This window comes from Cucumis melo, chromosome 10 (genome assembly GCF_025177605.1).
Source record: "Cucumis melo cultivar AY chromosome 10, USDA_Cmelo_AY_1.0, whole genome shotgun sequence".
Lineage (NCBI taxonomy): Eukaryota > Viridiplantae > Streptophyta > Magnoliopsida > Cucurbitales > Cucurbitaceae > Cucumis > Cucumis melo.
This window is the reverse complement of record NC_066866.1, coordinates 28,079,135-28,151,223: the sequence shown is the minus strand read 5'-3', so window position 1 is coordinate 28,151,223 and position 72,089 is coordinate 28,079,135. Positions and strand designations below refer to the sequence as shown.

The window sequence follows — 72,089 nt, the reverse complement described above, 5'->3', positions numbered from 1 at the left end:
ACTTAGACAAATTTTCATATTGTTTTTCAATATGCAAGGTGAACAAATTGTCATTTAAAGGTGCAAGGGTGATTTTATATTCAAATTTCAAGTCTAAAATATCAATTCAAAAGGAGGTTTGCTTTAGATTTTAGGTTACATAAATAAATAAATAAATAAATAAATAAATAAATAAATAAATATATATATATATATATATACACACACACACACATAATCAAGTTGGGTAGGGTCAACCTCACCCCTTACTTGTACAACTCGGCTACTCGCCTTAACTCTTTTTTTTCTAATTTTCCAACCCAACCCAACCCAACAAAAAATTTAATCCAATTCAAACCCTTGGGTTTAGTTGGATAATCCGGGTTGGTCGGGTTTTTTTGACACCCCTATTTTTATTTCAAACTCTTCTAATTTCTTTTATCATTTCCTTTTTCCTTTTTCTTTTTACTCTCCTTTCTATTCTTTTTCTTCTTGCAATACTTTCTTTTACTAACATATCTTTAATCTTTCATAGGATTTGGTGTTAGTTACTTACTCCTAAGGAAAAAGTTATTCTTCTTTCTTTTGCTTCCACACATATTTTCAAACGGTGAGTTATTTCCTTTTTTCCTCTTTTTTTTTTTTTTTTTTGTATATTTTGAACTTCTACAAGGGTGATATCTTTTTAGCATTGCCATAAGTGATCGCACTCCTACTAAGAATTATCAGGCACTTTTACTTTGCCGTCAACTATCCCACTTCTATTAGAAATGATTATTCACCTTTACTTTTTCGTCAGCGATCCCACTTCTAGTAGGAACGATCAAGTACTTTTACTTTGTTGTCATTGATTCCTCTTCTACTAGGAACGATCGTACATCTTTACTTTGTCATTAGCAATCCCACTTCTAGTAGGAACGGTTGGGTACCTTTACTCTACTGTTAGCGATCTCACTTCAAGTAGGAATTGTCAAGTACCTTTACTTTGCTGATAGCAATCCCACTTTTAGTAGGAACGATTAGCACCTTTACTCCGTGGTTAACGATCTCAATTTTGTTAGAAACGATCGGCACCTATACTTTACCGTCATCGATCCTACTTCTAGTAGTAATGATAGGGTTCCTTTACTTTGTTATTAGTGATCCCACTTCTAGTAGTAACAATCGGGGTCTTTTACTCTACCGTCAGCAATCCCACTTCTACTAGAAAAGATCAGACATTTTTACTCTACCATCAGCGATTCCACTTCTAATAGAAATGATCGGGCTCCTTTACTGTGTCGTCAACGATCTCACATCTACTAAGAACGATTGGACATCTTTACTTTGCTGTCAATGATCCCACTTCAAGTAGGAATGATAGGGCTTGGTGACCATTGTCAAAGTATGGCAATGCTTGCCAGTCCTCACACCCTTTTTCGAAGTAAAAAAGAGAGAGAGAAGGGCTCTAAGAGAGAGTGTGACAAGCAAAATCTGGTAAGCACTTCTATCATTCATGGACAATCACTTGTCCCTCTAAAAAATAAAATATATATCAAAATTACAATAAAAAACAATAAGTTTGACCTTATACAGGTTGTCCAACAAAACTTTTTCATTTTGTTCAAATCTCATCAATCTCTTCTTAGGTATATGCATTCTTTGTATTGAAGTATACAAATAGAAAAACAAAGATAGCACAACATAAGTTTACATCATTTATTAAATTATAGCATATATAAAAAGTAATTTACATGCGAGGCTAGTGATAGGAGTACTAAAATTATTCAATCCAATTGATTGGAGCATTGCATTGAAAAACGATTGACTTCCTGCAAATGTAACATGTACATGTCTAAGAACATTCTAATAAAGAAAAATCCAAAATTAAGAAAATGCAATACTTTATCCCTTATTGCAAAGTTGAATTTTACCTATAAATCCCACTAAACTATTAAATCATGAGGCTGCTTATGTTTCAGAAAGAGAAGTCGCGCCTCGTCCATTGATCGGTAAGCTCTTTCCTAAAGCGCCTTTGAGAAATTCTTTCTATTTCACGATAAAAGATCTTTTTCTCAAATTATCTTCGCTAGTTCTTTTTCATTGATTGAGGGCTATTAATCTAAGGGCTCCTTCACAGTCGCTTCGCTTCGCGCCTCCTACGTCCTCTTGAGTATGATGTAGTGCCGTAGGTATTAGCTAAAATGCACAAAAAGCAAGCATTAATGTAGGTCTTCCTCCAATACCATCATAAGCATTTTTCTAGTTCTAAGTACTGTGAGGTGGAGAATCGAAGGATGAGGAAATGATAAGTAATTGCTCATTTGGCTTGCAATATACTCCTATATTGGTCCAATTTGAGTTGCAATAACCTTAACAATTAGTTTCATGAGATGGAAACAACACACACTAGTAGATACCAAAAACCTCATTTCCCCATCCTCCCCCAACAAAAATATATGATTAATACGATAGCTAGATACTATCACGATAGTGAATTAAGTAAAGTGATGACCCAACCTGGACTAAAATAAAGCATCTAAAAATTATACTGGCCTTTCTGGTAGAGTAAAATGATAAACAACTTCATTTAGAACCTTTGTTCTACTTCCTACCTGAATATGAAAAATATATATTAATAGGTTAATGTCTAAATGTAAATATGATAGTATACTAATAAATTAAGAATTAATACATACATACATACATACATACATACATACATACATACATACATACATACATACATACATATATATATATATATATATATATACACACACATACATACATACATTCATTCAGTATACTAATAAACTAAGAATTAATACAAATATATATATACATACATTCATAAATACATATCTATATATATACACATACATACATATCTACATATGTACATACATACATAGATATATGTACATATATATATGCATCTATACATACATATATATAGATATATACATATACATTTGTAATGCAAATGATCATTCTTTGTGAGATTATATGTTTCAAATGGAGAAGATTCTATCTTCCTCCTTGCTTCTTCAAGTTTTGAAGCCACATTATGTTTGCCCTAACACTACAATAACACAACCATGTATATATATAAACAATATTAAATTTTGAAGGGTACTTGCAAAAAAGACAAAAAAAAAACTTATAATAATTAAATTTATATCACATGCATTTCTTGTTTGCAAAAATGGCAAAAACAAAGTCTAGCTCACATATACAAGATGTAAATTAAAATGTTACAAATGCCTTCGTTATTGATACACATTTTGTTGGTTTTTTTATCGTGTTCTATAATAATTTTATGGATAATTGGTTTTGTTGTTTAATTATTTAATAAAAGCTATTGTTCTTATTATTATTCAATTGCATGTTATTGTATAAATTAATCCATGAATATGTTATTATACTCTAAATGTCTCTAATTGATTATTATTGTGGGAACAATAATAAATTAAGATTAATATGAGTTATAATTGATAATCATATAATTATTATATATGTAGATACATAAATTATAATCATATTTTCTTATTAGAGAATAAGAATTGGACTAACACTTTTTGAGATTATGACATGGACATGTGTCATAAATAATCTCAAGTAATTGATTGTTTTGATCCTTAGACCTAAGATTATCATAGTGTCAAACATAAGAATTAATCTATTTTGATGCAATCAAACATTATCTTTAACCGGATAATTATAAAGGTTGAACTCGAATACGTTATGAATTATGTAGTTGACAATGATCAATCAAGATGAAATTTATCTTTCTTATTATGAAGAAATGTCTGGGCCCTTCGATTAAGCGTGATTGTGGAAATGCATAGTCGTGCTATAAATGAATTAATAAGGGTATTAATCTCATTTATTATTTTAGTATGCTTATTAATCGAGAAAGCAATTGAATTAGATAATGTGACTTTGTCCATGCCTTATATTAAATTAAGGATATCGCTGATAAAATGATTAAAGCAATAATTATATTAGGTTATGTTAAATCTCTGACTTAATTAATATGGGTAGCCATATTGTCTTGCTAGAGACCAATTATGACTTATGGGCCATAAAACGAATTATAGACTCATTGCCATATTAAATTAGCCTAACTGGTCGCACACGAAAGAATTGGGTCGAATTTGTTTATAGGTTGGGTAATTAATAAATCCAATTGGAGAGTTGGAATCTCACTATGAAACATAATTAATAAGTCCAATTGGAGAATTGGAAACTTATTAGAAAATGTAATTAATAAGCCCAATTGGAGAATTGGATGCTTATTAAAAATTCTAAGCGTATTAGGAAACCCTAGGAAGCCTATAAATAAGACCATAGGGATTTTATTTTACATACAAAGCAAAGACATAAAATACATTCTACACATAAAAAGAGAATAAAGAGTCACAATTTTCACTTTGTGAGGTTCTAGTAGACCAAAATTTGAGGAGTTGAATTCCCAGTTTATTTGTGGATACTATCAAAGAATGCTTGTTATTTGGTAGAGTTTTGGTGATACGTATTGAAAGATCGTTCTTATCAAGAACAGAGGCAATTCGATTTGGATAAGTTCGGCATAAAGGTATGTTTATTCGTGATTTAATTGTTTATGCACAATTTGTTTACGTTCTAGTGTTAGATAAAAAATTTTATGTTAGTTCCGCTGCACCTAGCCTTAGTTTGTTTTCGAATACATTTGATACGCCTGATACACCTAATATCCCCTAATACACCTAATACTCTTTGATACACTTGCTATACATTTAATACTTCTTGATAACCTTTGGACCTTAATACACTTGATGAACTATCGTACTCTTTGATACACTCGATACCCTTTGATACACCTAATATTCCTAGTTGCACTTGATTCTTCTTGATACACTTGATACCCTATCGGCTTTGATACACTTAAATGCTTCACTGATAAGTTTAATACACTTGATGCACTGCTAATAAACTTGTTATACTTCATTGGTACACTCAACAAATTTGACACGCTTGATGAACCTGATGTACTACAGATACACTTAGTTTTCTTCACTGATATACTTGATTGATTAAATACATGTGATATGCTTCAAGTCCTACTTATACACTTGATATACTATTAATATACACTTGTAAACTTGATTGATATACTTGATAATGAATCACTTTACTAATATGCTTATATACTTTAATAATATATTGTTGATACACTACAAAAAATCGAAATTCTCTAGATGCATAAATTGACGACGAAGAAAACATCAACGGGAGACAGGTGTTGCCTCGATGCACTATCCCCTATGTTGGTGAAGTTCACATATCTTGACGTTGTGAAATTGACATCGGTCTAAGGTAGACCTCTCCCGATGCCAATAACATGAACGTCAGGGAACATGTGACAATTAAATATATATTTGATTTTCCCTGAAGCCTATAGAGGATGTCGTTCTAACATTGTATCAACGTCGACTACAAAGATGTCGAGAGAAGTGTATTTGCAACATCGTGCTGGTTGCACGTCGAAAATAGTTCTCTCTACGTGTTTCTCCTTACACTCTTCCCGACGTCACTTTGTACATCGGAAAAGATTTCCCCAACACTGTTTCCAATCTTCGACGCATTGCAACATCGGGAGTCCTCAGACTTGTCGTAATGATATACTTTGAAATGATACACTGAGTTATATTGTTCATATACTTAATAATACTACAATGAATTGCATAAAATTTGAAAAAAAAAATGAAAATCACGTAGAAAGTATATTGACCAACTGCGGATTTCCTGAATTTAAGACTTTCTATACCAAAAATATTCTCTTAAACGAAGGTATTCGTGCTTGGATGGCAATACATATAATATAACTACATCATAACTCTGAGATACAACACCAATACAAAATAAAATTAAAACAAAACCAACGTAAAAAAATAAAATAAAATAATTTGAAATTAGATTTAACTTAAAATACACATCGAAGAAAGTAGAGAAAAATCACAAATGAAGTTAAATTACTCCAATCAACAACCATTATATTTCATATTGGAAATGATGTACCATTGTTATCCTAAAATCTAGATTAAGATAGAAAGAACAGATTGTTTTCCACTTACAAGAAAAGATGATTAAGGTCTTAAAAAGGAGAGAAGAAATACATATGTTATTGAAGAAACAAATTATTTTTTTCCGTAAGATAAAGAATGATTAGGACCTTAAAAAGTGGGAGAAGAAATAAGAGATGATTAAGATAATAAAAGGGGGAAAAGAAATAAGTTATTTAAGGGTAGTTTGGGAATAATAACAAATTTAATGTAACGCTCCAAAAATTCAGATAATTTTGGAGTTAATTTATCTTAGGTTTGTTTAATTAGGTTTAATTTATTGAGAGAATTATTTGATTTTATTAAAATTGTAATTAATTCAATAATTTTGGGTGTTATTTAATCAAATCGAAGAGAGAAAATTTTTTGTTGGAGATCTGATAATTATATTTGTTAGAATATAATTATTTAAGTAAAAGATAATTGTATTTCGGAGTAAATATATTTATTGAGAAAAAAAAGAAAAATAATAGATATATTTCTGTCCATCTGATATAACAATGACCAGTAAGTTAATCCTTCACAAGTTGTTCGTAACCTCGACTGGGTCAAAATACCGTTTTACCCCTGAGGCAACATCTTGTTCTTTAAGTCCCACTGATCCACTATTGAACAATTGGTTTAAGGTCCAACCTATAAACTGAATCCCTCTTGGGCCAATGAGAGAGTGGGGATCCTTGTTCAAGACTTGGATTTAGTCTTTAAGAGAACAACCTATCTATTAACCTTAAAGCAGGTGGGAGGAATTTTTGTCTTGCACCCTATGTCTCTAGCTATCCACCCGATCTTACCCCTGAAATGGGAGGCTTGTTGGACCAACATCATTGAGCTGCCCTCACCCATGCAGATCTAAGGATTATACCGTTTGAACAGAAGTTCATAGTTAGCTCAGGATTAAGATTAAGTTACTAGGTCATCGTAATCGAAATAGTCAGTTTATATCGTCAACGATGTTATAACTTAAAAATGACTATTTTTTGGTTCTAGTCTTATGTAAACTCTTTACATAGGACTCTCCCACTTCCATGCCTCTATATGAACAATGTAAGATCACTTCGTTTGTACTAACTACAAAGCGGGCCGCATCCATAGCGTTTCCAGAATAAGGCGTCCAACCTTATTTATTCACTATAGACCGTTTAGGCTATATACTCGAACTTGATCCAAGTTTATTTTTCTACATAAAGTTCAAGTCTACACTAGATAGCCTTTGGACCTTAGTTTATTAGATTCAAGATTATAGTATTCTATTTTCACTAATAAATCCTTAATAAACACTTTATTGAATAGAATGTAATTTAAACTACAAACTACGAGCTTTATGACATAAATTTCAGCACGTTTAGATTTGGCTATTGTTTAGTACACGATCGTTTAGATTTGGCTACAATTTGTTTTTTCAATTCTATCGTTTAATTTTGTTACACAATCGTTTAATTTAGTTACGTTTAAATTTGGTTACACGATCGTTCAGATTTGGCTCAAAATTTGGTATACGATCGTTCAAATTTAGCTAAACGATTTTTTTTTAATTCTTTTGGTACACGATTATTTAAATTTGTCTACACGATGATTTGGTTTTTTTTACACGATCATTTACTTTTTTTTATATGATTGTTTACATTTGGCTACTCCAATCTAAATAATTTTTTTCAAGATTTTTTATACATGATCTTTTAAATTATTTTTTGTACACGGTCGTTTAGACTATTTAAACGACATAAAAAAGGAAGAGGAAAAGAAGATTCTTTATATACGATGTTTTAGATTTTGCTATTTTTTGTACACGGTCGTTTAGATTTGGTTACCCAAATTTAAATGATGTAAAAAAAGAAGAGGAAAAAAAGAAAAACATGGAAAGAAATCGCGGCGAAAAAAAAACAATGAAAAAATCGCAACGAGGAGGAAAAGAAAGACAGAAGGGCAAATCTGAAATATTTAAAAAATGACTAACTTTATGAGCTTTCTTACACGGGTCGTAAATAGTTTGGTGTTTTGTTACATTTATGAAAATCACCCAATTAATTATTGTGGAAGATAATTAATTATTTTGGAGAAAGATAAATAATAATTAATTATTGTGGAAGATAATTAATTATTTTTGAGAAAGATAAATAATAATTAATTATTGTGAAAGATAATTAATTATTTTGAAGAAAGATAAATATTGATTATAGAGAGAAGTTGTTATGATTGGGTAAATAAGAAAGAGAAGGAATTAGATTAATTTAAAAGAAAAATTGATAATTATATATTGAAATATAATTATTTGAAAAGTGAATGTAACATCCCAAATCTTTATGAAGTTTTTATTAATTATATTAAATTACTTGAGTTTATATTAAGGATTAGAGCCAAAATTTAATTGTTGGGTTAAGATTATTTACATTTGAATTATGACTGATTTATTGGACAAGATTTCGTTAATTAAAAAAAAATTGAAGATTTAAGTTAATTTGAGATATTGGAGGGAAAAGTTGGTTTTGGTGGAATTGGACTTAATTGATTATATATATATATATATATATATATATATATATATATATAAATTGAGATTTTTGGTGGAATTTGATATTAATTATTTTGTTTTGTATAAATAATTAATATGGAAAAGTGAAGTAAATTATATGACGAAATATAATTATATTTGGTTGGAAAAGAAGATAATCCATGAGGAGAGAGATGATTGTTTTGATTGGACGAAAAAGATGAAGAGAGAATGGTGATTTAAATAAATATATATGTTTATATTTTGGTCTAATAATAATAATAATAATAAAGCTATTATTATTAATAATAATAGTTATAAATGCTTAAGATTTTGTGCATTTAAGAAATTTATTGAGGAAATATAATGAAAATAAAAATATATGTATATTTTGGTATCATATATATATATATCCTAAAAGAAAAAGAAAAGAATAATAATAAATATTATTGTTATTATGTGATTTTATAAATAGCATAGGAATGCTTAAGTTGGAAAGAAAAAAAGAAAAAGAAGAAGGTTTTTAATCTTCCTCACTAAGATAACCGGCAACCTCACTAGTTTTAGTTATGATTAGTCCATTTGGCAAACTGGAAGATTTAAAGTGATGAATTTTTCCATCAAAGGAAATTAAATTAATAATTTGTTAATTTAATTTTGGATCTAATTGAGGTTTCTTTAAAGGTTCAATTGACTAATTTTTGAAAATTTAATCTTGGATTTTTTCCAATCAATGTTGAATTGGTTTCAACCCCAAGTTTTTTGAAAGTTAATTAATTTGGGAGAACTTTTTAATGATAGCCAATTACTAATTTTATTAATTAAGATACTGAAATTTCTTTATATGATTAGGATCAAATTAATTGAAGAACTTTTACTGTCAGCTATGGAGTACTTTGTTTGGCTAAAATCTCTAGGTAAGATATTCTCCTACTAGACCTTCGAATTGAAGTTAAGAGCTTACATGTAATTTTCTATTATGCATTGATGTAGCTAAGATGTCTAATGTGTTGATGTTGATGACTAATGATGATGACTGATATTATGTTGATGACTGATTTACGTTGATAATGATGAATTGTATATTAATCACATGATTAAGGATGTTAAGATTAATATTCATGTCATGTTTATGATGTTTATGATATGTTACATGTTATGGATGGGCGTTCCGTGAACTTTGTCTATTAGAGTTGTACTCATATAGGTGTCCCTCGGGATCACCACTTTTTTATGACTGTGTAGTCAGACGAGAACACCAGTCTCATGAGATGTTATGTATATAAGGGGTCAGACAAGGTCACTTACAGGTCGATTGTCCTAAGTGTTCCTTCGAGTTCACTAAAGACCAGTTTGTGCTAGGTGTTCTTTTGAGTTCACCGAAAACCAGTTTTGTCCTAGGTGTTCAATGGGTTCACTGAAAACTAGATGTGTTCCTACGAGATTAGTAGATTACGTGTGTTCGATAACACTTCAGTTTAGGGGTACTTCCTTACGGGACTCTAATGGGAAGTTAACAGACACCTAGCGGGACTAGTAGTGGGTCTGTTACTGAATATATGTTTATACTCACTCTTTCTATTTTTAATATTTCAGGTAAAAGGTAAAGGTAGAGAAAAGCTGGCGAGCGATAAAAAAGGGTCCGTGACATGCCATTTGAGGACTCGGTTTTGCTTTTCGCATCTATGTATCAGTGTTTCAGTATTCTATTTTTCATAAAAATTTAGTCTTCATCTTTTCAAAAAATTGTCAAAATTGCTATTTATTTTTAAATAATAGTTTACCTCTTTTCAAGAAAGTGTCTTTTGTTATTGTTTCTTTTTAGTAATGACCTCAACTTAGTATAAAAAGTTGGGTTGTTACAATTTTGATTTTTAGACGTTTTATTTAAAGTTTTATCTTATTTATTTATCTTTATTTTCCTTAAAATTTTAGAACTCACAATCATGTTTCCACAATATTTTTACTGATTGATATTGTGTTTTCCTTTAGAATTCGCTAGATTTCATGGACACGTTTTGTCTACAATAGTGTGAGTTAACAAAGTATGAATTACTAGTACAATACATCTATAGGATACATATTCTTAGCCTAACCTCAGTAGGAAGGAGTTACTGAGTATTTTTATATTCAACATTTTCCATGTTACGTTTTTTAGGTAAGAACAAGGACAAGCCAACAAATGGCAAGAAGGATCCATAGGCGAGCCATGGGCCCAAATTTAGCTTCCGCATATGTTTTTCTTGTTTTAGATTTTAGAACAAAACATTTAGGTTTTATGATTATCTTGTTTTATTTTATCTTCTAATTGAAATAGATAAGGGTACCCCGAACTTGATTTATTTATTTATTCTTTCAAAGTTTATTTAATAAAGAAGTTTTATTATTTCTCTACACGAGTATTATGAATAGTATGTATTTTAGAAGTTGCATGCATGCAGTAGCGTACTTGGAAATAGTTAGAATTTTCATGTCATTACAATTATCATTGTCTATCCCAAGTAGACAGATATATGTGACTATCACTACTTATCTCAAATAAAAATTGATATAAGATTATCATTACCTATCCCAAATAAAGGGAGATAGACCACTATCACTGTTTATCTCAAATAGACAAAGATAAAGGATTATAACTATCTATCCCAAATAGGTAGAGATAGATCACTATCACTATTTATTTTAGATAGAAAGTGATAGAGAATTATTTTTGCCTATTTGAGGTAGACAGTGATAGACTACTAGTGTTATTCGTATCTGTCTACTAATTGTAGGATGGGGTTTATTGTTGATCTAGGGTAGATAAACACAAATACTTGCTATTTGAGTCTATCTATTAATAGACACTAATAGTATAATGTTCTATCATTTTCTATCTAGATAGACATAAATATACATCTATTTGATTTTATTAAATGATGAGGGATGATGGATGATGAATTCTCATAAGTATGAATTAGTTTATGGATTGTTTATCAAAGATACTATTTTTTATGAAATTAGGTTTTTATTGTGAAAGTGTGAATGAACGGAGATACTCGTACTTATATGTAGAAGAAGATAGATAGTAATAGTGTTCTATCTGTCTTTGTCTATCATGCTTTGCTTCTATTTTGCTTTTAAATAACATATTGTTAAATATATTTTTTTGAACAGAATTACCTTGATTATGAAAAGTGACTCTAAAAATTTAAAAGTTACCCCAAAGAAAAAGGAAGAAAGAACTTCAAGTCAAGAATATATAAAAATGATGCATGAAACTGCTCCAAGTTTTAACTTGAATATTCTCAAACTTAATCTCAACCTAACTCTCAAACTTGATTTATTCAATTACTTTATACACTTTGTAAAGCTTGACGTTTGTAAAGTTTCAAGTTGAAATTTTTCTTTGTTTTCTATTTTATATAGTTCGTAGACAAGTTTTGAAATTTATAAAATTAACATTTGTGCATTGCTTAAGATGTTCCGTTATTTGATTTGTTGTTTTTGTTTGGTTTTGATGAGTTTTACTGATCTATCGTTTCTATTCCAAATAGATAAAGATAGCCATTATCACTATCTATATCAGATATTGTCTAGCCCAAATAGACAGAGATAAACTAGTATCACTATCTATATAAGATAGACATAGATATAGTTCTATAATTGTCTATTTGAGTAGACATAAATAGAATACTGTTAGAGTGTACTTGAGATAAATAGTAATAGAATAATTAATAGCTTTTATGCTTGGAACATTAAAAAAATTTACATCTTAAGACCAAAATAAGTCAAAATAAATTTAAAAATATCATCGTTTAATTGGTTCGATTTTGCAAGTACTACTAATGTGACATTTATAAGATTGCAGTTAGAACATCTTGATGAACTTTTACATTCATCTATATATGGAATTCTTTGTTTTTTAGGTCATCTAGTTTGACGTAACAATATGATGTAATATTTTCATGACATCATCTTACTCTCCAATCCAAATGAACTCTAATAGGCCAAATAAAACCATTATATGTTGCTAACAATGTTTCTCTATAATAAACTTAGCTACATAATAAGAATATATATCTCAATTAAGCATCCAGAGAACACCAAGCACATGTGCACTTGGAATTTCCTCAAAGTCTCATACTCAACAACTACAAGATTTCAAATCTATTTGTATTCATCCGTTATCTTGTACTTAATTAGTGTTGCTAATGAGATCAATCTAATAAATAAATAAGAGAGGTAATCAGTATAAGCAAATATTCGAGTCTATAAGATGAAACACATTTAAAACACTCTTAAAAATGAAAAAAAGATTATATAAGAAACTTCTAATCAAAATCATTAAAATATGTAAGAAACACGTAATAAAATTAACTATCAAATAGCGATAAAAAGAAATATATTTCTATTTCTATCTATTTGTCTATCTCAAACACAAACATAAAAGTATATCTCCATCGATCACAAAACAAAAAGATATAGATAAAGATAGGCATTTATCACTCTCTATCCATAGTAATTTGATATAGATTTTTTATTTTTAGCTATTTAGATAGAGACGTATTTATGTCTATCTGATGCTCAAAATATTATTGGCTTTCAAATCAAGGATAGAGAGAGCAAAGTAGAGTGCCTTTCATTTATTGGGAGAGAGAAGGTTCCTCAAAATATGAAAGAGGGATAAGAAGAAGAAAGAGGGATAGAATAAGAAGAGTATCCTGTAGAATAAGAAGAAGAAGAAATTCAATACAAACAAAGAATTATTGAAAATAATAAGAATAAGAACAATCAGAGCAATAAGAAGAAGAATTAGATAGAAGAAAAAGGAGAAAGAAAACAAAACAGTACAAGAAAACAATGACTTGGGAGGAGAAGAAGAAGAAGAAATAAAAGAAAAAGAGAGAAAAAGAAGAAAGATAGTTGTAGTACAATAGGCAAGATGAAGGAGGAGAGAAGGAGAGATCGGTTAGAGCGGAGTCCGGTGAAGGAAGAGACGAATGAGAGACGTGTAGGAAGAAATAATGCTATAAGAGGAGGAGGATGAAGACATGGAAGGAAGAAGGAAGAAATCGATCTTCGCACACGAATTTCAAATATGGGAATGGGTAATATTAATATTAATTCAAACTCAAAAAGTCAAAAACATCAGTGGTAAATAGAATGTAGTGTTGAGTGAAGAAATGGTTAAAGAAACAAGGTATACAATAAGAGAGGCAACAAATGAGGAAGATGACCAAAAGAATTGATAGGATGGATAGTAGCACTTGGAATCCAGATGCTTAGTAGGGTTTATGTAGGAACGGAGTGGACATATTAGCGAAATGCTTTGATCATCAAATGGGATCTTGATGCCCTGAAGATAGAAAAGTGGGTGGGAGTTGTTTCCTACCTTCCTAACTCCTGAAAGAAAGAAGCAAAGAAGCAAAGAAGCAGAAGATGATCGGTGAAAATTAATGGAAGGAAGTAACTGTGTGGAGCGAGTTTAAGAAGGCTTATTATGAAAAACACTATTCATAATCCTCCTATAAATTTGAAAAAATAAATGAATTTTTCAATTTAGAACAAAGGGATTAATGACAGTATCAAAATATTATGAGAAGAAGCACACTAAGCTCGCGATTGAGGAAGCAATGAGAATTTAAAAGGAGTATTTTAGAAAGGAAAGCTCAAGATGAAAAAGAATTTGTGCATGGAGTGGTTAAGTGTGGAATGTTGAAACCAAAGTTCCATGGGAAATCAAGTTTTAAAATGGATTCAAGGCATACAAAAGTTGGGTAAAAGTAGTTCATTGTTAGTTGAGCAAAATGAATGTGATGAATGGAGTTTTGGTATAAACGTGGACAATGGGGTCATATGAAGAGAGGGAATTTCCATGTTTGTTCAAACAAGGCAAATATGGTAACAAAGGGGAAGTTGGAAGACATAGCACTTAGAAAAAGTCTTTATGTTTGTTGTAATCATCAAATAGAAAGATCTAAAAGGATCAACAAATGTTAATTTTGGTTTCGGGTACAAAGGAAAAATGAGATAAGTAGTTAAATACTAGGAAAAGAAAAATTTTGAATTTCATTTCTTACAACATCAAATAGTTTGGATGATTTATTTATTTTACGTTTAAGGACTAAATTTTTATAATAATTGTTACAAATTTGAATTGAACACACTATATAATAAACAAGAAAATGTATTTTTAAAAAAAAAAAAATTAACAATTGAAACTAATAAGTGAAAAAAAGAAAAATCAAGTGAAAATAAAAATATTGGTCCTCCAGATGTCAATCTTGGTGGTCGAAATGATAATTATCGTAAATATGAAATAATAGTTGCCTACAAGGCACAGCAGCGCCGAGCTTGATGCAAGCCAAGAAAGCACCTGATAATTTGCGGTGAAGGCTATAGGCTTCATCGGGGGGTGGAGTTAGCCTATGTCGTAACATGGTTCCACTAAGATTTGTAATACTGTGGGTGATATTTGAAGCTCGAAAATCATACACACCAGCCTTTGAAAATGGCAATCCCACAACAAAACCTGCTTGAACATGAGCATCCAACATCACCTCTGATTCCTTTCCTGTTAGAAATCCCAGTCTCTTCGACATTTCAATAACTGCATCTCTATCGCCATTTGCACATGCAACAACCTGGTTGTAAACATAATACATTCAGGAAGTGTTCTAGGTACATACGTAACATCAAATACTTTAATGGAATTGTTATCCCTATAATTACTCCAATCTTATAACTCCTCCATAAGGAAAACTGAACATTTTACATTTCATACATCCAGCTACCAAACTAACCATGGTGAAACCCATCACTATCTAGATAACATTGAACCCCAAGTGCAAAATATTCAGAAGCAAACCGATTACATGACTAAACTTACTGTGAATGTCAAACAATAGATCCTGAAATCAAATGCTAATATATCAAATTTGAAATAGACATACGTGGAATGTTAAGAGTTCATGATCTTAGGAGGAAACCGTGCACCAAAAAATATGCGTCTTTAGAAGAAAATAAATCACAGCTGAACTCAAACCAAAACATTACCATTCTTAAGTAGTTGTCCACAAAATTCTTTGGATAATCGCGAGCTGCTCCAAAGTCGATCAGATTAATTGTTTTGTTGGCTTCATCATATAAAAAGTTACCCCAATTGGGGTCAGTCTGAAACAGTCAACAAACAAAATCAAATTGGAACAAGAAAAATAATTGAGCACGAAAGAACCTTGAGCCAGAAAAAAGTACCGTAAAACATATGATATGTTACCACAAGAAAAAATAAACAAAATGAGAAGGAACCTGTTAGACCTTCGACTATATTACAGTATAGGAGGAAAGGAAAAAAAAAGAAAGCGCACATGTAATGGGGAGTATGAGTGCTAAGACTGGGGCCCACAGTTAGTTAGGAGGGCAATGGGAGGTCAAAATAGTGGGAGAGTCGATGCAAAAAGGGGAGGAATATTTGAGTCTTTTGTCCAAATCCTTGTGAGAGAGGAGAGGCAAAATGGGAGGGATCATTTCTTCGTTTTCTGTTATTCTGAATTTCTGTTTAAGAATTGACAATTCGTCAATTCCTTCTTGTATTGCTTCTGCTATTTCCAATTGAATAAGATCACTCCCAGTTGGTGTTCTATCATATTGGTATCAGAGCAGTTTGTACATGGGAATCAATAGGAAATGGCACATAAATAAATTGAAGAGAAGCTAGAATTATTCGATCAAGAAATCTCGGGAATACGAGTAGAATTACATAAATTATCAGCGGTTGAAGAGAATTTGCTGTCATCGGCGAAGAGTATCAAAAGGTTGGGAATCTAGGTGGAAAAACAACCGAAATTGTTGTTGAAGTATGCCGAAGGAATGACAAAGGAAAAATCAACATTATCTGAAGGAATAGAGGAGTTATCGAGCAGAGAACAATTGATTGAGAGAATCGTCGAAGCAGGAGGAGCAACGATGGTAGAAATCAAGATCGACGGAAAGATGAATAAAACTGAAGGAGACGAGAACTCGAATGATCGAAGTAAGTCTAAGAAAGTTGTGATGCCTGTGTTCAGCAGCATTGATCTAGATTCATGGCTGTTTAGAGTCGATCGATAATTTCAGATCCATAAATTGACTGATCCCGAGAAGTTGACTGTGGTTGTTATCAGTTTTGATGGAGCGGTGTTGGACTGGTACCGATCACCAGGAGAACGTGAACCATTTAAAGATTGGGTGAATCTGAAACAGAGATTGTTGATTCGATTCCAATCAATAAGAAAGATCAATTTGTGGACGATTTTTGGCAATTAAACAATAAACGACGGTGGAAGAATACCGTATTCTGTTCGATAAATTTGTAGCCCCATTACCACATTCGCCGAAAGAGGTTTTGGAGGAGACATTTATGAACGGGCTTAGTCCGTGGATCAAGGCTAAGGCAGAATGTTGGGAACCGGTTGGGTTTGCACAAATGATGAAGTTGGCCCAAAGTGCAGAGAATCGGGAGATGACAAGAAGAGAAGCGGACCTGAAAAAGAGCACTGAAGGTAAGGCCCAAACTATTCTACCATTTAATAAAACTAATATACCATCGAATACAAATGAAATTAAAGTTGGAGGAAATTTTCCGATAAGAACGATATGCGAGATGCGGCGGCGGTGTAAAACCAGCGTGAAGGTCCAACGAAGAGACTGACATACGCGAAATTCCAAGCACAGAGAAAAAAAGGGACTTTGTTTCATATGCGATGAATGCAATCACGTACCTGTCATCGATGTAAAATCAAAGAACAAAGAGAGCTGAGGGTACTAGTAGTCTGAGAGAATGAAGAGGAAATAGAAATCTTCGAGGAGGAAGATCAACGGGAGAATAAAGAGATGAAAACGCTCGGTGTAGAAGATGAAGTGAAACCAATAGTTGAATTATCAATAAACTCAGTGGTTGGACTGTTGAACCTGGACACCATGAAATTGAAAGGGAAAATTAATGGGGAAGTAGTAATAGTGTTGATAGATTGTGGTGCAAAACACAATTTTATATCAAAGAAACTAGTTTCATTATTGAAATTGCCAATGGAAGAAACATCGAATTATGGAGTAATATTGGGGTCTGGTACAACTACAAAAGGAAAGGAAATTTGCAAAAAGGTGGAGTTGCTGATTGGCAAATGGAAAATGGTGGATAGTTTCGTACCCCAAGAAGTGGATGCAATCTTAGGGATGCAATGGTTGCACTCATTGGGAGTGATGGAGATGGATCAAAGTAATTTAACTATGACTTCTCACAAGGGAGGCTGCAAGGTAGTATCGACGGGAGTTCCCAGCTTAAATAAAGCTAGGGTGAGTCTGAAAGTATGATGAAATCGTGGTCTTCATCTAACCAAGGTTATATAATTGAGTGCATGGCTATGAGGGTGGAATGACGTTTGCTGAACTGTACGAGGTTGATGAGATACCTACAGTGAATGAATCAATTCCAACATTACTGGCGAAATTTGAAAATGCATTTGATTGGCAGGAAGAGCTGCTTCCAAGACCAAGTATTGAACATCACATTCACTTGAAGAAAGGAATTGATCCAATTAATGTAAGACCTTACCAATATGCCTACCAACAAAAGGAAGAAATGGAGAAATTGGTAGATGAGATGTTAGCACCAGGAGTGATTCGCCTAAGTACTAGTCCTTATTCAAGTCATGTCCTTTAAGTGAAGAAAAAGGATGGCAGTTGGAGGTTTTATGTGGATTATCGAGCGTTGAATAATGTGACAATTCCAGACAAGTTTCCTATCCCAATTATCGAAGAATTGTTTGATGAACTGAACGGGGCAACTATGTTTTCAAAAATTGATTTGAAGGCGAGCTACCACCATATAAGGATGAACTTGGAGGATGTGGAAAAAAAGGCCTTTAGAACTCATGAAGGCCGTTATGAATTTTTAGTTATGCCATTTGGATTGACTAAAGGTCCATCTACTTTCCAATCGTTGATGAATACGATCTTTAAGCCGTATTCGAGAAGATTTGTATTGGTGTTCTTTGATGACATACTGATTTATAGCCGAAACTTGGAGGAACATTTGTAGCAATTAGAGTTGACTTTGGAAATTTTGCGAGAAAATGAATTATATGCTAACATGAAGTGCAATTTTGCTCAAGCGAGGGTAGAGTATTTAGGCATATTATATCAGGGAAAGGAGTGGAAGTTGATCCCAAGAAAATCAAAGTAATAAAGAAACGGCCAGCCCCAACAAATGTGGGAGAAGTGAGAGGACTTTTAAGCCTCACAGGGTATTATCAGCAGTTTGTGCAGAATTATAGAAGTGTGGCCGCCCCTTGGACAAGAAGCATTTGAGAAGTTGAAAAATGCAATGATGATATTGCCAATACTAGCTTTACCTGATTTCAACCTGCCCTTTGAAATTGAAACTAACGCATCAGGTTATGGAATTGGGGCCGTGTTGATTCAAGCAAAAAGGCCAATTGCCTACTTCAGTCATACATTATTGTTGAGAGATCGGGCTAAACCTATTTATGAAAGAGAACTGATTGGGGTTGTGTTGGTGGTGCAGAGATGGAAGCCATATCTATTGGGAAGTAAATTTGTAGTCAAAACAGATCAACGGTCTCTAAAATTTTTGCTGGCTACACGTTTGTAATCTATAAACCCGGTCTAGAGAATAAAGCAGTTGATGTCTTATCAAGGATGCCACCTACAATACATCTGAATCACTTAACAGCTCCTGCCTTGTTGGATCTGCTTGTTATTAAGGAAGAAGTTAAAAAAGATCCCTGATTGAGTGAGATAATAGATGAGTTAGACAAAAATGAAGGTGTTCCTGATTTTAGCTTACAGCAAGGAATGTTGAGGTATAAAGGGAGGTTAGTGATATCTAAAACATCAAAACTATTACCCACAAATTTACATACTTATCACGATTTTGTATTTAGAGGACATTCTGGATATCTGAGAACATATAAGAGCATGACGTGAAGAATTGTATTGAAGAACAATACAAGAGTGAATTGACAGTGTCAATCCTTTAACAGAAAACCAAAATTACAGAAAAGAAATTGATCACTCCTTTCTGCCTCTCCTCTCTCTCAAGGATGTAAACAAAAATTCTCCCAAAATGATCCACCCCCCCCCCCCTCCCCCCTCCCCATTCCACGATTCCCCTGATATTTAAACCACCCTTACCCTCCTAACAAACCATGGGCCCCATTCCTAGCACTCACACTCCCCATCACACGTGCACTCCCTTTCTTTCCTTTCCTACTATACTGTAACATAACTGGGGGTCTAACATTAAGACAAGATAAATAAAAACATTAGACAACTAAAAAAAGTATTGCGTTTCACAAACTTGAAAAACTTGCCTGCATGAAACGGAAAACAAATAATTCAAGTAACGTGAGTTCCAGCAATTTTTTGCCAACATAATTACGAGTTTCCTGGTCTAACAATGCTACTCTATCAATAGGAACCCCTGGGGCAAACAAAACACCAACCCAATGTTAAAATATAACTTATAGAGGGAAAAAAAACATACTGCGAATGACAGTTATCTAGAACGAAAAATAATTATTTATCACATGGAACAGTGATCTGATATAAAATCTATTTTTCTATATAGAGAGAATATCTTATCTTATAGATAGAAATTTATTTCATTTGTTATCATCTGTCTTGAAATCAAAGAAATACATTTTCAAAGTATATAATAATCTATTACATTGGTGAATAAATACCAAAATACTAATAAAGGAAAAATACAAATATGGAAAATAATTAAATAGGAATAAACTTAATAAACCGTAATTTCCTTTTAATAAAAACCATAATTTGTTCAACCTTGCCAATGTAAAAGGAAATTAACGATTTCTGTTGCAGGATGGCAAACTATGATGGTATGCTTAACATCTGTTAGACCTCCCATCATGTTTCAATATAGCAGGAGAAATAAAGGAAAGTCGCACGTGTGAAATAGTGTAGCATGTTAGTTAGTTAGTTAAGTCGGTGAGTGCCTGTATAAATAGTTAAGCTTTGAGTGAAGTTTAGATTTGGCTTGTGACTTCTTGAGAGATAGAACAAGAGTGCCCTAGCTATTGAATTGAAATTTACTCAATTCAATCATATTGTATACATTACTATATTCATCAATCAAGTCAAAATTTCTATCCTATCCGATCGGGTTCTATCAACATCATACCATTCGCAAGAATTATTCATATAGGCATATGTAGAATGATTTCAAAATCATAGTTATAAAATAATTACATACATATAGAAAAATAGAAGTAAATAAATAGAACATATTTAAGCAAACAAGCTTAGAGGAAAATATACGGGTACCAGAAATAAGTTCCGTAGTCAAAACTCTTTTGCTTGATAGATCATCCACAACCAACGGAACATAGAAACCTTGAGAATTAAATAACAAATCACGGAAACGTTTCTGATTTGCAGCCTCCAACACATAGTCGCATTCACGAGATAACTCATCTTTTGCCACCTAGTAGTAGTAGCAACACCGACATCAACAGACAAATGTTTCTATAAAAGTTATCAAGAATACGAACCTTGAAAATAAATGAATTATTACATAATAATGAAGTATATTGCACCATCAACTAACGTAAGGGCTTTTAATGATCTCAAAAGGTTTAAGAAAATTATTGTAGTTGAGTTTAATGCATAGAACTTTGATCCAAAAGATTGATGGAAATGTTCAGTTTAATACATAAAACTCTGCTCCAAAAGTACAATTCCAATAGCCAAAGCGAGCTTAGCTCAACAAAAATTGGCATGACCTCCCATTCTGGAGGTAAGAGGTTCGAATCTCCCGACCCCAAATTGTTGTACTAAAAAAAATAGTATACAAAAAAAAATACAAACCCAATAACTCCAATAAAATATGGTTATCAGGTTTAAGGCATCATGAGCTGTAAGAGGTTATTAGGTTTAACGTTTCTTTATTAGTTGGGCTTTATTCACTTGGATTGGAGTCCTTTCCCATAGTTTAATGATCTTTTCCCTGTGCATTCTATCACTTCTCTCAGTGAAAGTTTGCTTTCTTGTAAAAGAAAATTTTAGAAACGACAAGCAACTAAATTACATGTGATTTTAAAAAGGATGCACAACTAAATTACATGCACACACAAAAACAACAAGATACAAAAGAGAAGAGATATAAGTTTTCCCCATACCAAAGGAAATCCATTACAGTTTCCAATTTCTCATACATCAAACGGGCTGGTTTTGATTTCTCTCTTGTAATATTATTATGTGGATATTCTCCTTGGTGTCTATAATATTTTTTTCTTATTGGGATTGTTGCTGTCTTCTATATAAGAAAACCTTATTGGGGTTGTGTATGGTTCTGGCCGGAAATATGTGGTTGAGGTAGCAAAGATGCTCAAGGCAAGACTCCATATCGTAAGAGGGCAGCCTAGAAGATTTCATCAACCAAATGAGCGAGCTTTTGGTAGCTATCGTTGCCAAGTTGGAGGACTCATCCTCCAAGATGGCCATCAACGTTGGGATGCTGAAGAAAAAACTTGAGATGACACATAGCGAACTTTCTTTGGTAAAAAGGGCATCGGCGAACTCGTCTTCTAAGACGAATGCTAGTTCCAAAGTAAAGGTACCAAAACTGTTGTCATTCGAAGGTTTGAGAGACAGAAAAGAAATCGAAAATTTCCTATGGGACATCAAAGAATATTATTCTAAGGTCCAAGGGACAACCATTGAGGCACAGGCTCGCATTGCTACCTGTCCCTCAGCAAACGCCAAATCATGGTGGCATACTTGAGCAGAAGTTGGCATTGATTTATGCCATAATATTTGGTTTTATTTGGTTTTATTTGTTGTAGCTATTCTGAAGGATTCTTTCCTTTTATATCTTTATTTACCTTATTTCATTAAGGATGTATTTTATTTAATTTAGGGTACCATTGTAATAATAATAAGAAAGTGAGAAATATTCACATGGCATCAGAGCATCAAACAAAAAAACACTAACCCTAATTATTGTGCTTCCGCCGACCTCTTCAGCTTCTGCCGTCGTCTACCTACCCTAGTGCTTGTCATCTTTGGACTAAGATCTGGTAACTGACGCCTTCTTTTTTTCTTCAGAACTGGTCGTTAATGATTTTTTTCCAGATCTGGCAGTCAAAAAAATCTCATTGTCAACCTTTTCTTCAGATCTGGGCGTTCCTAATCTTCAATCCGGTCTTCCATTGTCGTCATCACGCTTTTGGTCCTCCATTCACACGTCCATGGGGATTTTTCTTTGGAGACTGTCGATTGAGTCTGTTTTTCAGTGAGGCTGCTGCTGTCTTTGCGAGTTATTCTTGTTCTAACTCCCTTTTTTGGTTAGTGGTGCTGTTTAGAATAAGGGCTGTTCAGAATCAGTAGCACACATGACAAAAAGTCATCAATGACCAAAGTTTCCGACAGCTGTCAACTTCCCAATGTTCAAATCACCAAGACAGATCCGTTGTTTGCTACTTGAGATACTGAGAATTCCATGGTCATAACGTGGTTGGTCAATTCCACAACTGAGGAAATACGTTCTAACTACATGTGTTACTATCCTGCAAAGGACTGATGGGACAATGTAAACCAAATGTATCCAGAGCTTGACAAACAATCATGTGTTGGACTTGAATCACAAAGTTGGGTGATATCCAACAAGGAAGAGATACAGTAACACAGTATTTTCACAAGTGGACAAGAATTTGGCAAGTCCGATCATTTTGACAGTTACGAATGGGAATCAACTAAGGATGAAGCACTTCTTGTGGTAGATGACAGCCGTGTTTACAAATTTCTCACCAGGCCTCAATGATGAATTCAATGAAGTTAGAAGTAGAGTTACCAGTAGAAAAGCCCTCCCCTCCACCAGTGAAGCTTTTTCTAGGGTTCGCAAGGGGGAAAGTGGTCGAAGCTTTATGTTGAGCAAGAAAATGTTGAGCAAGAAAAGAACAGATTCTGTTGAGACATCTGCGATGATGCTTGAAGCTACTGCCTATAAGGCTTCCTTGCCACCAAACAAACCTTTGGTATGGTGTGGTCATTGTAACAAACCACAAGTATTGTGTTATCATTGTAACAAACCCCGCTATATTCGTGAGACATGTTGGAAAATCCAAGGGAAGCCTGCAAACGAAGAACAACAGGCCAGGTGACAAAGGTAACAATCAGCCCACACCTCATACTGCTAATAGTGTTGATTCCTATTAAGGCTGCCCACTAAGAAAACCCAGAAAACTATTACTAAACAGTTTAGCTGTTAATTTTCAGTTTAGCAGTTATACAGTTTTTCTGTCTAGCTGTTCTACTGTTTTTCTGTTTAGTTGTTATACAGTTGTTCTGTTAGAAGTTTTTCAGTTTCTCTCATCTATACATTTTCCATTATAAAAGGAAATGCCATGTATCTAAATAACTCATTCAGAAATTTCATTCAAACCTTTCACTCTCTGTATTTCCTATTCTTCTGCTACTGTCCTTTTATGGTATCAAAGCCTCAACTTCACAGCAACGGCTTCCTCAAGTTCAATCCTAAATCATTGAACCTCCTCTTCCTCAAGAAACAACTTACAGACAGCAACTATCTCACCTAGAAACTGCAGATCCTGAACACAGTGCATGAGCATTCCCTGGAAAATCACATCCTCAGCGACTCCAAACCAGAAAAGATGAGATCAACTAGTGTTGAAGTTGAAAGAAACACGAAAAATACAGAAACCAGTTCCGAAAGAAACACAAACAGAGAAGAGTTAATAGATAATCCTGAGTACATCACTTGGATGAGGCAAGATCGTTTAATTTGTTCTTGGTTGATGGGTTTTATGAATGAAGGCATAGTAACTCAAATGATTGGGTGTAATACAGCAAGAGAAACAATTTATTCTTGGTTGATGGGTTCGATGAGTGAAGACATAGAAACTCAACTGATTAGGTGTAATACAGCAAGAGAAATCTGGTTAACTCTTGAAAAAACCTATTCCTCATCAAACACAGCCAAAATTATGCAACTAAATGGACAATTGCGGAACCTAAAGAAGGGGATCCAGTCAATTAAAGACGATACAGTAAAGGTGAAGAATCTTGTTTCAGCTTTAAATGAAATAGACTGTCTTATCTCTCTACAAGAACACACAGTATATATCCTCTCAAGATTAGGATTAGAATACGATCGCATAGTCTCTCCCATGTCTGCAAAATCTAAATCAAAACCACTACAAGAGATTATCTCACTTCTAATGGGTCATGAGAGCAGAATTGAAAGAAATTCATCGATAAATATTGATGGTACTCAACCTACTTCAAATCTTGTTTATGGAAATATTGATAAGAAACAAGGACAAAGCCATGAGCAAAGAATCAGGGGCAAAGTCAATGGAACAAGTGGCAAAATAATAACAGAGGAGGATGAAGTAATAATAATGGTGGAATGGTCATCTCCAAGTTGTACCTTTCTTCGTCAAAAGCAGTTTGACATTCGAATGGCCATCTCCGATTTGTACCTTTCTTCAACAACTTAATCACAGCCCTTCTTGAGAATCCTTCAATGAACCGGTGATAGTCATTAACCAATCCAAGGAAGGAGCGTAATTCTGACACGGAAGTGGGGGGCTCTCCACTAGCTCGCAACTTATCCTCTTCCATTCGAATCTTTCCACATTCGATGTTGTGACCCAGAAAATTGATATGTTGTTGACCAAAAGCACATTTCTCTTTCTTAACATATAACCAATTCTCCCGATGTTTGTCAAAGGTTAACCAAAGGTGGACCCGGTCTGACCCGATGTACTTCAAGGCGGGAACTGAAGACCACAATGTTATCGAGATAATCCACCTCAAACCGATCTAGATATTCGTGGAATACTTAATTCATCAAGGTGCAAAAGGCTGTGAGGACAATTGTCAGGCCGAAGGGCATTAGAAGGAACTCGAAAGCCTGTTACACAAGTAGTGTTTGGTTCGTCCCCCTATGCTATGAAAACTTGGTAATAGCCTAACCGGAGGTCGAGCTTCGTAAAGTACTGAGCTCCATTCAGCTGGTCAAACAAATCATTTATGATCGGGATAGGGTACCTGCTTCAAACTGTAACCTTGTTTAAAGCTCGTAGTTTATACACAGTCGGAGAGTCCCATCTTTCTTCTTCTGAAACAGCACAGGGGCCCCATAGGACGCTTTTGCTGGTTTAATAAATCCAACAGCCAAAAACTCGTCTAATTGTTTCCTGAGTTTAACTAACTCAGGTGAAGCCATTCGGCAGGCATTCTTTGTTGGGGGTTTGGCTCCTGGGACAAGTTCAATGTTGTGATCAATCCCCTGTCGAGGAGGTAATGACCTTGACAGTTCAGGCAGCAAAATATCAACATATTCGTTCAGAACTTTCCGAATCTCTACTGGGACAGTCCCAATTTCAATCTGTTCATCCACCAACGAGATGGCCATAAAAGTCGGCTCTTCTCTACTAAACCCATTTTTCAGTTGCAGGACTGAAATCATTCTCACCCCACTCAGTTGCTTGATCTTTGCTTGGACCACTGTCGAATTACTGCTTGTTACTACCAAACACTGAGCTAGTGGCATGGGAATGAATTTGTGTTGCAAGAGAAATTCCATACCAAGTACAACGTCAAAGTCATCCATGGAACCACAACTAAATCAACATCTCCTCTCCATTGGCCTAATTTTAGAGGTATCCTTTTCGATACTCCAACAATGGGCAAAGCCTCGAAATTATCTTGCCTGTGACTTTTTTGATTTTCAACTCTAAAAGGCGTGCTTCTTCTTCAGAAATGAAATTATGAGTTGCACCTGAATCTACCATAGTGCTCTTTGCGGGTTTGGAGTTAATGATCGCATCGACAAACATGAGTCCCTATGCATCCTTTCGAATAGAGACCTTTTGAATTGCTGATAAGAATTTTAAAGCACTCATTCGAGGGGTCCCCTCATCCTCTCTTTCCCCTTCTGTTTCTACTTCAAAATCGTTAGAACCCTATAAAAAGGCTTTTAAAGCAGTTAACAAGTCCCGATGTGGGCATTCGGCCACTCAATAGGGGCCCTTACACAAGAAGCAGGAAGTTGTTTGATTCTAGCCTTACTGATGTGCTCCTCGAAGAGTGCTAGTGCTTGGGGATGCAGTTTCTTATCATTCGCGAAGTTTCTTGGGGAATTAGGCTTGGAGACCCTATTCCCAAGATTCGGTGCCGTCACGTTCTTCTTTTGGGACCCTTGTTCGCCACCATAGTCAAACAATCTCTCTAGAGCAACGAAAGTAGAGACAAGATCTTGAACTTTTTGTTCGTATAATTTAGTCATGGCTCACAGCTTGAGCCCTTCTACAAAGCAGAATACTTTATCCTTTTCCGACATGTCTCGAAAGCCCAACATAACGACAGAGAACTGTTTAGCATAATCTCTAATGGTTCCCATGTGTCTAAATTCCCACAATTTACTTCTGGCAATAAATTTAACATATTCAGGGAAGAGTTGAGCCCTTAGTTCTTTCTTAAGCTCTTCCCACTTCAATGGTACATCGACCATTTGGACGTCATTCACCTTCGACCTCCACCTGAGCTTTGCATCATCAAACAGATGCATGGAGGCTAATGTCACTTTAGTTTTTTCAAAGTTGGTTCCACTGGCCTTAAAGTACTATTCCATATCAAAGATGAAATTCAAGCTCTTCAACATCGCGGTTCCCATTGAAAGCTTTAGGTTCCGAGATCTTGAACTTGCAGGAAACACTATATGCTTGATTCGGGGTCTGGTTCCCCACTGCTTGAATCATTAAATTCACTTGCACTTTCATCTCGTCCATCTCGACCTTGATTGTCTCTATCGTTCCTCTAAAGTCATCTGACAGATCGCTGAACAACTTTAACATGGTCTTTTGGGAACAGTCAAGCTCTTCAACACACTCTTCCAAGTATGCGACAGAGCTTGAAGAGTTACTTCCATGTTCAAAACTACCCACTTGGGCGGTTTTATGTTCTATCGAATCAACCCTCGTCGTCATTTCATTTGTGGATAGTCCATCTACTCGGGCATTCAATGCTATATTTCTCCGACTTTTTCTTCCAACCCCTCCAGCTGAGTCTAGAAAAATCTAACTTCGCTTAGCAATTCTCTCAGATACAAGATTTGCTCTTTAATCTCTGTCAGTCACTCAGACTGCGACTTAGACAGTTGTTTCCTTGCCGACATAATTGCGTCTCGCTTAGCCAAGGAGCTAACAAAGCTCTGATACTACTTGTCACAATTGCAACTTTTCCAACACGGGACAGGTGATTGTGCAGCACTTGTTCTAACTCAGTGAACAAGTCAGCCATATAAAATCTGAAAGTCGCAGGCAAACTCACAGTATGACGTAGCCTCCCTTCACGTTTTGAGAGAAAGTGGTTTAATAAAACATGAGAGAGAAAGAAACATTGAGAGCATTGTTAAAGAAAGCATTAAAGACTGTCAATTGCAAAGAAAGCTTAGATTGCAAAGAGAACAGCAAGACTTGGTCAAGTATTCAACTAGTATGTCTCCCCCTATAATATATTTCAAACTTTTTTAACTTTGACAGGCTTGCATATGAAAAGTGTCAAACGTCACACCCAAGATCGATGACATAAAAAGAAAAGCAATAGACTAAACTAAGTACAAGACATAAAGATAAGGTGATTTGAGGATGTTTGGGCATGTGGCCATAGGTAAAATAACCCCCTCGACAAGCATGCTCGTGACACCACACACCCCACACATGATCCAGCCGCCTCCCTTGTACGTGTCGTCGTCTAGTCTAAGGCCGAGTCTGCATACGAATCCACACACCGCGTCTTCGTTGTACGTGCCACCACCCGATCAATCATTTGACAGGTTTCTCTGAACATTTTGTATCATATATTCTATGTGTCGGTAATGAAAAAATCAGAATTTTCGATGGCTCCTTAGCCCCTATTGCTGGGAAGAGGTAAATCTTTCCTTTTGACGAGTTATCCTTACATAATGTGTTGTATGTGCCCAAAATCTTTTATAATATGCTATTTGTAAGCAAGATTACTCATGAGTTGAACTACCTGTTTTTTTCAAAACTTCAGCTCGAGGAGGGTGATTGGCACTGTTTGGCACAATAAGGGACTCTACTTCCTTGACAATGATGGCTCCTCTAGCTCCCTCTCAAAGTTCCTTCCTGGAAGGTCGTCAAAGCCTTGAACATATCCTCATTGCAAACGAAATTGTTGAAGAGTAAAGAGGAAAAAAGAAAACAAAGGGTGACGACTTAAATTGGACCTTGAGAAAGTCTTTGACAGAGTTGATTGGGATTTTTTAAAAAAAGTCTTGAAAAAGAAGAACTTTGATGCCAGATGGATAACTTGGATAATGGAATGTGTGAGCAGTCCCAAGTAATCAATATTTATAAACAGTCGGCCAAGAGGCAAAATACAAGCTTCAAGGAGGTTGACAAGGTGACCCACTTTCCCCTTTTCTTTTCCTTCTAGTAAGTGAAGTATTAAGTAGACTCATTTCAAACCAACATGTGAAGAAGATGTTTGAAGGCTTTCCAGTAGGCAAAGAAAGGGTTCATGTTCCTTTACTTCAGTTTGCTGATGATACTCTTGTATTCGATAAATTTGATGAATTAGGGAAGGGAAATCTTTGAAAGGCCTTGGCTTTATTTGAATGGTGCTCTGACCAAAAGATTATTCTATTTGTGGGATCAACATTGAGGAAAATTTGATTGTTGCAAAAGCCTCAAGGTTAAGTTGCAAAACAAAGATACTTCCAATTATGTACCACAGATTACCACTAGGAGATTACCACCTCTTTTTGGTAGTCCATCATTGACAAAATTCAAGGAAAATTAAGCAAATGGAGAAGGTATAATCTCTCTCGAGGAGGAAGAATCGCTCTTTGTAAATCAGTACTTTCTAACCTCCCAACATATTTTTTTAGTATAAAAAACACAATATTATAGTAATCAGAGTGAAATGAAAGCTGAAAAACAGCAAATGTGTATTTGAACACTTTAAACCCTTCACTGAACAGTGTGACAAGAAAAACAAATGACCTGAGAAAGTCATTTCAAAGCTCCAAGCTCCTTTCGATAAAAATGAAAATATGGACTAAGAAGAAAAAATGGAATAACACACGTTTAATTGTGTCTTATAATATGAATTGGCTTGTCGTATCATAGCAGCTTCCTTCAGTGCTTCACTCATTGTGGGATGTGCATCGCAAAAACGGGTTGTCCTCGCTTGAAGCATCATATTGTAATGCTATAGCTGCCTCATGAATCAGCTCCCCTGCATTAGGTGCCATTATATGCACTCCTAATATCTTGTCTGTTTCCTTTTCAGCCAATAGCTTGACAATACCTTCAGCATTTCTTCCACTTGATCAGGAATTCGTGGATTCTCCTCGTTCGCCTTCTGCCCTTCCTAACTCAATCAGCAAGGATCTCTTCAACTGCATTGTCTTCCTTCTAATTCAGATTGATACTTGGTCAACCGACATCATTGAATTGGTTGTCATCAGCATCTGGATGGTAGGGTTTTAAGTTGCTCATATGAATTACTGGATGAATTTTCATCCATGCAGACCACGCCACCCTATCTTTTTTAAGACTTCTACGGGCCCCTCGTACTTCCTAACTAGGCCCTAATCTTTGCACAGAAACGGATCTGCTCTAGCTTCAGCTTGATAAGAACTTGATCTCCTACTCGAAACTCAAGAGGGCGACACTTTTTATTTGCCCACTTCTTCATACGTTTCGAGGCTTTCTCTAAGTAAGTCGAGCAATGTCTGCTTCCAATTTTTCATAAAGTTGTGAGCTTGAGGATTTGTTTTAACATAAGGATGATCAACAATATAAGGTAATATTGGTTGTCTCCCATTTACAATCTCAAAGGGACTCTTTTCAGTCGACGAACTAGTTTGAGTATGGAAACACATGAGCCACATCTAGTAGTTGGAACAAATTCTTCTGTCTCACATCAACAAAATGGCAAAGATACTCCTCAACATACAATTGAATCGTTCTGTCTAGACAAAATGGCAAAGATACTCCTCAACATACAATTGAATCGTTCTGTCTAGCCATCAGTTTAAGGATTGTAGCTTAAGGATATATTCAAACTTATTCTCAAGAAGGTAAATTGTCTAGAAGATACCAATGAATTTACCATACCTGTCGCTCAAAATACTCATCAAGACTCCCAACAACTTCACAACATACCTAAAGAACAACTGTGCTATCAATTCGACAGAACACTGCTTGGTAATGGAGATGAAGGTGGAATACTTTGAAAACCGATCAATGATAACCAAGATGGCCTCAAGATCACCCACTTTTGGGAGATGTGTAATGAAGTCCATGGGCACACTCTCCCATGGTCTTGTCGAAACAGACAAGGGTTCGAGAAGCCCAGCAACTCTCGCTTTCTGGACCTTATTTTGCTGACAGACAAGGCATGTTTTAATATACTACATAACATCATCTAGCATATTAGGTCAGAAGTAACCTTTCTTCAACAACGCATAAGTCCTCTACCACCCAAGATGGCCGACCCACAAGGTGTCGTGGCACTCATGTAGTAACTTCTTCCTCAGATCCCCATGACGTCCCACATCGACCTATCAATTTTACTCGCATGAATAGGGGCTAGCATGCACAGGGCTGCATGCTTGCCTTTCCAACTAAAATCGTTAGCAACTCGATTGTTGGTTCCTTTCTTATGCTCAAACTTGAAGTCAAATTCAACCAAAAATTCTGTGTGTGTAACTAACCACCCAACACATTTGATGATTTTGTGTGTGTGTACACCTATTGTTGCACATTACACATAACAGGATATTATCTGAGAGAGGAAATTGAAGTATTTTAAGATATTCAATTTTACCAACAGGTAAGATAAAATTAAGATCCAGTTTTTCTGTCATAATCATATGTGTATCACCTATCTTATTTCAGGTTTGATTCAAATCTGCTGCGTAATCTAATATCCTAAAACTTCCAATAGATGTTAACCAAATTTGAAGAGGGTATTGAGTGAACCAAAGAGAAGAAAACAAATATGTCAATTAGAGCCAATAAGGGAGAGTATCAAAATTTGCACGCATGAAAAAAATCAACAAAGAAAACAATAGAATACCTTTATTGCTCTGTCAAGATAAAGCCCCTTCGGAATCAGATTAGTATAATCCAACAAGAGTTTCACGTTATCAATATCACTCTCAATGCTATCTGCAACTCCAGGGTACTGAATTTTCATTGCAACATTCATCCCATCCTTTGAAACAGCTCTATGCACCTGAATAAATTTTAAAAAGCGTCCAAACTAATAATTCAAACAATCTTAACAAATCAGTAGGTAAAGCTCAAGTACATCAGTAATGAATAAGAAACAGTAAAATCTAAACATCACATATGTTATCTTGGCATTCCTGAAATTAATAAACATGGACCAAGCCTAGCATGACAACTAAATATGGAATAAGAATAGATAAAATCTGGACGGTAGATAGAAGTGCTAATTCATGCTCCATAGCAGCAAGTTTTTCTCTTTTTTTTTCTTTTTTTTGGGAGAAAACAACAATTTCCATTCATCCATAGTAGCAACATGATCATTACATGATTGTGTACCATTATATGGTTTATGCATACTTTGAGACTAGCCGCTTAGGAATAACATGGTCTTCTACCACCAAAAAAAATGCATACAAATCCATTTTACATTATACAGTCACATCACCAGTAGAAACCATAAATTAAAGGTTAAATCATAAAAGATGCCCTAAACCTTGTCCTTTGTTTCAAAAGTACCCCATTCTTTCAAATGTTGGGGTACTACTTTTGACCTTTCATAAGGATTCCAAAACTACTCTTGCAGTAGAAATTCTTTAGAATTTCATACAAAAGTAGGAACCTAGAACAATGTGGAGGTGACCAAGAAAGGAACAACAATCCAAATTCCTTTTTTTGGTTACTACACCATTTCAAGTCCAGTATTTGTCTGATGTTCTAAAGGATTTCTACTCAGAGTGAGTTTTCAAAACTTCATGAAAAGTTAAGGGTAGCATTACAACTTTGAAAGAATAGAGGCTTTTCAAACAAAAGGCAAGATTTAGTGGCATTTTTTATAAAATTAACCTAAAAGAAATTAATGGTGTAGTTGTGCAGCACCTGGCCAATACTTGCAGCAGCCATTGGTTCATAATCAAAACTAATCAACTTCGAGGACCAATCTTGACCTAGTTCAGCTTTCAATACTTGATTCAGCTGGCTCCTTGGCATTACATCTGCACCTTGACGGACAATATCCAGAGCAGCCAAGATCTTTGTGACAATACAGAAAGATGATAGGAACATATTTAAATTATGGAATATACTTGAGAATCTTAAACTTTAAAAGAGAAAAAATGCTTAAGTTAGAGAAAATCATTGTTGCCCGAGATAACCATGTCCATTGATTTAATCCCTCAATTGTAAACCCTTAAATCATGACACACAAGCAAACAGCCATTTGTTTTCATTAAGACAAGTGAAAGCATATAAAATTATAAACAAGCTATAGAAAAGGAACTTCTACAAACGAAACAAGCAAAGGGATTAAAAAGAGAGCATTAGTTGTTGGATAGTTACAAAAGTACTTAGAAGTCAGCATGCAAAGGAAGGTATGAAACGTAATGACAGACCATGCCTTCTCAACAACATTCAAGTCCTCCAAAATTCTACTGTCCTCCCAAGCCATTTGTAGCATAAAATAGCAAGGGGGTGCAAAGCTATAGAAAGTAGACTTCTACAGATTGACGCTCAAGGTTGAACGAGCTTGCAGACTTCCATGTGTTTGTTGATTCACCTAATATTCGTTAGTGTTCATTTATTCCATGCACCCCACATCATTCTTTAATTATACTTATGTGGCAATTACCGAATGGAGGTAGTAACGAAAACATAGAAATTTTCCCACATTAGATAAACAATGGTTAGAATCAGCAAACATGTGTAATCACCCGTTCAGCTCATCTTAGTTTCTTTTTTAATAATAAAGCGGTAGAAAGATGGACTAAGGTGAGAAAGATACCGGAGCTGGGACAAGAGATTCATCTTGTATACTCAACATCTGCCCAATTTTTAAAGCAGCTCCACGCATTCTACACAAAGCAAGAGCCAACCGTTCTGCATTCTTTTCAGACAGAAATGGGGAAAGCGCAGAAGGTTGGTTTTGCAAATTTTCTGAGCCAAAAACAAGCCGCTTGGCTGATTCCTGTAGCGTTCCCCATGCGAGACCAGCTCCTAACCCCGCAAACCTATAACAGTGGTGATGATTGAGTTGCACAAGTATTTTCCATTGTTGAACTACTCAAGTAACAACTAAATTTATGGCACTTCCCCAAACAGTAAACGATTCTATGATGCAAATCAATAGGTTGAATGAACTTTCTAAACAATAGCACTAGAAAACGTGGTAGAATTTGGAGAAAAGAAATAAGATACGAGAACAAACCCAAGCGCTCTAGAGAAGGGAGTGGAGGGCACTCTTCTCTCCCGGGGCGTCCGTCGTTTGCGAGGTGGGGTTACTTCCACTCGCCCGCTGGGTGCTTCTCCTGCTTCTGCTCCACTGAACGTAGGGGAAGAAGCATTAATGGGTTCGGTACCAATTACCAAATTGTTCTCCTTGTCTTCATTTTGGGATAGAGGTGAAGAATCTGAAACGCAAGTCTGATTGTGGGCAACCCCAAGGTCGGAGATTTCAGTACTGTGAAGATGAGTGGATTGAATTGGGTGAGAAAAATAGGCGACGGAATCGCGATTGGGGGGATCTGCAGTTGAAAATTGATGAACTTTGCCTCTGGTGAGACCGGAAATGTCAGTGAGAGAAACAACGAGTTTTTTTAGAGGTGTAGAGAGAAGGGTTTGGAAATTATGAATTCTGGAAATGTCCAAGAGGTGAGAGCGTTGAAGAAGCTCCTTTGCGACTAGAGAAACGCCACTGACAAGCCTGGTAGCGTCTCTAGATGTACTCATTGGCCTTGTCTATGGTTTTGAGATTGCTTGTTGTACTTGTACGTGCTGCATTTTATTTTGCTATATAAACTCTGCAAATCGAGATGGTACGGGGATGCCTAAACAAGGGAATCCATATTCGGCTACCATCTTTTTTACCCGAAAACAATATCTTGACGAGCAAGCCAAGGCGGAAAAGAACGAATTCGAAGAGCAAGGAGCATTATGGGCCAGATTATGGGTCACACCATTGCAACACCTAGAAACGAATTTTATACCTTGGATGCGCAATTTACTCATCAAAGTCAGGGATTCAGCATAGAATTTCCCAAGAGAAGACAAAACAAAATTAAGGGACAAGACCTTGTTAATAACCTTTTCAGCATCAAATTCCACCCATATCTCCTCATCACCCATATCTTCTCAACACCTAGAAAGAATTATAGAGAATTCTCGGGCAATCTCGAGGCCAAGTTCGGTCGAGATTGGACGTAGAGAAGCAAGTCTAAGTAGATCTTGGACCATCTTGGGACCGAGTCCAACCTAGATTGAAGGTTAAAGAAGAAATTTGAAAGATATCGAGGCAATTTCGAAGTTGTTTCGGGCGAGACTGGAGATAATAAATGATATAATTGAGATCTCAGGTTGATCTCAGACCAATTCCGATCGAGATCATTGAAGATTAAATGTTTGATGGAGTTGAAATCCAGGTGTCTTAAGTACATTTCATACACTTTGCAGCCAAGGAATAGGTGGATTGTGAAGTAGGAGCATGATTAAGGAAATTAAAAGGCATATTAAGTAAGCTAAAGGTGTCGATTTATTTTCACGCAAGAATTTAGTATAAATAGGCAATTTCACAATAATGTTTCTCACAATTCACTTGTACTCAAATTACTTTCAAATATTAGAATTGAGCTTGTATTCTAAGGAAGGTGTTTGCTGGAATTTAGGTTTAGTTCAGGGATTCAGTGTTTGTTCTATTTATAGTCTTAATGTATGAGTTTGTGCGATTAGGATGTGTGAGTTAAATTCATATTGCAAACCTCCCTATGCGGGGAATCATGGTCATTACATGCAAGATGCTCACTACGTCTCTAATCCTTGCGTAGTTGCTAAATTCTCATTAAGTACAAGTTTTCCTATCACTTGCACGTGTGTAAGCAAAACGATAGGTTTCCTGGGAAGTTTAGGGTCGAAGACAAGGAATTGATATCAAATTTTAGTTATAAAGCTTACTTCTTCATCTAAGTGGTATACAATATCTATCTATATAGTATAAAGTAAATGTGTCTAAGCTAACCTAATATCTACACTAGAGATTTTGTAAAAGGTGATTAGAATGATGGAGAGATGGGGAATGAACTAACTTGTATTAAGAAATAGTGAAGGAATGTCTCCGCGTTGCTAGGCGAATAAGTCATGCGGCAACCTATTGTGCATATGTGGTTAACTCCATATTGATTGTAGGGTTGACGAGCCTATTTTTAACTATGGGCCATCAAAAAGGGTATAAGTTATTATACCTTGAAGGAGGAGAGTAACAGCGAAAGTTATATTCTATTGACTGTTCCGTCTTAAGACGAAGAGGTTTAGCCTGTGGCTAAGAATCATGTCTTTCAAAAGCCCTATGCAATGTTATTAAAAATGTAAATGTTTCCAAGTACCATGTTATGAAATGACTTTCTACTACTAAATGTTTCTTAAGCCAATGTTTTATGCTAAACTGTTTACAAAAATATGTTTTATAAAACTGTCACTCGCTAAGTCTTTCGACTTACCCCTTTAAACCGTTTTTCCTCTTTTTAGGTACGGATTGTCTAGCTTTGGATGCTAGACTTACCACTGCAATTTGATTTTAATTGTTAAAGGAGTTGTTAAGTTACAATGGGTTAGATTTAAAAAGGAATTGACATAATTTTGTGGTTTTCATTATTAAATTTTTCCTATAAAAATATTAAGGTTATGCAAACCTTGCCGAAGAGATGGTACGCAAGGAATAATATATATGAGTTTGAATACATGTATGCGTTATAACTAATCATAATGTTCTTTCCTTTTTCAGAAAGCAAGCACTTCTAGTGGTGGGTTAATTGATCGTGCTTTAGTATGGAAGAAATCACAAACTACTAAAGATGGAGAGATTCCAGACATAGACACAAAGGAGGTGGCCAATAAAATCGTAAGTACTTTCCTCTTGTAAGGGTGTTTTTTTTTTTTTTTTGTACTTACTAAAAATACTATAACCTTTTCATCATAGGACAACCTACTTGTTTCAAAACGTGCGACTCATTCAATGGACAACGTAACTTGTGACATACTATCGCAAGCCATCGGAGGGAATGATCCACCGGGAAGGATTCGAGGGGTGGATCAATACGTTACACTAAGTAAATACTTCCACGCTGCAAGAGAGAAACAAAACAAGAAGAAGATTATGCTGAAGAGCGAGCAAGAATGGCTGCTCGTATCTTAGAACTAGAAGCGGGATTAATGAAGCATAAGAGGGTTCCTGAAGTGACCAAAAAGGGAGAAACTGACGAGAGCAAGATCAAGAGTCAAATGGCTTCTAAAAGCATTGACTCGTCAGATGATGCAAATGACCATGACACAGAAAAAGAAAATAGACAAGTTCTAGAAGAAGAAGTTGAAATAGAGGACTTGACAATAGAAAAACAAGATAAGGTAAAAGACATCTACTTTTATTTTTTTTACTCAAACGTTATTTTTTTAATTATTAAATATCTAATTAATTAACACTTATGTGGGATGAAGGTTGGTGACGAGAACAAAGATGTTTGTGCATCGATTGGGACTTTGACAAAAGTGAAGGTCAGTATGAATTTGATTTCTATAGTTTCCAATTTCTCGGATGTAATATAGTAATATGATCATATTTTCTTTCACTGTATATTATAGGATGGTACTTCTTGTCGACTTACGATTGAGACCAAGGACAATGTCATCGGTGCTGGAACTATTTTCAACTACGACATGGACGGTGATAACGTGAAGGTATCAGTGGACATGGTCGCTGATGGTAATTGCTTCGTCCCTGTTCCAACAAGGGAAGGTAAGACTATGCTTTCCCAAGAAGTCGGTTCACAGTTGTTACGGCCTCGTCATTTAGTCATTCCTCTAGACGAGAAGGTAATGTGTTTTTTACAGATGGATTTGGTTTAAATATATTTCATATGGATGACATTTTATGTTTGTGGCAGATGAAAAGTGTGTACCAAGCTGATCCGCGATTACCATCGTTGACACTGAATACAAAGAGAGCACCAGTTACACTACGATTATTGCTATGAGAACTTGATTATATTGGGTCGAAGATTCAAATTCACATACTTGCTAAAGTTTTTAGGTATCAAAGAAAATGTTGCCTATTCCTCGAGGCACTCCAAGAATTTTGTTAAATGCAGCTTATATCAACCCAATGCATTGATGCATTTATGTCGTAAGTTACCTCTTTTGCACATCAATTACATAGTATAATAACATGTACCACACTTTTCATCTGCCACAAACATAAAATGTCATCCATATGAAATATAATTTCTAAACTTCAAACATTTCTAAACTTCAAATTCATGTTTTGGAAATGAATATATAAATCAAGTATAGTTCAACCATTTATCTCAAGGCATGCATTTAAACATATACTTAGTAAAACATGTTTAGAAATCACTTTTAAATTCATTTTGTCACTCAGAGATGGAAGCTAACTCCTTTACCTATACATTTGTCCAATATCTTCTTGCCTTGAAATTAGAGAATTTAAACTAATTTTAATCTTTTAAAACCAAAAATATCAAACCTTAGTTAAAAAATCTCAAAAACATCAAAATTTCCAAAAATAGGTGTCATGGCACGGTTGGCTGCTAGGTGTCACGGGCATACTTGTCCAAGGTGTTGTTTACTTGTCCAAGGTGTTGTTTACCTATGGTCGTATGCCCAAATATCCCTAATTTACTTTGTCTTTACGTTTTATGAGTAGTTTAAGTTATTGCTTTCGTTTTCGTGTCGCCAAGCCACATTGTGACATTTCGGCTTTTTCATATGCAAGCCTGCCAAGGCCAAAAATCTCAATATGTACTATAGGGGGTACCTGAGTAGTCCAACCCCCACCCAAGCCTTGTAGCACTCTTTGCAAGCTAAGCTATTTTCTTTGCAATTGACAGTCTTCAATGTTTTCTTTTATGATGTTTTCAACAATTTAATTTCTCTCTCCCATTTTATAAAAACGTTTTCTCGAGAACGTGGAGGGAGGATACATCATACAGCGAGTTTGTCCGCGGATTTCGAATATTGAACGGCTGACTTGTTGACCGAGCAGGACAAATACCGCACAATCATGTTTGAAAGGTTACGATGGTGACACTAGGCATGGGCGACAGGCAACACACACGTGTGCACAGACCTTCAAAATGCCTAGCCACATGCTTTCCCCATGCACTTAACATGTTGTGCCCCTTGGCCGCATGATGTTGTGTTCACCTCTCCACGACCCCTTTGATCTCCCTTACGTGCATGACCTATCACATGACCCAGGCGCATACCCCATGTCGCTTGGCTATGCGTTGGCTGTGTCCCACGTCCACTCTAAGCTAAAATAACCTCTTTACCACTAAAACACACGTACGTCTAGCACCTCCGCCCTGATGCTTCGGCCACCTTCAAGCCTACCCAAAATCTACAAATTTTCCAAAAATTACTTTCAACTTCTAGTGCTCATAACTTTTAATCTATCCATAGAGATGAAAAAGTTCATTTTTCAAACTTGCTTAAAATTGTCCATCTTACATCAAAATTTCAGCTTCAAATTTGAAAGGATACGATATGTATCCTTCAAAGACTCCACATTGCTCAAATTCCTTCAATTTCAGACCTTCCCTTCTTCCTCTAGCTGAAACACCACCTTCCTCATTTCTCCTTTGTCTGGAAGCCTCACCATAACAATTAGACTCACCTAGAAAGCTTTTTCAATTAGTTTGAGGGAAAACACACAAGGAAAATTTAAGATCTCTTAAAGTGAACTGACCTTAAAATATTGCATTTTGCATGCAACTTTGCCGGCTTCCATTATGCATTGATGTAACTAAGATGCATAATGTGTTGATGTTGATGACTGATGTTGGTGACTGATGTAGATGACTGATACGTTATCACACATGAGATAATAATCACATGATATCTGACGTTATGTAATGTCCCAAAGTAAGAAATTTTAAGTTTAATTATCCTAAGTTAAATTTTGGCAATTATTGAAATTATTTTTTGGGTGTTATATGGTTTAATTGTGAAAATCCTAGATTTGTAGAAATTAAAATTAATTAGATACTTTGGGAAAATATCTAATTAATTGAAATTGGAATTAATGATTGAATTTGTTTGTTTTTTAAGTAGTTTGTGTTGGGGGTTTGCATTTGGGAGAATCTTGAATAATTATATATAGGAGTATATAATTATTTGGAATTAAGTTTAAAATAATTGTATTATGAAAATAATATAATTATTTGAGATTGGTTTATTTTTTAGAAGAATAAAGTGATGTGATTGGTTGAGGAGAGAGAAGTATTGATTTTATTTTGAAAAAAGTTAAAAAGAAGATTTGGTAGGTTTTTAATGAAGAGAGAGAGTATGAGATTTTTGGGGAAAAGAATAAGGAAAAAGGGAAAAGAAGATAATAATGATTTTATCATGATTAAGAATGTTATGGATAATATTCATGCCTTGATTATGATGTTATATTATGCTACATTCTAAGGATAGGTTCTACTGTTAGCTTTATCTATTAGAGTCGTACTCTCATGGGTGTCCCTCAGGATCACCACCTTTTTATGACTGTGTGGTCCGACAGGACTACCAGTTTAGTATGAGATGACATGTTACGAGTGACTCGACGGAGTCACTCACAGCCCGATTGTCTTAGTGTTTCTTTTGAAATTCACTAAAGACTAGTTTGTCCTAGGTATTCCTTGTGTTCATCGAATACCAATTTTGTCCTAGGTGTTCATTTGAGTTCACCAAAGACCAGAGATGTTCCTACGGGATCACAGATTGCGCATGTTCGGAAACGTGCCAGTTTAGGGGTACCATTTTACAAGACTCTAATAGGAAGTTAACAATCACCTAGCGGAACTAGTAGTAGGTCCCTTACTGAGTATATTTTTATACTCACTCTTTTATGTTTAATTTTCAGGTAGAGGTAGAGGTAATAGTAGAGGAAAGCTGGCGAATGACAAGAAGTGACCGTGGCATGCCATAGGGAAACATTTTTGCTTCCGCCTTATGTTATTAGATTTTGATTTTAGTATTTATGCACTTTTATTTATTTTACTCTTTTAAAACTAGATAGGGCCCGAGCTAGGAGCTTAATTTTAGATCTATTTCTACTTACTTGAGTTATTTCTGATTTTAATGAATATTTGAGATTTTAATTATGAAAATTTGATATTTTCTATTTTAATTTAAGAATTTTTTTTAGTAGTAATGATCTCAACTTAGTATAAAGAGTTGGGTAGTTACACGTTATGATTGATATCCATGACATTTTATGATATTTATGATCTGCTACATGTTATGGATGGGTGTTTTGTTAACTTTGTCTATTAGGGTTGTACCCATATGAGTGTCCCTCGGGATCACAATATTTTCGTAGATTTATGATTGTGTGAGTTCAACGGGGCCACCGATCTGCCATGATATGTTTTATGAGTGGTCTGACGGGACCACATACAAACTGATTCTCTTAGTTGTTTCTTTGGGTTCACCGACAGACAAATGTGTTCCTACGAAATCACTAGATTGCGTGTATTCGGGGAGCATGATAGTTTTGGGGTACTTCCTTACGAGACCTTAATGGGAAGTTAACACACACCTAGCGTGAGTAATAGTGGGTCCCTTATTGAATATATATTTATACTCACACTTTCTATATTTAATGTTTCAAGCAGAGGTAGAGGAAAACTGGCGAATAACAAGAAGTGATTGTGACTTGTCATAAGGTAAATTTCATGTTGCTTCCGCCTTTCATGTTTTTCGGTATTTGACTTTTAGTATTTTATTTAAATTTATCGAACTTATGGATTACTTTTATGTTATTTTTTTAAAAAAAGTTAGGGTTCGAACTAGAATTTTATTATGTAGATTTTGTTTCTATATATTTTTAATTATGATTTATAAAAGAATACTTGAAATTTTCATGGAAAAGTTTAGCCTTCTCTTTCATTTTAATTGTTAAAGTACTCTTTATTTGTTATAGTAGTAATGACGTTAGCTTAGTATAAAAAGTGGAGACGTCACATAGTGGTACTTGTGACCTTGATTGGTGAATTGTAGACACACAAACGACAACAAAAGTTAAAGTTTTTTCTTCTCTATATAATTCTTTAAATTAGATTAAATTTCGTTAGTATGCTTAATCTTAATTTTACCGTAATTTTACCAATGCATTGATATTTTTAATTTTCCCAAATTAAATTTGAGTTGGTTATTGTGATGGTTTTCGCAGCGTGAGGGATTTTATCCTTTCAAATCTGCTACTTATACATCACTAAACTGATTTAGCCTCGCCTCTTGGCTATCAAACTCACTTTTAAGCCACACAACCTTATTTGCTTAAGACTTTATCTCTTTTTTTAAAACTATGCATATATATAAAAATAATAATAAAAAGAGACCAAAACTAAGAAGGATGAAAATCAAATAAACATAATTACCTTTCATTCAATCACACAACCACTCGGCGCCGGCAACATCTCCTGCTCCGACGAAGGTACAACTACAAAAATAAAAATAAAAGTATATATGATTATCATTTGATGATCCATATTTTATATTGAGTTATATATCATCGGATTTTCATTATAATATTTACCTGTTTTCTGATTTAGCGTTTTTGGTTTTGAAGTTAATATATTTAAGTAGTAATGGAGCAAGAGGTCGAGCTTGAAGGGATAGTGATTCCTGATTCATACCAATCAGAAGAAGAACGTGAAGAACATTTGAAGTCCAAAGGGCCTCCAAGTAGTTTCCACAGTTTGATGAGAAGGAATAATATGATTAGTGATGATGAAGAAGAAACAGAAGAGGCTGATTTAGAAGACAAAAATATTGTCAATGATCATGATGAAGAAGAAGCAAAAGAGGTGGATTTAGAAGACAAGAATATTGTTAACGATGATGAAGAAGAAGAGGAGTTTTATATGGTTTGGTTTGATGCATTTTTGGCAAAACATGAGTTTGATAAAGATTATATGGACCAACCTTCAGCACTACAAGAAATCCTCAAAACTTGGCTCCAGAAAAAGGTTTGCTCTGCTAAGTTTCGTTTCAAAGAGGCTCAAACTGATCTTCGCTTCATCAACTTTAGATATGTTCTTTGCAAACAATGGCTTTCTTCCTTGTGACAATTTAAAGCACTCCATGCATAATCTATTTCTATTTTCTGATCTTCATATAGTACTATATAGGAAAGTTAGTTTGCTTTTATTTTTTATATTTTTAATAATCTATGATACATTAACGGCCTACACTTCTTCTCTTCTTACAAAATATAAGTGAATCTAAATCAGCATATATATCATGGGAAACTGGTTTAATGGTACATAGGAGGCATGTTCTCTTGATAATAAAGTGTTCAATCTATGACGTATAGAGCACCTAATTAATTCGCTTCATATCTTCTGCATCAAATATTTTACTTTTTAATTATCACATATTCTTTTTCTTTTTTTGTTAAAGAAACTAAATCTGTGCTCCATTTTGTTATTGCTCTTCTGTTCTTTTAAAACTATATATGCTGATTTATCTCAACTTTGTTTGAAACACTTTCAAATTCTATGCATAATTATAAAGACTTTAAAAACTGTATGTATAAAAATATAAGGATTACGAAATTATGAAATTTTCTACAAACCTATTTCCTAGTCCATTAACACGAAAGAATTCTCTAGAATTTCTTGTTGAGAGTATAAAAGGTTTGATATCATTAGATAGAATTTGAACGTTTGTAGGAATTAAATTGATTTGTCCATTGAGTTATTTGGGACTTTTTACAAGTTATGAAAATTAAGTATTATTTATGGTTTCTTAACCATTGAAATCCTATTGTTACATGTTGTAAGCCATAAAGACATGTAATTAGTTGAATCTAAATATCACTTTCTTCACACTTGTCTTATTGTTGAGAATATTATCAATGAAAATTTAAATTCGAAGGTATAGAAATTAAACTGATTTGTGACTTTTGCTTTTCATATTAAATTGTGTCTATTAAGTTCTTTGGGAGTTTTTAGAAGTTATGAGACTTAAAATATGTATTGTTTCTTAACCATTGAAATTTCATTGTTACTATTTCAAGCCTATATAAAAGGCATGTTTAGTTGAATAAAAAATAACTACTTTCTCCACACTTGTGTTATCCGCACCCTTACTTTTCTAACAAAATGGTATCAGAGCCTTATAACAAATTATAAGAAAAAAATATGGCCAATGGTCAATTGAGATAAAAGTGTTATAAGAAGCACAAGATTTGCGGGAGATCATGGAGAATGGCTTCCAATGGGTGGAAGCTGGAATGGACCAAGTGCAAAGAGATGCACTAAAAGAGACAAGAAAGAAGGATGAGAAGATTGTCTATATCTTGGGTCTTCTTGTTCCAAACATTTGACGAAGATACATCTCAGACCATCTGTCATGTTGAAACATATCAAAGGCTGTATTGGACAAGCTCCAATCGACTCATAAAGGAGTTGATCGTGTTGAAAAGGTACAATGAAAAACTTTATGTGGTGAATTTGAATCATTACGAGCGAAGGAGACGAAGATGGTAGTAGAGTATTACACCAAAGTAATGACTATTATCAACCAATTGAGACAGAACAACAAGAAATCAAGGATGTTTGCGTCATGAAAAAAATTCTACGAAGCCTAAGTACCAAGCTTGAGATCATTACTACGACAACTGAGGAGGCAAAAAATCTTGAGACCATGACGATTGAACAATTTATAGGCTCATTACAAGCTTATGAGGAGAAAAAGAACAAAAAAATGGAGCAAACGAAGACCCTTGAACAACTTCTCTAACTGATCAAATTCAAGGAGGAGAATAGTCGTGGTGGTCGATGCCATGCATGGCGGCAAAGGTGAAGCCAACATCGACATTTCTCAAAATTCAAATGAATCCTCAAGAGGAAGAGGAGGTTTAAATCGTGGAAGACTTGGAGAGATAAATCTCAAGTTAAATGTTATAATTGTAATAAATATGGACATTGTGCAAAACAGTATTACTCGTCTCAATCAGAGATGATGGATCAGAAGCAACAAGACTAGTCAACTACCGATACATCCAAAGGTCATCAAGGGAAGTCTAATCAAAGGAATATTCACTACAAGAAATCTGGCCTTTAATGTCACTTAGCGACCGACATCTTTGAAGGTGTTATTGAAGGCCTTTAATGTCGGTTCATCTTTAATATGTCTTTAATGTCACTTATGATACATCTTTAATGTCATTTTTCCACCGACATTAAAGTTGTCTTTAATGTCGTTTTTCAAATTTATTTTTATTAAACCCTTGTATTATTGTCCATTTTGTATGACACCAACTAGTTAAAAATGAAATCTTTTACTTGTACATATACAAAATGAAATTTTAATAATGTGTACATTTATATAAAATCATCCCACTTATGTGAAGAAAATATATTCAAATGTTACTGTTCATGTCTCATACATAAAAAGTCAAGTAACAAAAAATGATCTTTACATATTGCCCTGCACAAAATACAACTCAAAAGATTTATAATACCCTACACAAAAATGCTATTTCTATGGTTAAGTATTCTCACAAAAGATAGTCACTCATATATCATTCAATAATCCAACACGATGATCAACCTTGTACAATTCTTGGTCTTTGTACAATTACTTTTTCATCAACCTACAAAAAAATTATGAACAAAAACTAAATGAATAATTAAGTTTCAACTTTTAACATCCAAAAGTTTAAAAGGATGGCATATCATTCATTTCCATTCACAATAATACATTCAACTTCAACATCTAAAACAGAACTTAAGCAATATTGGCATATCATTCATTTCCATTCACAGCAATATAGGCATATCATTCATTCCCATTCATTGTATATCATTCATTTACATTTCCATTCACTTTGCTTCAAGTTATAGGCTATAAAGTTACTACTGAAGTTCATGAAATTTATACAAATTAAATTTTCCTAAAACTCGACAGGAACTCACATTTGACATGCCTAAATCAGTTGCTGAACTTACAAAACAGATCTTAAAGCCACTGAGTTGCTGAACTTTAAATATTTCTTTTCCCACAACCCCCCCTTCTTTTCCACATCTTTAGAGGTCTCTAAGCTAGTATGCTCTTGACAAATAAAAATTTGACATTTATTTGATACTTCAAAGTTCAAGAATATAAACATAAAACTGGTCATATTTAAAAAGGTGCATCAAGAAAAAATTAGAACTATGGAGGAAAATGATCTCTTCTTAAACTCAAACTAAGAAAAAACGGTCTATGGAGTTTTCTTTTTTGTTTCATTTACTAGGCAGAATCCATCTCAAGAAATCACATCTAAACAAACGGTGCATCAACAATTCATCTAAACCAAACAAACCTTACCAGTAAGATAATTTCAAGTATTTTCTACCATTTCAAGAAATCACATATTTCTGTTTCATTCACTAGGCAGAACCCATCTCATATACATGAAATTTGAACATTCATATACCTCGCCAAAATGGGACAGATTTTAGAACATTCATATACATGAAAATAACAAAACTCATACAATTAGATCAAAGAAAAATGAGAACACTTAGATCATACATGCGCTAACCTTGCTTGATCCTTGTTGGGATGCAGTTCTAGCAGGAGAGTAAATAAGAACCTGATATAATTACATAAAAGGAAGACAAATGAATCTAGAGGGTCAGTATAGAAAACGAATAACATGACAGGAAAATATGAACCAATGGTTACTGTATTAGAATTACAAGATTAAACCTCAACTCACTTCTCCACTTCTTTTCAACTTTTCTACAGTTTAATCAAACCAACAAAGAAACAAAAGAAATTAAAATAAAAAATAAAAAAGTAGCTATTTTGATCAACATATCAGTTTATTTCCACAAAAATAGACAAGAATCATCGCTAAAACTAAAATACATTTAAAACAAACACAAACACAATTCTTCTGAAGATTGATCACAAAGATTTAATTCATATTCATAAAATCAAATCCAGAAGAACCAATCTCAATACAAGATACTGTAAAACAAAAGATGATGATGAAGAAAAAAAGATAGAGTAATCTCCAATACATGGAGAAGACTACCCAGTACACAACCTTTTCTTCCAGAGTCAATTTACTTGCGAAGTTCAAGAACTTTAGCCCAAGATGTTCAAGAACTTTAGCCCAAGAACTTTAGCCCAAACTGAAGGACTCACCTCCTAAGTATTTGGATTTAGACAGTCTTTTCTTATAAATGTCAAAAACTTTGCCTAATTCAGTTTCACTTTGCTCAACCACTGTAAGATCGACATCACCTCACCCAAAAAAATCGTTTTAAGCAAAGCTTGAACACTAATTTCATGACTACTGGGTCACTGGGTCAAGTAAATAATTATGGCTATGTACAGAGAAATTTGAGTCAAAGAAAGGATGATGACCAATTCATTAATTTTCACACTACTTTTCTTTTAGAGAGAAATGCATTAAAAAAAAGTTTGAAGTTAAAATTGTTAATGAAAGTTAATCTCATTAATTTAATTTTCACCCTACTAAGAAATGAAAAAAGGAACAAAAAATTGATACTCAACTACGATCATTCAATGAGGAAAAGAAAGCATGATTAAAAACTATCTCCAACCTACAAGCAACAAACAAACCATGACACTGGATATTAAGCTCTGGGTCTAAAAACTTGAAGTATTGGGTACTTCTATGTGTTCAAAGCCGTTAGTCCAATTGGTATGCATTTCTCAGTGCAATCATACCAAGATTACCGTTGTACCAGCAGGCTAATTCATTTGCTTCTGTCTCAGAGTTCACAAAATGTACAACCTTTATAACAAAGTGAAAAAAGTAGAAGTTTAAAGCAATACAGAATTAGGATATTACTTAATCAACTCCTCCCTGAAAAAAAAAAAGAAAAGAAAAGAAGAGAAAACCCACCTCAAATCCTCCTTGAAAGAAACCCAAAGAAGCAAAAGGAATTGTCTTTCATAGCAGACATGAATCAACTTTTAACTTCAATAACATAATCACTAGTTTCGTCAACAATAGCAAAACCAAAACTAAATCCAAGAAAAAAATCAATCAACCCAAAACCGAAAAAAGAGAAAAAGAATCCCTAAAAAAGCAAACTGAGGGACCAAAACTAAATACGATATTTGAAATCAAAATTCAGCAACAAAAAAAAACATTTTGAAGTCTGTCAGATTCCAAACTTCCATCTTTTGAACAACATACATTCACAAAAATAATATTCAAAAACAAAACAAAACACTCACGCAATGCATAAGAAAAAGAGACTTTTAAGAGACACTTCATCAAACACCTTATGAGCATAAACTAATAACTCAAGTATGCATCTTCTTCATCTTTCCACACACATCACAAGTTGAAATCTAAATTCCACAAGCAACAAAAAAAAAAGTTTTTGAAGTATGTCAGACAACCTTGCAAATCCCAGTAGAATATACCTACCAAGAACGATCCTCTACAGCCGCAGACTATGGGTTTATGAACCTAATCACGCTATAGTCAGAAGGGAGAAACTCAAAGAACAGTGAAAGAAACTTGATTGGATTTGAAAGATTTGTTCAAAGGTCGAAGATAAAAGAGTGAGAAATGTGGGAATAAGATCTGAGAGGGAAACAAAGCACAAAAAAACTCACCACTTTGATGTCAAGAAGAATCGTGAAGACTTGCGAATAGAACAAGCTAAATACCACTTTGATAACTGCACAGATTGGTAGAGGAAAATACACAGTTGCGATGGTCGGCGATGGAAGTACACGGTTGCGATGGTCGACGATGAAAGGAGTTAAAGCTGACGAGGAAGATGAGAGAAATGAGAGAGAGAGAGAGAGAAGGGATATGGAACTTTGCGACGGTGGAGATTGAAGAAAGGGAAGAAGAGGAGATGAAAGATGGACGAGGATTAGATACAAGAAGGGGAGACGAGAGGGATAAAGGGAAGGGATGGAGGCGGCTGCTAATGGGTTAAAGGAAAAAGCATTAAAACCCTAATGTAAAAGGGAAATATTAATTAAATAAAAATAAAAATAAAATAAAAAGTAGCTTTAATGTCGGTTTTAAACCGACATTAATCCTTCCTCTTTGATGTCGGTTTTAAACCAACATTAAACATCCGCATTTTGAAAATCGACATTAAACATTCATTTTCATTTTTTTCAACCGACACCAAAGGTCATATTTCTTCTAGTGAATAGGTAAAATTCTCATTCGGTTAAAAAAAATAGCGAAAATCAATATATTACAATTGTTTATAACATTTGGAATATAAATATATATATATATATTGAGTGTAGGACAATCGTTAGAGAAAGACTTTAATTTGAAGTCCAATGAAGAATAATTGTTTATATTTGAGAGACATCATGAGAGACTTGTTGCTAAAGTCTTCATGAAAAAAAAAAAAAAAAACCAAATTTTTCCTTTGAATATTTATAATGATGTTCTAAATGATTAAAGACGTGCTATGAGGATCTTTCTTAGATATGGGATTTATGGTTCAGACACCTCAAATTTGGAAATCTAAAAGACTTATCAAAGAAGAAAATGGTGCGAGGCTTACCATAACATACACAAGCCGAACCAAATATGTCAAAGGTGCCTACTCAAAAAACATCATTAGAGTAGTTTTCCTAAAGAGTCTATGACTAGAGCCAATAAGCCTTTAGAACTCGTTCATGCCAATGTGCATGGAGCATTATCTAACCGAAGTCTTATGCTAAAAGTAAATATTTCCTTCTCTTTATTGATGGTTTTTCTAGAACAATGAGTGTACTTTCTGAAGGAAAAATCAAAAGTATTTAAATCTTCAAGAAATTTAAGATTGTTGGAATTTATGTCCTAAAACTTATAGTTTGTAGTTTAAATTATATTATATTCAATAAAGTTGTTGTTGAGAACTTATTAGTAAAAATAGAATACTATAATCTTAAATCCAATAAACGAATAAGGTCTCGAGGCCATCTAGTGTAGACTTGAACTTTATGTAGAGACATAAACGTGAATCAAGTTCAAGTATATAGCCTAAACGGTCTATAATATATGAATAAGGTTGAGCGTCTTATTCTAGGGACACTATGGATGCAACACAATTTGTAGTTAGTACAAACGATGTGTCCTGAATTGTCTGTGTGGAGACATGAAAGTGGGGGCATCTTTGTAAAGAGTTTATATAAGATTAGAAGCATGAAATAGTCACTTTTAAGTTATAACACCGTTAATTGTATAAAATTGACTATTTCGATTATTGATGACCTAAGTAACTTAATCTTAATCCTGAGCTAACTATGAACTTTTGTTTAAATGGAATTATCCTTAGATATGCATAGGTGAAGGTAACTCAATAGCGCTGACCCAATAAACCACCATTTCAGGGGTAAGATCGATGGATGGTTATGGGACATAGGGTGCAAAACGAAATTCACTCCTACCCACTTTAAAGTTAGTAGATAGGTTATTCTCTTAAGGACTCAATCTAAGTCTTGAACAAGGAGCCTCACCCTTTTATTGGCTCAAGAGGAATTCAGTTTATAGGTTGAACCTAAAACCAATTGTCTAATAATGAATCAGCGAGACTTAAGGAGCAAGATGTAATCTCGGGGGTAAATTGATATTTTGACCTAATCGAGGTTATGAAGAACCTATGAATGATTAACTTACTAGTCATGGTTGTATCAGATGGAAACAAATATATTTATAATGAGGGGAGTGTAACTATGAGATTTTAATAGAATGACCCATTAGTTAATGAATGTTGATTACCTCGACCTAAAAGGGTTTAGACAGTTAATCTTAGATTGTTGGAGCCCATGATTTATAGGTCCATTAGGTTCTCCTCCTAGCTCATATGGAATTAATTTAGAACAATATGTTGGAATAATTTGAATTGTTCGAATTAGGTAAAGAGAGAGAAACTGACGAATATACGTGATATAGCCATCAGTTATCAGTTTAAGATAGAGCTTTATGTTTAAATGTCATTTAAATATTAAAAATATGAATGTGGATTCATATTCGAAAGCTCGAAATTGATGAAAATGGTCAAAGTTGTAAAAAGTCAAATGTTGACTTTTGATTTTGAAAATCAAACTTTAACCGGCTTCATATTCAAATGTTATTTGAAATTTGAAAAAATGAATCTGACTTCATGCTCGGAAGGACGAAATTAATCATGATGAAAAAATGGTAAAAAAGTAAAAATTCTAACGTTTGACTTGGAAAAGTCAAATTTGACTTTGACTTGAATGGTCAAACGACCATATTGCCATTGGACTAAAGTTGATGGAAAAATTCAACATTTAGTTGGATAATCTCACTAAGTTGGATAAGTGGCTACATGAGATGTGGACAACTAGCCCACTAAGCTCCACTAATGAAATGTTAGATGTTGAGATTTTATGAACAAATTACATGTATTTTTGTATGTAATTTGGTTATAAATATGCTTCATTTTATTTGTTTTGAAAACTTATGGTAATTTTTGTAATTTTGGATTACGAATTAAACATAAATCAATTTTATCCCTCAAATCTCAACATTAAACTCCACCTCAAATTTTTCATCTCTTAATTTCCTTCACCTATCGGGTTTCATAACTTGGTTATGAGTTCGAAGAATAGCGAGTCAACAGTAGTTGTGATCTCCAATACGAGTTCTTGAGGAGATTATGAGGAACGGAAAGCTACAAAGTTATGTTTTCTATTAATCCTACTTTTATTTAATTAGGGTAGTTGGTGCATATTAATTTCTAAATTGTTTAGATGTAATTAGACTACAATTGATCCTTATTTCCGTTGCACATGTGTCTCATGTTCCATCAAAGGCGTGTATGGAACATGAAAGCAACCTTACATTTAAGGCCATGAGAACAGATCGAGGTGGTGAATTCACATCAAATGAGATCAAACAATTTTGTGATGAAAAAGGCATCAAACGTCCATTAACCGTGCTGAGGACACCACAAAAAAACAGGGTGGTGGAGAGGAAAAATCAAATAATCTTGAACATGACAAGAAGCATGTTAAATACAAATAGGATGTCGAGGGAATTTTGGGCAGAAGACATAGCTCATCTTGTCTATTTAACAAATTGAGCACCAACTAAAAGTGTGCATGAATATACACCTCAAGAAGCATGGAGTGAAAGAAAGCATGGAATAGGTCACTCATGTGTAAGAGGAAAAAAGGACCAAGCTTGACGATCGAAGCAAAAAACTCATTTTCATTGGCTATGATGCAAGTTCGAAGGGTTGTTATTGCCTCTACGATCCTTTGAATGGAAAGGTAATTATTAGTCAAGATGTTTTTTTATGAAGAATCTTCTTGGGATTGGAATGTACAAGAGGAGGTGTGTGACTTATTTCATATTTTGAAGAAGATGATGAACCAATCAGAAATGAAATTGGGTGAAAATTTGCCCATTCTAGTATCATCTCAAATAACTAATCAGGGGTTAGCTCAAGGTTCCGTATCGCCCAATGAAATGGGAGACACTTTCCAGCAATTCAAAGAACGAAATTGGTCCAAGAGGAACCTAAAGTTTACAAGAACTTAACGAGGTAAGCGAAAATCAAAATGACATAATCTTCTATTGTCTTTTTGGTGATTATGAGCCCATTAGTTTCCAAGATACGATTGTAAATAAAAAATGGAAGGATGAAATGGATGAAAAAATTCGAGCTATAGAGAAAAATGACGTATGGGAGTTGACCAAGCTTCCAAAAGGATGAAAGCCGATGGGAGTGAAGTGGGTGTAATAAAAGTGAAATATAGAAAGGAAAAAAAAAAGAAAAAAGAAAAAAGAAAAAAGAAGATAAACTGAAGATTTGAAAATTTGTCATTTCTGCAAAATCTCAAAACCCTAAGCCAACACTTTTAATTAACCCAATTAGTTTTGCTATCTATTATAATTTTCCATAAGAATAACGTGTAATATACAAAAAGTCGTAGGTGGAATCTTTTTTGGGGCCCTAATTAATTATGATGAAATATTTTCCTAATTAACACTAAATAATTTTAAATTTTTTTTTATTAATATATATATGGAATTTAGGTCAAGAAAAAGAAAAACAAGATAACATATAAAGGCGTGTCTTTCCCTTCCCTTTGCATACTTTGAATTTCGGCGGAAGAAACACAAAACACACAGACACTCACTCTCAGGTATTGAATCAAATCTTTTTTTTCTTTCTTTCTTTCTTTCTTTCTTTCTTTCTTTTTCTCCATTTCAAGTCTAACACTAACGGTGACTCAGTTTATCTCTATTTTCAACTATATAAATTGTTCTAATCATAATTTACTATTATTGTCAAATTGATCTTAGTGAGATTTTATTTGATTTTAATTAATGTAAAAAATATTTTACAGTAGGAAGAGAAATGGAGGAAGATCAGCGTGGAAATTATTGTGACGAAGAAGAAAAGGAGCATTCAAATAAGAGGAAGAATAATAAAAGAGGAAAGGCATTGAGTATTGAAGATGAAAAGAATAATAATAGTGATGATGTATGTTCGTTAAGTCCGACGATATCAACGGTGGGTATGAAGTTTGATTTGGCAAACGATTTCATGTCCAAAGAATTTGTTGAGTTTCTTTACAAAAAAGGAATTGATGTAAAATTGATGGATAGTAAAAAGGTGAAAGATTTGAAAAAGAAATATGGGGAAGTGCAAATTTGTAGAAGCCAATTTGAATTCAAGTATGCCAGCCTCTTTATCAAGTTGGAAAACCTCAAGCTTCAACAATTTCAAAGGGCTTTGCAAAAATTCTCTTAACACACATTCACATTTTATCTCTTTTCTTTATCCCCTTCATGTATTTGATTGTTATTTGAGTATCTGAATTATTAGAAATCCATCTATTTTGGCATCCACTATTACAATATTTCTACTAGAAATTACAAAACAAGCAACTTATTCATTGAAATATATCGTTGCTTTGTACCAAGTAGTACTATCTTATTATAATGGTAGAATGTCAGGATCATCAATGCACCATTATCACTACGTGTAAGATTCAATATCATCGAAGCTGCTTTCATAGTCCGATCCTAGCTATCATAATTCAATATGTGAGGTTTAAATTTGAAGGTCCCAACTTAAGAGAAACAATTTCTAAAATGATGTTTATTGAAACATGATTGAACTTAGAAAAAAAAAATGCTAGTGTGTAAGTTGTAAAAATGACTTTACGAGCCAAATTTTGACTCACCAAGATGTCTCATAAAGTTGACTTGGTCAACAAATTATAGAAACCTACATTTTTTTTCTCCCAATTCACTTTCGACACCTAACACCTACAAATGATTTTCTTGATTTGGTCAACATCTAATACTAAAATTAATACTAGAAACGATTTCTCCTAATGACGTTAAATTTTCAACTTGAAGGATTCTAGACTTTCACAAAAACTTTACAATCTCTAAACAATATGTCCAGGATTTCCCGTAAGGTTGACATGATGAACTTTCTCAATTAAAGTTCATACAAATATCAATCCAAGTTCATCCAAAATCTCATATTTACATGGAAGTGCTCCTTTGACAAAAATGACCATTTTTACAAAATCTCATATCTCAACTAAAAATTAAATGATATGGAAGTGTTCATATTTATAGAAAAAGTCATACCCAAACCATAGAAATCTCGTGAAAATGGACTAGCGAGCGACTGGGACAGAGAAGTTGGTAACGAAGAATGAAAGAGGTTGGAGAGATGTTGACAACAACGTGTTAGAAATTAATAAGCTAGATACATTATGGATAACACATTCCTATATACATTTCTAGTTTCAAGATACATGTATTTCTAGACACATGTAATTGTTCAAGTACATGAATAGTATGTATGCATGTACTTCATTTATTTTGTATCTTTTACAAAGTGTCTCTTGAGTACTATATGAAGAGTTCATTTCCTTCCTTTATATGTAAGAGAAAATGTGAGATCCTGATAGCGTTCTGTACTACGCAATATGCTAAGATTGCACGCGACAAGAATTGGGGATGCGATAAGACTCTGGTGCAATAGAAACTAGTGATTGGAAATTTTGCAAAGTAACTCACGTTTCGTGTTCTAGCTATACGCGATGAAAAGGAGCTATTTGATGAACCAAGAGGCGACAGGAGCTTCATTCATTGTAAGATAATATTGACGTCATCTTTATGTAAGAAGGTTGATTGGTTGGTTTAACCTTGCTACCCAACTAAATTCAGGATAAGATATGCACAAGTGACACGTGGCGTTTTGATGTTGAATGATTCTTACCGTCGAGCAGAAGCATCATTCAGGCATGGAGAATTTCACTGGAGAGGCTTATAATAGGAGAAGTTCGACCATTTTCTAGCGCTATTTTTTCCTTGTGTTCACTTAAGAAAGAATTGAAATATTTTAAAAAACTTTCAATGATTCACCACGAAGCTAATGAAGCTAATTAATTGTGAATGGTTTCTTCTTAAAATGTTTGCAAACTAAAAGAATTTCAACAGTATTTGAATCTATATACATTTCTATATTGAAATGAATTGAAATGTTGTGATGAAATGATCTTTGGTACGCTATACGATGAGATCACTACTATAAATCTAGTTTTAATGACACTTAGATCAAGAGAAAAAAGAGTGAGATAGGATAAAATGTGTCATTAAAAATAAAATTGAGAACTTTTCTTGACACAATTTTATCGACATAATTTAATTTTTCTTAACACAATTTTTGTCACTAATTAACAACATAATTTATGTGTGGTTAAAAATAAAAATGAACAATTTTTCTTGATATAATTGTATGCACACAATTTAATTTTTCTCGTTAATTAACGATATAATTATGTGTCATTAGGGGTGTTCAAAAAAACCGGTAACCCGACCAACCCGGATTACCCAACCCAAACCGTAAGGGTTGGGTTGGGTTAGAAAATTAGAGAAAAAAAGGTTGAGTCGGGTTGTGGGGTTGTGCAAGTTAGGGGTAGGGTTGACCTGACCCAACCCGATTATATATATATATATATACACCTAAAACCAAAAGTAAACCTCATTTTGAATGAACATTCTATACTTGAAATTTGAATGTATAACACATATATATATATTTGTCACGTTGTACCTTGAATAACAATTTATTCACCTTGCATATTGAAAAATAATATGAAAGTTTGTCTAAATAAATTATGGAGAGATGAAAAGAAAAAAAAAAAAAAAAAACAACCTGTCAACCCAACCAGAATTTTTTGGGTTGGGTTGGGTTGACCTTTACGAATTGAACCGATAGGGTTCATCCAACCCGGATACTTTGGGTTGGTCCATAATTTTCTTTCCAACCCGGCTTATGTTCACCCCTATCATTAAAAAATTTCCCCAAAGTTTGAATTTCCCTTTCGTTGAAAGGCTTTCCCTCTCTCTCTCTCTCGCAAAAACCTTCCCAAACACTCCAGCCTCCGTAACATATTCGTTTGGAGTATGTATTCCGCAGGATCAAGAGGGGTTCTTCTTGTTCTTCGTCTTCTTCTTCTATTTCTTATAGTAGAAGAAAAAATTCTTTGGATGTGAGGGGTTTTGATGGGAGTGTTTAATTAGGGTTTTGGTCTCTGTTTGACCAAACTTTCGATTTCAGATTCTAAAAATGGGTCTCCGACTGACCCTAATCACCGGAAGTTCACTAATGAAATGTTGAAAGTTCTCATTGAGAAGGATGATTTCTATTCCAAGGAATCCAATCCTCACTTGGGTATTCACTTTTTTTTTTTTCTGTTAATAAAACACAACTTAATAGTTTATACTTGTTTGGAGTTTGATGACGTTCTGGTTTTTTGGTTTTTGTTTGACAAGTGTTCAAGTGGATTCTAGGTCGTGACATTAAATTCAATTGGGTTTTGCTTGTTGAGGTATGTAATCAATGTTATTCATGGATTGATAGATTTGATCAACTTTTTTTTTTTGTCCTTTATCGATCTTCTCTTGTTTGCTAAGCAAATGAGAGAAGTTTTAGTATTTGGTGAGAGTCGTGACACTGTGGCCTTCTGTTTGGTTCATTTGATTGTAGCCTATTGATGTATGTTCATAGTTGGAATATCTTAACTGAGTTGGGTATTGGTGGATTTTGCTTTTGGGAAATTGGATTAAAGGGTAGCATTGTGATAGACCCTCGATCATTAGGAGGTGTATGAGAAAAAAGAAAGAGAGGAGGGGAAATAAATGTAAATAATTGTGAAAGGGAAAACGGTTAGTTATGGAGTGAAAGAAGTTACTGTGGAATTGGGCTATTTAGATTGTCTTTGGGGGAGTCTTTTAGTTATCTTTTTGCACTCACTGAAGTGTAGCTCTGTGAGCATGTTGAAAGGAGGGAACCTCGACTTCCTTGGCATTTTGGCTTAAATAGTGAATAGATAATCCGAGTTGTATCACGCTGTAGTGAGCACAAACAAATAGCGAGCAACTTATCAAGATCCAATTTGCACCTTGTTAGCCTTTTTTTAAAAAAGAAAGAACCTTTTTGTTAACTTCTTAGACATCTTTTGAATTCTTAAACCTTTTCTCTTGGTCCTTTGACATTTTGCTTTCTTACTTCCATTAATTTCATACTTGGTTGTTGTCATACATTTATTTATCTCAAAGTAAATGAAAATGGGTTGTGTTTGTCTGTTTACTCTGAGTATTCTTTGTGGCTAACTTTTTAGATTTCGTTTCGATTTAGAAAGAGGGGAAAAATATGAGGAACAATAAAAGTTCTAGAGAATCTGTTACAATTTTATTGTTTGTGGATGTTCTATTACGATTAAGTGAATTGTTATTGTAACTTTCATATCATTAAATAAAAGGACATAATTTAGAGAACTTTCATAACAATTCCTGGGGCCTCAGGTAATATTCACAGATTTGATATCGTTGGAGATGTAACATTTTTTTTTAATGCATATCCCTTTGACTTTATAGATGTTATTTCACAAATTGCATTTTGAACTACCATAACCACATTGTTGTGTTTTTTTGACTCAATAAAGAAAACCTTAAAAACATCATTACTGAATGGAAGTATTTAGCATTTTGAACTACTATAACTACATCATTACTGAATGGAAGCATTTAGCATATGTATTTAGATGACTGAATTCCTCTCCTTTCTCATTGTAGGGTAACTACCAATTAACTCCCACAATGCCACCTCCTCTGTCATGGTATTTTTTCGTCCGTCACTCACTGGCATCCTTAGGTTAGTTTTTTATTTTTTGCCATTTTCTTGTCAGGTTAAGGGAGGGCCAATTGAAGAACCTGTCTCAATAAACTTGAAATTTGCATCGATGGTTTAGTTATTGATTAATTCATTTTGCTTGTTTGTGTTTTTCTGTTCTTTCTGTTTCTGATGGATGCTTAGTGTGAGAAATGTGCCACATATAAAGAACCAAAAACTTCAATGGTACCTGCTGGGTGCTGTTAAATATTTACGATGATTTAGAAGTGATTATGTTTCAAGAAACAAGAACATTTGACAGGAACAATCTTGATGATATGGTAGTACTGTACTTCGAGTATACTAGTAAACTTGGTCTAGAAAATCACATTTGTTTTTTGTTGAACATCTCAATGTCTTACTTCTGAAAAGGAACATTTTCAAAGATTACAGGGGCACGACTGGGAAAAACCTTCACTTTTCAAGTTGGATTCTAATCGTCCCTGCGGATTTTCTAGAGCAAATAAGGGTAACCCAAGGATTAGTGCCAAGTTTATTGCTCCTTGTTACCATATCAACAAGTAAGGATTTCACTCATCTTTTTCTCCTTTGTTCACATTTGAATAATGCATACTTACATAGCTTAAGGTTGTTGGAACCATCCCTTACATATCTGATATTATATATTAATAGATATGCTTATGCAATTATGATGATTAGGTACCTCATGCATTAAGCGAAACATTTGTGGTAGCTTAGTATTATGGCTAATAGAGTGATAGTTTGTTGACAGCGAGCTATCTCTTTCAATTCTATCCCAAATTTGGCTTGCCTTCTCTTGCATCTTTGTCTTCCTTTTAAACATCTTTCTACCAACAACTTAACTAATTAACACACAACTCTACTCTACTCTAAAGAACAAATCCTATTTAACGTAATTATAATAGTAGATAGTAATAATAATCAGATCAAGCGTAAGGATACACATTATACCTTCATCATTCTATGAGATGCTTTTCAGGGAGTTTAGTCCTCCAACATATTGTAAAGTGGTAAGAAACTTGGGTAATAGTTGTGGATGAATGTCATTGCAATCATATAAGTACAATGCTTTTAGGTTAGTGAGCTGAATGAGACTTTCTTTGAGCTTTACAAAAGAATTGTTGCTGAGAACAAGAATTTCCGATAGAGAAAGACAATTAAGATCATCAGGAATATCTTCATCATCAAGTTTGCAGGCACTTAGATTCAAATCTCTACGAGGCAAAACACCATTATTCCCAACCAAAACCACTCAAAGACCTCCAAATATTTCTTGATAGCTTTTTATAATTTAAAGTTTCAAGATTGTTAAAAGAAGTAATAGCATTTGGTGCTTTGTCTATAAGTGTTCCCCAAATGTCAAGCATGGTAAGAGATGGTATGGTCCTAATGGGGGAATTTGGTGAAGGCCTTTGCAGCCATTTAAATTGAGAGTTTGAAGAGACATCAGTCTACTAATTGATCTACAAAATGATATGTATGACTTTGAAAACAAAAATGGTTATGTCGTCAGTCTTACAGAGGCCAATGCTACAACTACACAGCTTTTGTAAGTATGCATATTGCGCCTGTTATTTGGTTATGGATGTTTATCGTCTAATATGTTTTGGTCTTGGTATGCTTCTCATATTTCGTTTTTGGTTGCTATAGCATCTTTCTAATTAGAAGTTGAGATTTTTTTTATGGTTTGTTTGGTTGAAGTTGGTTATTTATAAACTCAAAATTTGTTTGGACTTTCTCAAGTTCTGCTATCAAGGTTCAACTATAAAGGTAGGTGAAAAAGTCTATTGAATTCGAGTTTTCTGTAGGAAATTGCTTAGGCTATGAGTATTATTTGAAGCATGTTTTGTATAGCTAAGTTGGTTATTTTTGTTCTTATGGGTCCATAAAGATTGAATTGAAACTTACATTTGCAACACTTTAGGAGTTGTTTGGGAGAAGGGTAGGGTAGGTAATAAAGGATTAGTATTATGATAAACCTAGTTTTAACATAACACGTGTTTGGGAGAAGAGTTTAAAAAGGTAGTTTTATGATAAGATGTGTTTGGTGGAAGAGTTTAAAAATGTAGTTTTATGGGGGAGTTGAAGAAATAGAGTTATGGGAAGTTGAAAAATGTTTAAGAAGAAGGAGAGAGAGGGAAGATGGGTTATGATAACCCTAAAACAAGGGTTATAATAACCCTTTTCTCAAATAAGGGTTGGGTTACCATAACCTGACCCAATACACTAAGGTTCAATTTCGACAAATTTGCAGGTTGTTGAAGAATTCGTGGACCATGAGATTGATCAAGTCCACTTATGCATTAGTTTGATTATATTAGATCACACATACATGTATTACAGTTAATTTATTTTTTCGACTATTGTAAAACATTTAAAGTTAATTTACATTTTCTATTATCAATATAAAGATCTTTCTAAGCATATGTGCGTAATGTTGAATCATGTACTTCATTTTTTTTATAGCAGTAAAATGTTGAAATAAGCAAATATATGATAGAAAAAATGTGTTGTGAATTGAAAAATAACGATACTAAACAAGTATCGATATATAAGCACTTATTAAACAGGAACATTGTCGTGATAACACATTTCTTGACAAGAATTATGTGTAACAACATTTAAACATGACATGAAATAAGTGTCATCAATAATGAAAAAATGACAATTTTTTTTTTATATCGAGTTATAGATAAATGTGACACATTTATTTAAAGCATCAAATAAGAACATTAATGACAATATATTGGTATAACGGTGACATATTTAAAGCGTCAATGTAAGTGTATTAATGATAATATATTGGTGTTGAGTTATAGATAATGGTGACATATTTATTGTTTCAAGATAAGGGTATTAACGACACAATTTTGGTGTCATATAACCATATCAAAGTGTCGTTAAATAGTCTTTCTTGACAGGGGTTTTAATGACGCAAAAATTATGTGGCTGAAACTTTTTACGACACAAAACGACGCAAATTTTGCGTCATTAAAACCCAAATTTCTAGTATTGGATCCCTCACACTTGCTATGTGTTCTAGTGTGAGATGCTTATCCTTGTTATGTGGTCTAGGATAGGATACCCTATTTTTATTGTGTGATCTGGAATATGATGCCTCATACTTGTATTATTTGGTATAAGGTGCCTTTTGCTTTCTATATGATCTGACATTGAAAGATGCATTATGCATGATGGAATTGATGGAGACTTGCTGTGGTGTTGAGATCACTCAACACAACCCCAACTCAATAAAAGAGTATGGTAAATGCTTGAGTTGAAGAAGGGTACATCCCGTGTTTACGTCATTGCTAGCATGTCAGATGTTTTAACAAAGAAACATGAATCCTTAGCCACGGCTAAAGAGATTATGGATTCATTAAAAGGAATGTTTGGGCAACCAGAATGGTCCCTTAGACACGAGGCAATCAAATACATTTACACTAAGCGTATGAAGGAGGGGACCTCTGTTAGAGAAAATGTCTTGGACATGATGATGCACTTCAATATTGCTGAGGTAAATGGTGGTGTCATCGATGAGGCTAATCAAGTTAGTTTTATCTTAGAGTCTCTTTCAAAGAGCTTCAGACCATTGCAAACGAATGCGTCCTTGAATAAGATAGAATTTAACCTGACAACTCTTCTGAATGAGCTCCAACATTTCCTGAAGTTTACCAAGGGTAAAGGAAAAGAAGTAGAAGTAAATGTTGCTACTACAAAAAGAAAATTCAAAAGAGGATCGTCCTCTAAATCTGGACCATCAAAACTCAATCAAAAGATTAAAAAGAAGGGAAAGGGGAAGACTCCCAAGCAGACCAAGGGTAAGAAGACTACAGAAAAAGGTAAATGTTACCACTGTGGTGAAAATAGGCACTGGCTGAGAAACTGTCCAAAATACCTTGCTCAGAAAAAAGCAGAAAAAGAAGCACAAGGTAAATATGATTTACTTGTTCTTGAAACATGTTTAGTGGAAAATGAAAATTCTACCTGGATATTAGATTCAGGAGCCACTAATCATATTTGTTTCTCATTTCAGGAAACTAGTTCTTAAAAAAGGCTTTCTAAGGGCGAGATCACTCTCAAAGTTGGAACTGGAGAAATGGTCTCAGCTAAAGCAGTGGGAGATTTAAAGTTATTTTTTAATGATAGATATATTTTACTCAAGAATGTCTTGTATGCACCTCAAATAAAGAAGAATTTGATATCTATCTCTTGTTTAATAGAACATATGTATAAAATATCTTTTGAAATTAATGAACTGTTCATTTTAAGAAAATGTATTCACATTTGTTGTACTATACTTGAAAACAACTTATATAAATTAAGACCAAGACGACCAAATTTTGTCTTAAATACTGAAATGTTTAGAACAGCTGAAACTCAGAATAAAAGACAAAAAAGTTTCTTCTAATGCCTTCTTATGACACTTAAGACTTTTACATAAATCTCAATAGGATTGGAAGATTAGTTAAGAGTGGACTTTAATCTCAATAAATTAGTTAGAAGATAACTCTTTACCTCCATGTGATTCTTGTCTTGAAGGAAATATGACCAAAAGATCTTTTACTGGAAAAGGTCTTAGAGCCAAAACCCCTTTAGAGCTCGTACATTTGGACCTTTGTGGACAAATGAATGTTAAGGCTCGAGGAGGATACGAATATTTCATCAGCTTTATTGATGATTATTCTAGGTATGGTCATGTTTACCTAATTCAGAACAAGTCTGATTCTTTTAAAAAGTTCAAATAATATAAGGCTGAAGTTGAAAATGAATCAGGTAAAACAATAAAGACACTTCGATCAGATCAAGGTGGAGAGTATATGGATTTGCAATTCCAAGACTATTTGATAGAACATGGAATCCAATCACAACCCTCTGCACTTAATACGCCTCAGCAGAACGGTGTATCAAAAAGAAGAAACCGAACTTTGTTAGACATGGTTCGCTCTATGATGAGTTTTGCTCAGTTGTCAGATTCTTTTTGGGGATATGCTTTAGAGACAGCTATTTATATTTTGAACAACGTTCCCTCTAAAAGTGTTTCTGAAACATCTTATGAGCTATGGAAAGGCATAAAAGTAGTTTACGTCACTTTAGGATTTGGGGATGTCCAGCACATGTGTTGATACAAAACCCTAAAAAATTGGAACATCGTTCAAAATTATGCCTATTTGTAGGTTATTCAAAAGAATCAAGAGGTGGTTTATTTTACGGCCCTCAAGAAAATAAAGTATTTGTGTCAACAAATGCTACGTTCTTAGAGGAAAACCACATAAGAAATCATTAAACTCGCAGTAAACTAGTATTAGAAGAAATTTCCAAGAATGCTACAAATAGACCTAGTTCATCTACTAAAGTAGTAGATAAAACTAGGAATATTGGTCAAACACATCATTCTCAAGAGTTGGGAGAACCTCGTCGTAGTGGGAGGGTTGTACGATAGCCTGATCGCTATTTAGGTTTAAGTGAAGCTCAAATCATCATACCTGATGATGGCATAGAAGATCCATTGACCTATAAACAGGCAATGAATGATGTGGATTGTGACCAATGGATCAAAGCCATGGACCTCGAAATGGAATCTATGTATTTCAATTCTGTCTGGACTCTAGTAGATCAACCAAGTGAGGCAAGACCTATTGGTTGTAAATGGATCTACAAGAGAAAACGAGACCAAGCTAGTAAAGTACAGACTTTCAAAGCTCGACTAGTGGCAAAAGGTTATACACAAAAGGAGGGAATAAATTATGAAGAAACTTTCTCCTGTTGCCATGATAAAATCAATTAGAATACTCTCATCCATCGCCACTTTTTATGATTATGAAATTTAGCAGATGGATGTCAAGACAGCCTTTTTGAACAGTAATCTTGAAGAAAATATTTATATGGTCCAACCAGAGGGGTATATACAAAAGGATCAAGAACAAAATGTTTGTAAGCTTCAAAAATCTATTTATGGATTAAAACAAGCTTCCAGATCCTAGAATATAAGATTTGATATTACGATCAAATCCTATGGTTTTGAACAGAATGTTGATGAACCTTGTGTTTACAAAAAGATCATCAATTCTACTGTAACATTCTTAGTTCTGTATGTAGATGACATTCTACTCATTGGGAATGACGTAGGTCATCTAACTAATAGTAAGGAATGGCTAGCTACGCAATTCCAAATGAAAGATTTGAGAAATGCACAATATGTTCTTGGTATCCAAATAGTTCAGAACCGAAAGAATAAAACTCTAGCCATGTCTCAAACATCTTATATAGACAAAATGTTGTTAAGTTATAAGATGCAGAATTCCAAAATGGGTCTGCTGCCGTACAGATATGGAATTCATTTATCTAAAGAACAATGTCCAAAGACACCTCAAGAAGTTGAGGATATGAGTGACATTCCCTATGCTTCTGCTGTTGGGAGCCTGATGTATGCAATGTTATGTACTAGACCTGACATTTGCTATTCAGTGGAATAGTTAGTAGATATCAGTCCAATCCTGGACGTGATCATTGGAGAGCAGTTAAGAATATTCTAAAATATCTTAGAAGAACAAAAGACTACATGCTTGTGTATGGTTCTAAGGATCTGATCCTTACTGGATACACTGACTCCAATTTTCACACTGACTCCAATTTTCAAATTGATAAAGATGTCAGAAAATCTACATCAGGATTAGTTTTCCCTTTGAACGAAGGAACAGTAGTATGGAAAACCATAAAACAATTCTGTATTGCTGACTCCACTATGGAAGCTGAATATGTAGCTGCCTGTGAAGCAGCAAAAGAAGCAGTATGCTTTAAAAAGTTCTTAATAGATTTGGAAGTTGTTCCAAATATGCATCTGCCAATCACCTTGTATTGTGACAACAGTGGTGCAGTTGCAAATTCACGAGAACCTAGAAATCATAAACGTGGAAAGCACATTGAACGAAAGTACCATCTTATTAGGGAAATCGTGCATCGAGGAGACGTTACAGTAACAAAAATCTCCTCCGAGCAAAACATGGTTGATCCGTTTACAAAAGCTTTCACGGCTAAAGTGTTTGAGAGTCACCTACATGGTTTAGGTCTACGCGGTTTGTAAACTAGGACAAGTGGGAAACTTATTGGGATTATGCGCTAGTTTATATATGTGTTTATTGTACTCATGTATATATACTTCTCTCTCATTATAAAATTCTAACTTACTTGGAGTTTTAGTCCAAACGTGAGTTTGTTGGAATTTGTGTCCTAAAACTCATACTTTGTTATTTGATTCAATAAAATTTATTATCGAATGCTATAATCTTAAAACCAATAATTTTAAGGTCCCGAGGCTATTTACTAGTTTGTCGTATATACTTGAAATTTATGTGGAGACATAAACATGGATTAAGTTCAAGTTAATAGCCCAAATGGTCTATAGTGTATGAATAAGGTTGGACGCCTTATTCTGGATAAACATTATGGATGCGACCCGTTCCATAGTTAGTACAAACGATGTAATCCTAAATCGTTCATATAGAGACATGGGAGTGGGGGCATCCTATGTAAATGGTTTGCATAAGACTATAACCACGAAATAGTCACTTTTAATTATAACACCATAACTATAAACTGACTATTTCAATTATGATGACCTAGGTAACTTGATCTTAATCCTGAGCTAACTATGAACTTCTATTCATTCGGTAGTATCCTTAGATCTGCATAGGCGAGGGCAGCTCAACATCGCTGGCCCAATAAGCCTCCCATTTCAGGGGTAAGATCGAGTAGATAGCTAGGGACATAGGGTGCAAGATGAAATTCACTCCTACCCACTTCTGGGATAGTAGATAGGTTGTTTCCTTAAGGATTGAATCTAAGTCTTGAACAAGGGGCCCCACCTTCTTATTGGCCCGAGAAGGATTCTGGTTTATAGGTTGGACCTTAAATCAATTGTTTAATAGTGGATCAGTGGGTCTTAAGGAGAAAGATGTAATCTCGGGGGTAAAATGGTATTTTGATCCAGCCAAGATTACGAACAACCTGTGAAGGATCGACTTACCTATCATGGTTATATTAGGTGGACAGAAATATATCTATAGTAAGGGGAGTGCAACTAAGTATCTTTAGTGGAATAACTCTTTAGTTAACAAATGTTGATTAACTTTGGTCTAAAAGAGTTTAGCCAGTTGATCTCGGATCGTTGGAGCCCATGATTTATAAATCCATTAGGCTTCCCTATTAGCTCATTTGGATTCAATTAAGAACAAGTATGTTGAAGTAATTCGAATTGTTCAAATAAAGATAAGAGAGAGAAACCGACAAATATATATAAGATATAAGTTGTTTTGTGTTTAAATATGATTTAAATAAATATGAATATAGATTCATATTTAAAAGCTTGAAAAGTTTAGAAAACGGTCAAAAGTCAACATGTTGATTTTGAACTTTGACCGGATTTATATTCAAATATGATTTGAATTTTAGAAAAATGAATACGGATTCATACTCGGGAGGTTAGAATTAGTCAAGACGGGAAAAATAGTAAAAAGTCAATAAGTTGATTTTTGACTAAGAAAAGTCAAAGTTTGACTTTGACTTAAAGTTGGTCAAATGACCAAAATGCCCCTTTGGCTAATTACTTTATTAATTAATGGTTAATGGGAAATTTGGCAAATTATTATGAATTTGAAGCCACTAATTTCATTAAAGAGTTAATGAATTGATTAGGTGTTGATAAGATATGAAATAATTTACATGCAAATTTGCATGTAAATTTCATATAAAACTTCTTATTACCGAAGGAGAAAAAGAGAGGTTTTCTCTGAAAAACACACAAACGATTTACTCCCATATCTCTCCAAAATTCTCTTCGCATAACCGAGTCCCATAACTCCGTTTTTGGTCCTGAGCATAGTAGGTCAGCTTGGTGGTTGTCCTTGCTCGAGATTTTCAGGAAGAGAAGAAGTTTTGGACCAAAGAAGAAGTTGAGAACTACAAAGGTAAGTACATCGTTTACCTTCCTCTCTCATCGTTTAGGTTCATCGCATGGTAGATGTATGTTAACTTCTAAATCATTTAGATGAATATAGAGTAAAGCATGATCCTTTATATCCGCTGTTGTATGTCTCTGCTTTGTTTTTCCATCAGGCTGAAGAAGATTAAATCTAGCAAGGATAATTCTATTTTGATAGAAGATAATGAAGAGGTATATTTGATATTTACTGAATTACAATTAAATATTGTATATATAGTTAAACAAATATTTAAAATGCGTATATATTGTAGGAAGACATAAGAAATGAGGAACATTGGATTACCAACCAATACAAACAATTTATCCTAAGGATGATGAAGAAGAATTACAAGGGACGACAGGTACATAGATAGTGGTGTACGATGATAAAAAATTTATGAGAACTAATATGGTTTTTGAAACTCCAAAAGCCAAAATGCCCAAAAAGAAAGAAAGAAAACAAGTAAGTTCATGTTATATGTACTGTTGTATATATATTGCATATATTACATATGATGTACATATGTACTTATGTATATATATTGGTGATGATTCCCTTAATTATATTTGTTTGTAGAATAATAGACAAACATTACATGCTGTACCTGAAAACTTCTCATCGGAGTCTGATGAGGTATATCAACGATTTTTACATATTATAAAATTGTATATTACATTCAAATTTATGTATAAATGGAAACTAACGTTAATTATATTCGACTGAGAGCAGAACAATGTACCAATAACGAGAAGAAAATTGTTCGAAACTGTGTTCAAGGGGAAAGGAAAGGAAACTACTGCTGAAAATGTACGTATATTTCAAATGTAGGTATGTAGATAACTATCATTATAATACTAAAAGTTTGTTATTGTTTATATGAAATGTAGGTATCTAAAAGTGATAAGAAAGAAGCGGTGGAAAAATAAAAGAAAAAAACAAATGAGAAGAAAATATCAACAAAATAAAAAACAAAGGTATATAACATTTATGCATATAATATTGCTGTTTATTATATTGTATTTAGGTATCACTAACAAATTATGTTACTAATATTGATACAGAAAAGAAGTGAGGATAAAAAAAGGGGAGAAAAAAGAACAGAGCAGAAGGAAGATTATGAGGTATTCATAGCTATGAGGAGATACACTTTAGGTACTGTTTTATACTAGTATATATAAAGTATACATATAATAATATTGTCCTTTATATGTTGTGTGCAGGATGCACCATTGATCCTTAAAAGGAGTCAATGGTCTAGAATGCAAAAGTTAAAAATATATGCAAGAGTAGATGTAATTAGGAATATTAAAAAAAAAATTGAACAGTAGGGAGCTAGAAATGTTTAGAAAAAATGACTTTTGGAAATTTTCTAGACATCAAATTCACCAAATTCCAAAGCCAACTACTATACCACATAATCAGACATCAATGTACATTGACGAAGGACGATGAGTTGTGATTCAATTTCGAAGGAACTATTGCCAAATTTGGCATTAAGGAATTCGAAGCTATAACAGGATTGAACTATGGTCCATTGCCGACCGTTGATTTTTCGATGGTCAAGGAAAAATTTCTATCAAAATATTTCAAGAATGAAGATTCGATTCCTAGGTCTAGGGTCTACTTTTTATTTAATGATTTGAAAAAATTGGAGAAAGATAGAATTAAGATTGCTAAACTATACTTCTTAGAGAATTTCCTCCTAGGGAAATAGTTCACAACGGGATGTGATTTGGAATACATCAAATTAATTGATGATGAAGAACAATTTGATGCGTTTCCATGGTGTAGGTTAGGTTACAATGCGCTGATTTATTCTATCAAGAAATTTATAAAAAAAAAACTCTACTGCCCTAATTGTTGGCATTGCTGGATTTGTTTATTCCTTACTAGTATGGGTCTATGAGTGCATCTCACTCTTGACCGGATCATCAATATTCTGTGCACAAAAAGCTGATGATAATAAGATTTGCATGCTGAATTGGGTTGTAGACAGCCATCCGGAATGGAAAGATCTGGCTAAGAAGGTCTTCGATAATGATCAGGTTTGATTTTGCAACTGTATATTTTATACATACTAATAATATTTCATATTTACATGATAATAGTATACCCACATATATGACTGTGATTTCTGGAACAGTTCAAATTTGAGGCCATGTTTGAGGAAGATTTCGTGGAAAGAAGGACGTTCCATGAATATGTAATGAGGGAGGAAACTAATGTAACATTTGAGAGAGGTGAAAGCTCACGACAAGGTGAGGCATCTAATAAGAAAATTCCTGATTACTTCCTGAAATTTCAAGAACTCATTCTGACCAACAATGAATGTTTAAACAATAAATTGGACTTGCTGATTAAGGAGGTCGAAAGTCTCAAGGATATGTTGAAAGAAAAGGTAAATCAAATAGTGGAAAATAATGATAACATACCAAGGGATGACAATAATGATGAAGGTGAATGGGATACACACAATAAGAATATTGAAAATGAAGTTCAGAGGGATGTTACTAATCAGCATGTACATATTCTATTCATTCATGTATTAGATATATATGGACGTATATTTTCCCAAACTAACTATAATAATGAACAAGATGAAAACAATGAAAAGGAAAATGATGTAGAAGAGGTGATTTATATTTGTAATTTATACTGTATATTACATACTAATTATGAATATTAACGGGGAGAACAAAATGAATTGTTTGATGATGACATATACAACACTGCTCTACTGAATGAAGTAGAAAAAATTGAGAAAGAAACAATAAAAATGAAGGTAAGTAATTAAGTGATTAATATTAATATATTTCAACATATATATAGTTTGAAATATTGTAAAATTAAGCATTATGTGGTTAATGTAGAAGAGAAAGTTGGGAAAAATACATGCTCTTATGTATTTTTCTAGTATTAATAATATATACAACGTCATATAGAGAATGTACCTAAATAATTAATAAATGGAATAATAGGCTTATCAACAAGCAGTCAGAAAGAGCATGAGGAGAGGGACTTTACCTTCACGGTATTGAGATCGCCATACACAACGAAATCCGACTCCACAAAGCCAAAAAAGGAAAGGATAGAGTTCAATGTTCAAGGATTTGAAGCACCAACCTTTAAATTGCTCTCCCAAGATCTTTAGAAGAATGTGTTATTTGCTTCTGTTTGTGTTATCTTGAACTGAAAGAACAAATTTGTATTTTAGGATGAAGTAATTTGGATATTATTATTTGCTTTTTAATTTACAGAGTAGAAATGTGTTATGTACCTTCTTTTTTATAGTTTTTGAAATTGTAAGCAATCTGATAATACATTTTTCGACTGAGATGATATATATCAAATAAAATAGTGTATATCATGATATTTAACTTTTTAATTTAAAGTAAACAAAAATGTACAATATTTAATCTAAGAGTGTTACGTTCTGAATTGCATAATTTGAACAATACAAGTATGGTTAATCACAATAAACCAGGTTATTGAAAGCAAGTTTGTAAAGTTATTGAAGTTGAAAGATAAATTTTGCGACTGATATGATATATATGAAATAAAATATTGTATATCATAATATTATACTTATTAATTTAAAGATAAATGAAATGTAGAATGTTTAATACAATATTGTTACATTATTAAATGCAAAATTTCAAGTATAAAACTATGGCAAATAATGTATACATTAAAATGAAAAGAATATCATATGGTTGAAAAAAAGAAAAATAATGAAGAGTATATTTCCAATATTATGAAGTATATAGGAACATATAATTAAGGAGAATTTAGGAAACATTTATAATTAAAATTAAAATTAAAATTTTAACAACATTACAATACAAATGAATATAATACTCTAGTTCAATAAGGAAAACTTGCATCTTTTACGGTTATGACCAATACGTCAACAACGACCACATTTAACACGTCTCTTGAACTTAATTCTTGAAGGAATTCTAATCTTCTTCGGTCGACCTACAACACGTTTTACATTAGGTGGAAGGATGACAACGAACATAATATCATCAAGTATTTGCCATTAACGATGATCACCCAAAGGATTTATTACTCCTCTATATATTGAACTCAAAGTGCTATTCAAGTAAAAGGGGGAGACATATGACTTAATTGATAAATGTTTCACGGTGAAAACAGCACATGCATGCGCACACGGTATTTCCAATATATCCCACATCCTACAACTACAAACCTTCGTAGGTAAGTAAATAACATATTGAGATGTTCCATCTATAACCTGATATTTCATGTTATTAACCGGATTAACCTACAACGAAAAAATATAAGAGTCATATATAGTGTATATATAAGAAATGAAGATGTATATTAAGCATAAGTATTAATTGTTAAAATGACCATATTTTCATTGATCGACTAAGTTCAATTTGTTCCTTTAATATACCTTCAATAGTTTTCGTAAAATCAGTCACTTGATAATCGGCTTCATTTCTTCGTTCAAAAAATCATCTTTGCAACATCATTTGCAAAACCTTAAGCATTGAACATATTGGTAACTCCCTAACCTTCAACATCCTAGAATTCAAACTCTAGGATATATTTGTGGTCATGACATTATATCTCCTACGTGGTGAGTAGGCACGAGATCACTTAGCAAAACCAATGGATTCAAGCTCCTCACGTATACCAGGGGCAGAAGATTCCAACAAACGTATTTCACGTTCGAAGTCTACAATATTAAATGCCTTCCCACATGAATGAAAGACAGTATCCACTATTCTCTTATACTTTAACTTCAGGTTCCTAAGTAAATGAACAAGGCAGATGCAATGTAAAACGTTGGAAAATACTACATCTATAGCTTTGCATATACTTTTATGCCTATCATATACTATGACAACCTCATTCCGACCACCTATAATTCTCTTCAATTGGTTGCAAAACCAAGTCCATGAGGAATCGTTCTCAGAATCCACAACACAAAAAGCTAGTGGAAAGATCTGATCATTGGCATCAGGTGTTGAAGCAGATAACAAAGTACCACCGTACTATTCTTCAAACTAGTTCCATCA

At 33.9% G+C, this 72,089-nt stretch overlaps 3 protein-coding genes and 1 long non-coding RNA gene across 22 annotated transcripts; 3 read left to right on the top strand and 1 right to left on the bottom strand.

Moving 5' to 3' along the window:
* Positions 1 to 14,573: 14,573 nt before the first annotated feature.
* On the bottom strand, positions 14,574 to 34,881 carry LOC103502560 (protein ABC transporter 1, mitochondrial). Of its 4 annotated transcripts, none has more exons than XM_008466529.3 (8): positions 34,051 to 34,881; positions 33,628 to 33,853; positions 32,727 to 32,879; positions 31,696 to 31,854; positions 20,884 to 21,043; positions 19,908 to 20,017; positions 15,592 to 15,708; positions 14,574 to 15,179 (listed from the first exon to the last, which is right to left on the bottom strand). In XM_008466529.3, the coding sequence occupies exons 1-8, from the start codon at positions 34,569 to 34,571 to the stop codon at positions 14,814 to 14,816; spliced, it is 1,812 nt and encodes a 603-aa protein (XP_008464751.2). In that variant the 5' UTR covers positions 34,572 to 34,881; the 3' UTR covers positions 14,574 to 14,813. The 4 variants fall into 4 exon arrangements, with proteins under 4 accessions (XP_008464751.2, XP_008464752.2, XP_050946496.1 ...); XM_051090539.1 differs by lacking the exons at positions 14,574 to 15,179; positions 15,592 to 15,708 and adding exons at positions 16,592 to 16,767; positions 16,865 to 17,056 and having other exon boundaries at positions 34,051 to 34,854; XM_051090540.1 differs by lacking the exons at positions 14,574 to 15,179; positions 15,592 to 15,708 and adding an exon at positions 16,592 to 17,056 and having other exon boundaries at positions 34,051 to 34,854.
* A 7,369-nt stretch (positions 34,882 to 42,250) lies between these two features.
* On the top strand, positions 42,251 to 43,010 carry LOC127151141 (uncharacterized). Its single transcript, XM_051090538.1, has 2 exons — positions 42,251 to 42,330; positions 42,466 to 43,010. The coding sequence occupies exon 2, from the start codon at positions 42,485 to 42,487 to the stop codon at positions 42,962 to 42,964; it is 480 nt and encodes a 159-aa protein (XP_050946495.1). The 5' UTR covers positions 42,251 to 42,330; positions 42,466 to 42,484; the 3' UTR covers positions 42,965 to 43,010.
* A 9,924-nt stretch (positions 43,011 to 52,934) lies between these two features.
* On the top strand, positions 52,935 to 53,798 carry LOC103502559 (uncharacterized). The gene is made up of 2 exons (XR_540607.2): positions 52,935 to 53,015; positions 53,220 to 53,798. It is a non-coding gene; the product is annotated as an uncharacterized LOC103502559 (long non-coding RNA).
* A 2,414-nt stretch (positions 53,799 to 56,212) lies between these two features.
* LOC103502558 (uncharacterized) lies at positions 56,213 to 70,408 on the top strand. 16 transcript variants are annotated; one of them, XR_007823897.1, is made up of 14 exons: positions 56,213 to 56,575; positions 56,677 to 56,732; positions 57,979 to 58,057; positions 58,469 to 58,596; positions 66,939 to 67,023; positions 67,172 to 67,229; positions 67,310 to 67,500; positions 67,615 to 67,671; positions 67,768 to 67,845; positions 67,926 to 68,012; positions 68,100 to 68,190; positions 68,932 to 69,083; positions 69,182 to 69,296; positions 70,017 to 70,408. XR_007823897.1 is itself a non-coding variant. In XM_051090536.1 (11 exons), exons 3-9 carry the CDS (start codon positions 58,020 to 58,022, stop codon positions 67,962 to 67,964), a joined length of 495 nt encoding a protein of 164 aa, XP_050946493.1. In that variant the 5' UTR covers positions 56,213 to 56,575; positions 56,677 to 56,732; positions 57,979 to 58,019; the 3' UTR covers positions 67,965 to 68,012; positions 68,100 to 68,159; positions 70,017 to 70,408. The 16 variants fall into 16 exon arrangements, 3 of the variants coding, with proteins under 3 accessions (XP_050946493.1, XP_050946492.1, XP_050946494.1); XR_007823898.1 differs by having other exon boundaries at positions 58,462 to 58,596; positions 67,314 to 67,399; positions 68,100 to 68,159; positions 68,259 to 69,083; XR_007823895.1 differs by having other exon boundaries at positions 58,462 to 58,596; positions 67,314 to 67,500; positions 68,100 to 68,159; positions 68,259 to 69,083.
* Positions 70,409 to 72,089: the final 1,681 nt, after the last annotated feature.

Bases quoted from the DNA above. Each gene is read 5' to 3' on its own strand.
- LOC103502560 (XM_008466529.3), bottom strand. From the start codon at position 34,571: ATGAGTACATCTAGAGACGCTACCAGGCTTGTCAGTGGCGTTTCTCTA. The intron at 32,880-33,627 runs GTATCTTTCTCA...ATTGTCACAAAG, and splicing joins AATCTCTTGTCCCAGCTCCG to ATCTTGGCTGCTCTGGATAT. The intron at 15,180-15,591 runs GTAATGTTTTGG...GTTTACAACCAG, and splicing joins TGGACAACTACTTAAGAATG to GTTGTTGCATGTGCAAATGG.
- LOC127151141 (XM_051090538.1), top strand. From the start codon at position 42,485: ATGGAGCAAGAGGTCGAGCTTGAAGGGATAGTGATTCCTGATTCATAC.
- LOC103502558 (XM_051090536.1), top strand. From the start codon at position 58,020: ATGGTATTTTTTCGTCCGTCACTCACTGGCATCCTTAG. The intron at 58,597-67,171 runs GTAAGGATTTCA...TTTTTCCATCAG, and splicing joins CCTTGTTACCATATCAACAA to GCTGAAGAAGATTAAATCTA. The intron at 67,400-67,614 runs GTACATAGATAG...ATTTGTTTGTAG, and splicing joins AGAATTACAAGGGACGACAG to AATAATAGACAAACATTACA.